Below are 72089 nucleotides of genomic sequence, written 5' to 3'. Positions count from 1 at the left end.
ATGTGCCTTCCTGTGGGGAAATTGTAATGACTCCATACAAAACACATCTACCTCAAATTTGAGTAACAAAGATTTCAGAAAAAGAGACAAAATTTAAAACAGTTTTCTTTTCAGTTATGACAAATTTTGTTGTTTCAGAATTTTAAAAACAGTTCAGTTTGTCTGTTGCTGTCTCAACAACAATGTCCACAAACATAGTGAGCCTCAGTGACAAATATTTAAAATGTGATCATTAAATAAACTATTTTTAAAAATAGTATTAAAATAATCATTCGTTATTTATTTATTTGTAAATCACCTTTTAACCACCAGTCAAGGTGGCCCAACGTGCTGTACACTCAAGCCAAAAAGATAAAAACATATTAAAACAAGAATAAAACAGATGAAACCATAAAATCGTGAAATAACTACACAAAAGGACCTTATGTTACATCCAAACCTAAAAACAGTGACCCAATCATGATGACAGAGTGCGAAAATGCAGAGCCAATTTAGATTTAAAACTCTGCACCGAAGTAGACTGCCTAATGTCAGGTGGAATTTGGTTCTAGGGTTTAGGTGCAAACAGGAAATACCCAGTCCCCGCGGGGTTTTCTTCTCGTTCTTGGAACAGCCAATAAGTCATGTTCAGATGACTGAAGGTTTCTGGCTGGAGTGTGTTTAGACACCAGCGATGAAATGTAACAAGGTACTGTACCTAACAGAGACATAAAAACAAGGACAAAGATCTTGGATTGGACAGGGAACCATCTCAAAGATGCCAGCACCAGGGTTATCGGATTCCATTTTTTGATGCCACAGATGAACCAGGCAGCACCGTTCTGCACTAATTTAGCCGTGACAGCGTGGACTGACCCAGCTCAGCATACAGGGCATTACAATAGTCAACTCACGACAAAACAAAAGCTTTCATGACAGTCATCAGATCCTTCATGGAAAGTAACGGCCTAATCAGAGACAGGCGCCAACGTTGAAAGAAACAAGACCTGGCAACTGCATTTATTTGAACGTTCATCTTTAGTGTAGCATCCAGTTTTACCCCCAGATCTGTGACCACTGTCCTTTCAAACTGAGCTAGGGGTGAACAATCAACCATGGTGCTGACGGTCACTGGGAGTAAACACAATCACCATTGGGTCTCTGCAACACAATCCTTTAGAGTCTGAATTTTACCTCCTGCCCTCTGTTGAATTGGCAGATATAACTGACAATTCTCTGTGTATAGATGAAGTCCCATTTCATACCATGAGCAATCCCATGGGAAGTATATAAATGGAGAACAACAGGGGACCTGGCGCTGATCCCTGCGGCACCCCGCACACCAGTGGTTCAACTGAGGACAACTAAAGTGGCCTAAAGTGTGCTAAGAAAACATCCCCCACACCATTATACCACCAGCCTGCAAAGTGGTAACAAGGAGCCATGTTCTGATTCTGTTTATGCCAAGTTCTGACTCTACCATTTGAATGTCTCAACAGAAATCGAGACTCATCAGACCAGGCAACATTTTTCCAGTCTTCAACTGTCCAATTTTGGTGACCTCATGCAAATTGTAGCCTCTTTTTCCTCTTTGTAGTGGAGACGAGTGGTACCCGGTGGTGTCTTCTGCTGTTGTAGCCCATCTGCCTCAAGGTTGTACGTGATGTGGCTTCACAAATGTTTTGCTGCATTCCATGGTTGTAATTAGTGGTTTTTTTCAGTCAAAGATGCTCTTCCATCAGCTTGAATTAGTCGGCCCATTTTCCTCTGACCTCTAGCATCAACAAGGCATTTTCGCCCACAGGACTTCCGCATACTGAATGTTTTTTCCTTTATCACACCATTCTTTGTAAACCCTAGAAATGGTTGTGCGTGAAAATCCCAGTAACTGAGCATATTGTGAAATACTCAGACTGGCCCATCTGGCACCAACAACCATGCAACGCTCAAAATTGCTTAACGGCATTTAATTAATCTCCGAGAACAAAGTAAGGAACCTTGGTGTTATCTTTGACCATGACATGTCATTCAAATCCCAAGTTAAACAGGTTTGTAGAATTTCCTTTTTCCACCTTCGGAATATTGCCAAGATTGTAGCATACTTTCCAGGAGTGATGCTGAAAAACTAGTGCATTTATCACATCGAGACTGGACTATTGTAATTCATTACTATCGGGAAGTCCACAGAAAATAGTTAAAAGTCTTCAGCTTGTCCAAAATGCTGCAGCTAGAGTTCTGATGAGAATTAAAAAGAGAGATCGTGTCTCTCCTGTCTTAGTTTCCCTACATTGGCTACCTGTTAAATTCAGAATAGATTTTAAGATCCTCCTTCTCACATATAAAGCTCTTAATAATCAATCTCCTTCATACATCAGTGATCTGATTGTTCCATACGTTCCTAACCGAGCACTTCGCTCTCAGACTGCAGGTCTACTGGTGGTTCCCAGAATATCTAAAAATAGGATGGGAGGCAGATCTTTTAGCCATCAGGCTCCTTTTTTTTTGGAGCCAGCTCCCAGCTTTAGTCCGTGAGGCTGACACCTTTTCTACTTTTAAGACTTTTAACATTTTTATTTGATAGGACCTATGGTTAAAATCTGATGTTAGCCCAGATCTGGACAAGTGGGGAAGTAGAGGGAGGTGGAGTGTACAGTCGGTAAAGACGGCTCTCCCTTGCCCTGACTTCAACATGCCTCCATCTAAAAAGGCTAGGTTGTCCAGAGTTATCTCTGTAGTCATGCTGCTATAGGCTTAGACTGCTGGAGGACATACTGAACACTTTCCACACTCTACTACTTTCTTCTACAATCTGCTCTTTAACTGCATTGCTATTTCAGCTGTTAATTTTATTTTTTCTCTAAGAGCTTTTCTTGCCAGAAGAAGCTACGATGGTGTTCTGCTGAGCTGTGGTAGCCTCATGGTAGAGGCCATCGGCTTGAACACTGTTGCTAACCACATAAACATTCTCCCTCTCCTGATAATAACATTTTACTCTTGTTGACATTGAAAGTGCTACTACTAGTTTACCTGTTGAATTAATTATAGATTCACTAGAATAAATACAGTAAAGTTTATCTTTCACTAAATAGAATATTTACTAAGAAATCACAATGTAGCCAAAGAAATATTACTTGGTATAGATATGTTGTGTGTGTGTGCGTGCGTGCGTGCGTGCGTGCGTGTGTGTGTGTGTGTGTGTGTGTGTGAGTGAGTGGGTTGGTGTGCATGTGCATTTGTCTGCTCTGTCTCCTCGATCCCCAGTGAGTAGTGGTGGATGGCTGCTTATACTGAGCCAAGATTCTCTGGAGGTTTCTTCCTGTTAAAAGGGAGTTTTCCTCTCCACTGTTGCTAAATGCTTGCTTAGTATGAAGATTGCTGTAAAGACATTGACACTAGTCAGTGACTTGATGCAATTTGCTGAGTTCCTTATATAAGTAACTTTTAACTGATTGGCTTAATGAACTGACCTGTATTGGAATGTTTACTGTGTGAAGTGCCTTGAGACGACTCTTGTCATGATTTGGCGCTATGTAAATAAACTTAAATTGAATTGAATCAACTTTCTTTCCCATTCCGACATTCAGTTTGGAGTTCAGGATATTGTCTTGACCAGGACCACACCTCTAAATGCATTGAAGCAACTGCCATGTGATTGGTTAATTAGATAATTGCATTAAGGAGAAGTTGAACAGGTGTTCCTAATAATCCTTTAGGAGAGTGTATATTGGTTGTAAACATTTGTGTCCTGATTAAATAAGATAAATTTATGGTTTGAGTGAACATGCATGAGATTTATTCAGGGGAGTGATCTTCCCTGGATGAGCCACTGGGGGTGCCCAACATTTTTGCAGGGGTGGCCACACATCACAGCTGGTGGGGGCACCGCTGTTGTCACTGAAGACATCTATAAAGAGACTTAAATTAATGAATTTCCTTTTGAGATGCTTAAACACAACTGTAGCCTCTTTACTGAGCTCACTGGAAATAAAATAAAAAATGTTGTTCTTTTAATTTCCTGCTCAGTATGACTTAATCTAATGATGCATGAAAATCACTTCCAGTCAGGCAACCAGGTTTAGCTGTCTCTAATCTCTAATCTTCTTTATATTTTTATTAGTATTGCTGGTAACGCTCATCAACCTTTGTATTGATTAAATTCTCTGCCACCAAGACTCCTTGATTTTGTGGGCTAAATGAGGAAAATTAACATTTTATTGAAAAGATTATGTACATATTAAAAGTGCTGCTAGATGTGCATTGAACCAAGAATAAAGCCAGTAAACCCGGCGATCCATAAGCTCTGTGAAAATGTAAAAAAAGAAAAGAAAAGAAACGTGGACTTGTTTAAATTGTTGGTTCCATTTGCTGTCCAACCTTCCAAGTGTGTCATTGTCTTTAATCTCACTATTTAAATGGCTATGAAGTCAAACAAAAAGGCTCCCATGTTGATGAAGACCACATGATATCACTCATCTTGGTGCTTTATGAGTAGCTTAGAATTAAGAGTCAGAAACCACAAATAAAAAGGCTTTCTTCACCAGAGAAGGAGCAAGCATTCTGCCAGCATGGAGTCACCAGAGTGGTAAAACACAACATGGGTTTAGCGTTCAGACATAATTAAGTTGCCGTACGCAAATTTAGAAAATCAAGGAAACAACTCCCAAGAAAAAAAGAAATCTCCCGTGGGGATTCGTCACTGCACGCTGACCTGGAAGATTGTGCAGAAATGGCACATTTGTTCATAATCATTCCAAGGCACGTGAGCAAAGTTGAAAAGAATAAAGAATTTGTGGTTTTGTGACTTCGGCTTTGCAGCAAGCCGTCTTTCTGGGCTTCCACCGCTCTTTCACACTAAATAACTTAATTTATCAGCAGTTTTCTTTGATAACAAGAGTTGAGCAGTCTTTATGTCACAATGGAGGCTGTTGAACTAAAGGTGCAGGTAAAGACAGCCAAAGACAGGCAGGTAAACTCAAAATACTTCAATAAACAATGAGAGAAAGTACTCAGGCTAAATAAATAAAACTAAGAAAACAAGCTGGATATTACAGGGTGCAAACGGAAGGCATGAAAACAGGATGCTTAAACACTGATGAAATTGATAACAAAACAGGGACAGGTGAGCTGAGGGCTAAATGGAAGGCATGTGTGCATAGTTACCCGAGGAGCTGAGGAGGGGTGAAAACTCTAACAGAGATACTTCAGTAAAGCTGAAACAATTTTAATTGGACATTTTGAGTACTAAAACAGGCAGAACATTAAAAACAATGTGTTTATCTCCACTAGATACAACTAGATCTACATTTTGAATACGGTTACATTTTTGCAACTGGCCAAATCAGTTTATTGGTAAATGTTTTAGATTATTTTATTTCAGATGTAAAACTACATTTTTAATGTCAAATGTCAGATTATGTTCCAACAGGGGATTATTTACTTTCACAAACCTTGTCAAATTCAGTTAAATTGAAATTTCTACTAAACCAATCCAGTATTTCCCATCTGTGACATTATTGTTTCTTTATGCTGTTATGATGGCTCAGCTCTAAAGAGCAAGACCCAAAACATATGTTACTGTTTATCATCCAACAACTGAAATAAGAAATCAACAATACATAATTTCTTTTTTTAGGCTTTAATTTTAATGTTAACTATTGGTAAGTTAAACAGTTTCTTTCCTCTCCGTGTTGAGAGGTCTTCTCCAGGGCTTCATGCTTGGACCTTTTCTTTTTATTATTTACATCAGTATCACCAGTGACTGGGTTTCAAATGTTGCTCTTCATCTATATGCAGATGATACCGTGATTTTCTGTTCATCCCCTACCATTACTCTAACTCTCACATTTGTACAGACAGCTTATAAAATTTGTGCCAAATACTGAAAAATCCAAATGCATGTTACTGTCAAGGAAAATCCCGACCAACCTTCCAATAATCTCAAATGGTTGTGGAGTTCCTATTGAAACAGTTGCATATCATAAACTTGAGTATTATAAATAAACAGACTCTTTGATTTCGATACAGAAACCCTTATCAAAAACTGAAACTAAACTTATTTTACTGGAATAAATCATACTTTTCTCTAAAGTCAAGGAAATACCTGATCTCTGCAACATTTCTATATTTGTTGGATTTTTGTTATTATATTATTATAAAATATTATATTATATTTGATAAATGCATTTGATAAATGGCTGAAAAAACTGGACTCAGTGTATCACAGTGCACAATATTTTATTCATGGTTCTGGTCACCACATACAGACACATAAATTTACTCATTGGATGTCGTTTGTTGTCAAGTCTTCCTTTGGTCGGACTTTTTCTGATCAGAGTATTTGTGAAACAGTAAAAACCACCCTGGACTGCATACTAGTGCTGCCCACCAAATGTCTATTCCTTGAACCAGAACAGAATTTTGTAAAAGACCTTTTAATATATTTGCTCCACCTTCTTGCAATAACACTCAAGCCTCTTTCAGATCAAATGTGGAATGGATGCGGTCCAGTTTCCATCCAGCTTCCGCTGAATCACAGAATCCAAGCAGAGCATTCAGATGTGGAGCTCCAGAAGGTTTCTTCATTGAGACCATTTTTCTGGATGCTGAATGTTAGAAATGAAGTTAGAAAAATTACATGAGCCAGACAGACAGCGAGATGTGAAACAATGGAATGCTTCCGATATATTTCAAAATAAAACCCATGTCAGCGTCACATTATATTTTCTGTCTTTAGTTTTTTTTTATTAATAACGGGGATATCAGTTCACAATGTATGTTAGCTCATCTCATTTTTACAAATGAGGTATATGTTTAAATGTTTTATGTCTAATTTCTAATCATCTGGTGGTCTTGTGGGAGCAGATTTCCAGAGACGTTCAGCACACAAATCACAGTCAGTGTGAAGAACCGGACTGCATCTGTTCCACATGTGGTGTGTGTGAGGCTTCAGAAGGAACTAAAGATTCCATGTTTGATTTCATTCAGTCAATTTATGACACTTTTAAAAGATTACAAAAACAAAGCTCTGGACAAATGCAACTGCTTTACAAACTGAATCATCCCAAACCTGTTATGTACTTTATAATGATTTTGTAAATATGCTGTTTAATTTGTTTGTGCTTTGTGGTGACGTGTGTCTACGTGTAATTGTCTTTTTCTCATGCTGCCTTCTTGGACCAGGTCAAATGAAATTTGATATATTAATGAGATTTCTCAAGTAGAAAAGAATGAAAGCACCTTATCTATAAAGCTAGGTACTTAGGCGTTATGCGTACAACTCAAACATATGCAGAAAAGTCTGGACCTGAATTTGTTTTAAGAACCTGTGTCTGTCATCTTGCTTCTTCTTGATATGTCCTTCACTGTGTTTATTTCTCTCTTGCCCCTCTCTAACTCATATTACACTCACTAAAAATGCGATGTGGGAAACATTTCATCTCTATCCTCACTTTAATGTTATTTTTGCTTTACTTCATTTTCCCATTTTGTTCCTGGAGGTTAAAAGTTTTAATGTAATTTTCCTCTGAAAACATAATTTTATTATTTTTAACTGACTCTACTTGCTTTGCAAGAGGAAACACAAAACTGCTGAACATTTAATTTGATTAAAAAAAATACAGAGTTTTCTCAATACTGTCAGGATTTTTGTGTTGCAGCAGTATTGACTAATTGAATTTACATTGTCCTGCAGGGAGAGAATAGACCGAGCTGAGTTTTTTCAGTCTGGCGGAAGGTATCATGTAAATACATTAGGGTCATGTCATAGTGAAACCTATGTGGGTTTTTTTTTCTTATGCAAAAAGATTTTTAAATATTTTATGGTATGAAACAGAATTGAAATTCCACTTAAGACAAGGAAAAACATCGGGCAATTTCGAAGTTCCTTTTTTTCATACACTGCTCAAAAAAATAATAATAAAGGGAACACTTTACACAATGTAACTCCAAGTCAATCACACTTCCGTGAAATCAAATTGTCCATTTGAAGCATCACTGATCCACAATTATTTTCACCTGCTGTTGTGCAAACGGAATAGACAACAGCTGGAAATTATAGGCAATTAGCAAGATATCCCCACTGCATATTGAAAAATTTATATTTTTGCAGGAAGTGCTAAATGTTTATTGCACCAGCTGCTGCCCAAATAGTACTCTCATGTATTTCTATTTCTAACTGTTAATAGTAAAACAAATGATGAAAAAGCCAAATTAACATTATTTTTTTACTTTTAGAAAAAAACTTGCTACAAATAATCCTTGAGTGACCTACTTTACTCCCTGTATCGGCCGAGAAGTGCAGCAGTGTGTTTTTCATGGCTTTAATCCTGGCAGTGGAGAGAAACAATATCATATACGACATCAAACAGCGATATCGAACAGGATTTTCTTTCTTTTTAGTTTAATGGTGAATTGCATAAACAAACCATTGTGGCAGACCACCAGGAGGCTCCGGTCACACCCAGAAGACAGGATGTGACATGTGTGGGAGGAGACGTGATTAGTGTTCCGTATGCATGTTGTGATGTGTTGCGCGACTTCACTTGAAGGGAATAAAGGATGTGATCAGACCTACCTTGTGTCATCCCAGTATTCCTTCACCTTTGAAGTATCGAGGGATCGTGTGATCTCGCGGGTTCAGCAAGGAGCCCAGTTAGGAAGCTGTTCCGCGGCCAAGACTCTATCGGTGTGTACTGGACCACATTGACGCTGGCAAGTGTAATGTTCCACTGCCATTCCGCGCCACTGATGCTTCCAGTGTGACATAGGGGTAAATCTGCAGTGGCAAATCTGCAAAACAAGCTAGCTGTTGAACAAAAACACAATCACATAACTCGCATCCTTCTCATAGGCTATTATCCCTAGCCCATGCCTCCTCGGCCCGATATTGTAACGAGCATTGCCACAGTAAACAAGAGAGCGCTAAACACCAGTTGTTAAAACGTCTTTTGTTGTTCGTGACTTCAGATGGCGTTTTTCTGGTAGTTTGTCCTAATGTTGAAGTAGTAGCAGCTGGCTGTTTCTTGATCTCTGATATTATTATGTTTATGTATTTAGCAGACACTTTTGTCCAAAGCAACTTACAGGTAATAATCAAGCCATCAGGTTGCCCTTGAGGCTAACAACAAACACTATTCAGTCAATCCTAGCTGGCAGTGAGGCAGCATAATCAAGCATAGCAGTGATTCTCTCACACCAGTGGTGTTCTGTTGCAAAATGCACAAGTGTGTAATGAGTGTAGGACCCAGGTAAGTGCAGAAGCATGCTGGCTTGGTGAAACCTACAACTGAGTGGTCCAATAGTTTTTAGACATGTGTGAGAACCACTTCATTAATCATATATTTATTAGAATTTTTTGTTCTTTCTATAAAATATTTAGAGCTATACTGTTAAAAAAGACCATGGTTCTCGACCGGGAAAGGGTGGCTTACCAACTCCGGGTCGGGAGAGAGGTCCTTCCTCAAGTGGAGGAGTGTAAGTATCTCGGGGTCTTGTTCACGAGTGAGGGTAGGAGGGATCGGGAGATCGACAGGCGGATTGGTTCGGCGTCTGCAGTGATGCGGACGCTGAGCCGATCTGTCGTGGTGAAGAGGGAGCTGAGCCAGAAAGTCAGGCTCTCGATTTACCGGTCGATCTACGTCCCAATCCTCACCTATGGTCATGAGCTTTGGGTAATGACCGAAAGAACGAGATCGCGGATACAAGCGGCCGAAATGAGTTTCCTCTGTAGGGTGGCCGGGCTCAGCCTTAGAGATAGGGTGAGGAGCTCGGACATTCGGGAGGGACTCGGAGTAGAACCGCTGCTCCTCTGGATCGAAAGGAGCCAGTTGAGGTGGTTTGGGCATCTGGTCAGGATGCCTCCTGGACGCCTCCCTGGGGAGGTGTTTCGGGCATGTCCTGCCGGCAGGAGGCCCCCGGGTCGACCCAGGACACGTTGAAGAGGTTACATCTCCAATCTGGTCTGGGAACGCCTTGGGGTCCTGCCGGAGGAGCTGGTGGAGAAGGCCGGGGAGAGGATGGTCTGGAGCTCCCTAGTTGGGATGCTGCCCCCGCGACCCGGGCCCGGATAAGCGGAGGAAGACGACGACCACTGTTAAAAAGTTAGCATGGAAAAAAAGTTTTAAACTAGTTTGCTTTGCAGAATTGCCGTAATAGCTTTCAAGTCCAAAGTGCTGCTGCTTTTGTGATTGGCTAGACACTGTAGCAACAGGTTCAGTTGGTGTCCTTCACACTTGTAAAGCCACATGTGATGGTTTTTAAATAAAGGTGCAGTATATAACTTATACTAGGATGATCTTGTTTTATAGTACTTGTGACTTGGTGTATTTGTTATAGTTTAGTGTGAGTTTTATAAGTTCACTGCTGCAGGCATTGCTAAGTGTAGCTCCTGGTAACTGTCACCACCTAATGCACTCCCAGGATCATCCTGAACCCAAAGCCCCATACATGCATCCCACAAACTAAATAGAAGGTAATTTAGTGTGGTTAGATTTATGATAAGGTCAGGAATAATTACAACATTCATGCATTCAAAAATAGCTCGTGGCTATTTCGCAACATCTTAATCTTCTCCCTCTGTGTCCTGTCCTCTGGTTACCTCAGCACATGGACAACTAACATTTTAAGAGAACCTTTTGCCGACAGTGTGTGTAAAAACACTTCTTTTTTATAAGTCAACTTGACCACGCCATGAAGCAAAAGCATTTTAGAAGAAAGTGCCTCGGAGGGTTTTGTTTCTTGCCCTTTTACAGTATTTTCATGTTTGTCACACCCTCACTCACGGTGTGTTTTCTACGATGAGAGTTCAAGCAAAGGTCATGTTTGGAGAGGTTTAGATGGAAAAGTGTAAAGCCAGTCATCACATCAAAGCAGAGGTCAGTCAATTCAAACTCTTGACTCTGGTAAAACAGATACTGTAACGGTTTTGTAAGGTTTTTTTGTGCAGCAGAAAACATAAAAAATGGGGAAATTTGTGGGTTTGCAGGCTTTTGTCACATGATTTCTGGGTGATTGTGTATTAAACGTGGATATCTAATAAAGAAGGACAAACAGTGCAAACACCCAGCCAGCATGAATAAGTGGGCCCCATATGGGTACATACTGTATGGGCAAACCATATGGGTGCCAACAAGGTTTGTCCGCAGTTTCCATGGTGGCTCCACAAAGATTTGCCCACGTAGATTGCAACAAGCATATATACTGTATGAGTCAAACCATCTGGGTTCTTCTGAAAACCCATGTTAGGGCCATCATGGAAAATGTGGACAAACCCTATTGGCACCCATACAGTTCGCCTATATCCCAATTGGCTGGATAGCTGTGCAATTTTAAGCCTGATTTTTAATTCTCCGTCTGTGTGGGCATGGAGGCAATGCCTTCATGCATTGCCACAGGAACTCTGGCACGCAAAGGTTAATGAGACATGCCAGAGTGTGGACTCTGTCCACCAAAAACATCAAAGATTGCAAGCCTGTGAATGGTCAGCATGCAACTTTGTCAACATCACCGCCATTCTCCCCTCCAGAAAAAGGGTACTGAAGATATCTAGCTCAGCCTAAGAAGTTTATACACCTGCAACTAGACTGCAAGGATGCGCGGCAAACTCTCTGCACAGAAGGAAATTGCGGGGGAACGTGGGTTTAGAGGTGGCAGACGACATTTAGAGGTGGAGGAGAATGAGGGCGAAAGTTGCCTGCATAAAAAGTCTCTGAAATACATAAACACAATAGTAAGTACACTATCGTGAACCATAACCCCCCCCCCCCCCCCCCCCCCAGAAAAGTGCAATACCCTCTGTTGTCCAGGTGGGGAATGGCTTTGCAAATTTTGTAAAAGGAAAACGTCAATGCATGTGTGAGTCTGCAACTCAGCTGATGAAGCATAAATCAGGCTTTACCTCATGCTGAGACAAGTGACACTGGTCCTAGGTAAACAACATAAATGGGACCCATGAAACACTTCTTCCGTATAGATTGTCTTTGTCGAATCCAGCATGTCCACCCACATGCTCTGACCCTCCACAGAACCATCAACACACGCATGTTATTTGAAAAGGAACAGAGTTGTTTTGCACTGTTATGCCTTGTATGTGTCCTGCAACTTCATGCAGGGGCCACAGTGTGGTTCCAACCAATTAACCAGTCTTTGCAGGGAATGAAAATATCCTCGGGTAGTGAGAAAGGGCTTTATTTTGGATAATCTTAGCGACTCACACAACATACAGAGTGCACGAGCCCAAGGGGAGATGAAACTTACCAAGAATGCTTTGTAGCAATACAGGCATCAAAGTGGGATGTTGGACTCTGTGATTTTTCTTCTCCCCAAAGAGTGGAAAAGAAAATATTTTGGGTTGTAGTCTTTGGAAAAGAAGAAAAATGAATGGGTTAGGTTTTTGAAGGCAAACATGTTTCAGTTAACCCCTCAGCAAGCACTTTTACATTAAGCTGCTTTAGGAGTTTTATATATCACATTTAAATAGCTGTTTATTTCTGATATAGATTTAATATTTATAATTAATAGATAGTATTTTTCTTATTTGAAAGACAATGTATATTGTGCATGTTTCTAATTAGTTCTTTGGATTAACGGGATGTGTTGCAACTTTTTCATATTTTGAAATCATTTTCTTGAGCCAGTATGTGCTAAAAGGACCCTTTACAGGGTTAATGTGAGGCCACTCAGCCCCTCTCGCCCCTGTGGCCAGAATGATGCATTTGCAACTTCACTGTGGTGGTCTGCCACCTGTTGGACATACGTTGACGTACTTTGCAATACAGTCTGCTTCCAGCTTGTTTCCTGCATGTTTTAGATCATAAACAAAGCTGACTTGTTTAATTTAGTGATGAATCACACTTGTAGACACTAATGAAGGCTGGGGAGACATGTCAGCTGTTAGATTAAGGTGTTAAAAAGATGAACGCACAGCGAGGAGATATGTTTTGCTTTCAGTTCTACAAATGGACACCAGGGGGTGCTAAAAGCAAGTCAAAACTGCCCAGGTCCCCTTTAAATAAAATATTTAGAGAGCTTACCGTATATTCTCCGTAAAAAAATCACATGCTGAAAATAACTAATTGAAATACTTGAATCTGCCATTGAATTGTTTATTTAAAGATAACAAGCAAAAGAAAAATAAGAGGGTTAGGGAGCAAGTGTCATATTTACCTAAAATCAAATGACACTTCATGGTTGCTGGATGTTGCTCTTTATCATATTTTTGTCACAAATCTTATAGAAAAGAGAGATTCTGTTAAAAAGTTCAAATATATTTTTACTCTTAATACTAAACATTTAACAATGTGTATCACTTTGTACTTCTGTGCAGTTAGGCTTAGTGGAACCAGTTTTTACAGTGTATTTTCACAGGTTGAGTCCAATCCAACCTCATCAAAACTATTTCCTTGTTATTGCTTCTTTCAGTTCATCACTTGATGACTAATAAGAAATTTGAAAGTGTTAAAAACAAATTTGTTGGCCTGAAAATAGTTTCTTGGCCCCAGATCAAAGCTGCAGGATCCATAAATCTCTGAATTTCTCGAGTAATAGTGATGGTCCAAAGTCACAAAGCTGTTTCACAAATCAAGGATCAACTTTAAATAATTGAAAGGACATCGCTTTATTCAAAAACGTATAGTGCTTTGTATGCACACACACACACACACACACACACACACACACACAAGCGCAATTAGAATAAGATGTGATGAATTTTGTCCTGCCGCCTTTACCTTGGGGTGTCCCTAATCAGGGATGATTGCTTAATTTTTGCGTGTTATTGTTTTCTGTTTGTGTCTAAGACTTCCTGTGTGTGCATGCTTAGGTACTTTTGTGTACATGCAGTTTTGCCTTAGAGGTATGCAAGGTAGCAGTTGCAGCAGATCCAAGAACGGGTTCTAAAGTCTTATCATAATTACAGTAGAAGGAACAAATGGATGAGTTACACGTGTAAGAAGGGTGGAAAATTAATAACAAAAATGTCATTTTTCATGGCACACATAAACCTGCCTTAAGCAAATTTTTTGACACGTATATGCAAAAAAAAAAGTGCACACTGTATCTTTTGGCTATTATGCTTCTCTTTTTTTATATTAACACTTTGGATCACTTTGATTATAGGTTTTGTGGAAATAATATTATTTTTTACTATAATCGGTTTAATGTCCAATTTGATAAATTGGTCAGTTTGTTTCAGTGCAGCAACTTTCTGCTCCAAGTCTGCCATCTAGTGTTCAATCACGCAAATAGCTTTACTGTTTATGTCCCATGAATAAGAATTTTATTATGTGTAAAATGATCTTGGCTTTACTGTTTTGTCATTTTGAGCATACAGAGATTTGCATAAATAATATCAGTAGTAAAGATGTATTTTAATATTATTTATTTTAAATATTATTAAATACTAGATAATTATGTGTTACTGCTAAGATATAATTTTGCTTTGTCTTTGATTTTATTTATTTCTAATAAAATAGAAAAAGGCAAAAAATAAATAAATAGCACTGAGGCCCAGTCTGATCGTGCACACATGAACATTTCTCTGATTGTTCTCTTCACATCGAGGGTTCTGTTGTACAAACATTCGTGTTTATTATCTCTGTCCAGGAGTGAAGGAAGCCTTTTCTGATTTCACACAGGAACAGACCCTGAGCCAAACTAGCCACAACTAAAACAGCTGCCCTCGGTCTCTCGCCAACTCCTGGCAGCCATGTTTTCACATTGCTAGATAACAACTAAAGGGGAGATGACGCAGGGGGAAAAAGACTGAGTTTGATAAACGACAGAATCACAAGCGAGGCTGTGTGAGACGAAGAGGGGGTGGAGGAGAGGAGAAAGAACTGTTGAACGGATGTCGTATGGTTAGGAGGTGTCAGAGGGAGGGGAAGAGATGAGTGGAAGATACACTACGAGGTCATTTTGGTGTTTATCCGCCCACCTTAGCGGTGTGGGTCAGGGAGGCGTCCTCAGGGCAGAGAGCATTGTTTCAGGATGTTGCTTGCATATGGAAAGTGCTCCAAATTTGTCATCTAGGACATTTTTTAAAGGACTGCAGCCACACTGCCAAAGCACATTTCAAACTGAACCTACTTTAGCAGGTTTTATCTGCTGAGCAATTTATCTGGCTTAGCCTGCCACTCACCTCTGGTTCAGAAACAGCCCTGTGCAAGACAAGTCAGGTCCAATACGCCAGACGTGTTTTGTTGTACAGTAAATGCCATTTAGGCCTCCTGAGGCAAGCGTCGCTTAAAAGGCAGCGTTGTGATGTTGTGCACAAAACGAACAGTTAAATCTCTAAGCCTTGTTGGGTGGGCTGTGGAACGTAAGCAGCAGCTGAGCCACCACCTCCAGGGCCTGCATTAACTCATAAAGATCACTGTCTCTTCCAGGCTCACTGAGCCAATGCTGAGGTTGCATGTGTGTGCGTGCGTGCATGCGTTTGTGTGTGTGTGTGTGTACGATTCCGAGAACGTCTGATTGGAGAGGATGATTAATTCTAATTTTAGCGCATATTTTATCTGTGAAAGCAGTGAGATTGCTTCATTTCACAGTTTGTTTTAAGCGTGTTTTGCTCCGCGTGTCATTCTCTCCCACTCCTGTAATTACAGTCATTGGTATCAGATGAAACCCCACACAGAGCTGATCTCTCCTTGTGCCCTTTGTATAAGCAACATCTCACTCTTAGATTAATAGAGGATTGGGGGGGAGAGTTCACACAAATGGAAGAGTGTTATAGGGTCAAGTTACCTCTATGTGTCTCTTTGTTACTTTCACTTTTTTGCCCTAAAAGTGTGTTTACCCCTTGTAGCTGCTCCTGTGTTTTCCTTTTATACTAAATTGTTGTCTTTAGCCACTTTTTTGCTGCAAGAAAACATGTTTTATGAAATAAATGCATGAACAACAAATGCTTAAGGAGTGGCAGGATACTATTCATCTGATCTATTGGCTGCATGTGACACTATACATCCATTTAGGGTGGCAAGTCTTTATCAGTGCTTTGCATGAGGCTGTTTGTTGCCTGAAAGTAGATGTAGGTGGAGACAAAATCTCATCATTATTAAGGATGATCTTGCATTCCTCAGGCCCTATTTCTCTCTCACAGGGACACGTGGAAAAACACTCCCATTATAGCCTGGACACATTCTCCAATGAGCACAAATTCACACACTAAAAAGACAGCCACATGCACACAGATGTCGACAGGCTACTATATTTATTCCAACGCACCAATAAATCTATCTGCTCCCTTGTCTATTTTCTCTGGCTTTGCCCGTGCAACACTGAAGGTCTGCATGGGAGAGAGGAAGAGCCAGGAGGAGCTAAGTGGCCCCACTACCTTTCCATGCCCTAAGTGCCACCTCAGGTCCAAGTGCAACACACCATCGTGCAATGAATTCCTGGAAAATATGAAGTTGTGTCAACTTGTGCAGCTAAAACGAATGCAGGCCTGTTGCCCCTACCTCATTCACTCACCCATCTACTCCATTCACTCATCTTTAATTTCTGCAGCATGAAACAAAAAATAAAGAATAAATAAAAATGCTTCCGACCATGATGCAGGTACGACACAGGTGTAGTTTGGTCACAGTCATCAGAATGGAAAATAGAAATAAAAACATGCAGTGGCAGGTAATTTTTTTATTCTCTATGGGGGTTTTTCTGTAGAGATAAAACATAAAATATGCTTAGATTTTAAAATATTTAAAGATAACAATAACTGCATTAGACAGGAGGAAACAATTACTGAAACTGGTAATTTATTAGCTTTTGTGTTAAAGATCCAGTGTGTCTTCTTTGTGTGCCATTTGAGAAGAACGCTTTCGTTTTATTCCCAATTTTACTCCAGTTTTATCCAAAAACGTCTCTCCTTGCCTAATTTTTCTACATTAATTTTTTATAGCATTAAAATGAGAGAATCCTCCAAAAACCTGCATTTTCTTTAATCCTGATTCAATCAAACAGTATTTGGTGTCTTTGTGTTTCTTCATGACCCACTTACTGTTGATTCAATTCTCACACAAACTACAAAAAAGCTTATTTCTCGTCATTTATTTTCTTTTGATGCAAATTTTTGGAATTTGTTGTGAAGAGTAGAAATCAGTTCCATGCATGATGCTTACCCACCACCACCACGTATTCAAACGAGATATAGATTGTTTGAAGGCAAGCAAGATGTTTTTTATACGTGCATGTAACATTCCAAGACAATATCCAGATGCAATCTCTTGTTTGCAAATTGCAATTATATGGAAAAGTAAGAGATAAACGGGAAAAATATGGGACAAACTGCATTTGAATACTTAAAAAAAAGATTTAAACTGAATCAATGTTGTACTTGGAAAAATAACTCAAAGGGCCTAAATTTACAAAACAATACTGTTTTTTTTTTCATATCAAGAGGAGCCAGTTGAGGTGGCTCAGGCATCTGGTTAGGATGCCTTCCTGGTGAGGTTTTCCGGGCATGTCCAACCAGGAGTTTGGTTAATAAAGTTTCGACTAGTGTTAAGAGATGACTTAATAGCTTTGTCATGGAAGGGGCCATCGGCTTGAACACTTTTGCTAACCATTTAAACATTCTCCCTCTCCTGATAATAACATTTTACTTTATTTGACGTTGGATGTGCTACTACTAGTTTACCCATTGAATTATAAATTTACTAGGAGAAATACAATAAAGTTTATCTCTCACCAATAGAATAGTTATTAAGAAATCACAATATAACCAAAGAAACATTACTTGGTATATATGTTGGGTGTGTGTGTGTGTGTGTGTGTGTGTGTGTGTGTGTGTGTGTGTGTGTGTGTGTGTGTGTGTGCTCTGTCTTCTCGATCCCCAGTGACTCGTGGAGGATGGCTGCTTATACTGAGCCAGGATCCTCTGGAGGTTTCTTCCTGTTAAAAGGGAGTTTTCCTCTCCACTGTCGCTAAATGCTTGCTTAGTATGAGGATTGCTGTAAAGTCACTGACACTAGTCAGTGACTTGATGCAATTTGCTGGATTCCTTATATAGGAAACTTTTTTCTGATTGGTTTAATGAACTGACCTGGATTGGAATGTTTACTATGTGAAGTGCCTTGAGAAGACTCTTGTCGTGATTTGGCGCTATATAAATAAAGTTGAATTGAATTGAAAATTGAACTTTGTGGCAAACCAACAATAAAATGACCAAATTAGAAAATCTTCTCTGTTCACTCAGAGACAAAATACAGTCGTGTCCTTTTACTACCAAACATCAGAAACTAAATTACTGTCAATTAAAGATTATAGAGATAATTAGCATGCATGCACAAAGTTGTGCATATGTTTTGCACATGAAAACTCACACACGTGTTTGTCTTGTGATACTTGTGAGGACCATTCACTGACCTACTTTCATGTTTGTTACTACATTATGCCTAACCCTAACCAATCTATTCCTACCCCTACCTGACTAACTACCTCTAAAAATAACAAGTAGAGTTTGACCATATGAGGACACAGAAAAATGTCTTCATTTCTTGGGTGAAAACGGAAACTTTGTCCTCACAATTCATATACCCACACACACACACACACACACACACACACACACTGATATCCACACATACATGCAGTATCAAATTAAAACATCCAAAGTGCATCACTTTATTAGCCCTGTATATCATATATCCTCAACAAAATATATCTTGTACATTTTCTAGAAACCAAAACAAGTTACAGAAATAAAGATTCCTCTTTGGGGTAAAGGGAATCGTAAGTCCAGGATGGTTTTCTTCTAAACGCTGCTGAGTCTATAGCGTCCGCTGCATCCCAAAGTGCTTCTGAGTGAGATGGACGAGAGTAGTCATTTTGAGTCACATAAATAAAGGTCTTAGCAAATCAAATATATACCTGTAAAGAAATGTGTTGACAGCATTACTAAAAATGTACACTTTGAAACATTTGCTCTTTTTCAGGAAATTTTGACAAAGATGCAAAATATTGTTTGTACTTAAACAGATATTATCTATGTTTTTGTTGCATTAAATTTACTACAGAAACAAACAACTGAAATTAAATGTGTCCATGGTGGTAATCTATTAATATGTTCCTGTTAAAGTATTATTAATCTAAAAAATACTTGGACTACACTCTTAGATAATGGTAACTACATGAAAACACATAATAGTAAAAGAAAGTACTGATATTTGAACCATAGTGGGATTACTTATCTTTTTATTGTCCTACAGCAAGTTGTAGTAGATAGGACACAATGCCTCTGAAAATTTTAAATAACAGAAAAAAATTGCTGATATATCTGTAAGAGGTTTAATACCCATTCTGGTTTTTGATGCCAGTTTTTAAAATTGAGCACATCGGGAAAATTATTTCTAAAACCTCTTTAGTTTTAGAGCAACACAAAGCTCTGCTGCTGATGGGTGGCAGAGAGTCGACTGTGCCAGCTAGACTAGAATAGATCCTCTATACATAAGGCTCGTAGTCCATAACACAGAACATTCTTTGGTCCTTTGTCATAAAGCAGAAAAGGAAAATAAAAGGTTCAGGGAAGGAACTTGTTTGGCTAAATGTTCACACCTCATAGGAACCAAAGTTTCAATTTCACATGAAACCTTTGTGAAAAAGACATTTCAAAGGCATCACCAAACAGGTCCAATTCCTTTCCTTCCTTCAAACCAGCAAGACTAAAACAAGAACCCTAAAATTTTCACTCTGATTACTCTTCAGCGCTAGTTCATCAGTGACAAAGACTAAGCTCCTTTCGTACCATGCACTTCTTACACTGGACGACGCAACACCAATGGAAGCGGCACAAGCAGTTCTCCTGAAACACCACAGTTTCTTCCCTGTAGCCTCTCTCGCAGCACAACAAATCACAGCCGCTGATGTCCATGGCTGTGCTGTTGCACATGCGGCCTCGTGTTCCAAGTGAACCTGTTTTTCGATTCGCAAGGCAAAAATCTGGAGACTCGTCGGAGTATATCAAATCCTGCTTGTCTGGCGGTTTTATGTTGTGCCCGACTGGTATCAGGGTCTTCCCGTCATTGCCACCCATCACCTTGGAAGCGCCGTTGAAGCGCTCAAGCAGACGGTCACCAACCTCACGGAAATGAGGCATCTTTTTCCAGCACGTACGCAAAGTGCACGAGCCCGACAGTCCATGGCACTTGCACTCAGTTCGCATGTAGAGCTTCACTGCCTAGTAGTGGAAAAAAGAAAAAGTGGAAGAAGGGGATGTTTGGTGTTGGTGGACGGGGAAAAGAGAGGTGAGAGGTCAATGAGGTGAGAGCATACTGAAAAGACAAAAAAATAATTAAAAATAAAAGCAACAAGAATCAAAGAGATGCAGGACTGTTTTTCACAAGTGACAAGGAAAAATTTAATATTCTTTTTCCATAGGACTCAGAGTCACACACAAACACACACACAAACTGATAGATAGGTAAGATAAAAGCAGACGCTATTCCGAAGGAATTTTTCCCCAGCCCCCTTTCCATCCATGTTGCCTCTGGCCTTCCTACATCTAACAAGCCTTGACAACAGATCATTCACTTATACTGCACATAATTAACCCATCACACACACACACACACACACACACACACACACACACACACACACACACACACACGCACGCATGCACGCATGCACACACACACATGCACACACACACACACACACACACACACATGCATGCACGCACACACACACACACACACGCATGCACACACACACACACACACACGCACACACACACATGCACACACACACACACACACACACACACGCACACACACACATGCACATACACACGCGCGCATGCAAACCTGTCTATTTAAACTGACACACAAACTGGCAGAATGGGTGCACACGCATGCATGCACACAAACAGAAATGTGAACACATCGCAGCAAGTTTATTTCTGAGCCTCTGGGAATTTGAGTGCCTTTTTTCCCTGGTTTGTCACTAATGCTACAATTGGACAACATCCCACAATCTGCCTCCTCCCTTCTGCGCCCCTCCACCTTTTTTTGACCCGAACCTAAATTAACTTAATAACTAAATGTGGTTGTTGTGCAACAAGTCTGAGAGTACACAGTAATACATTTAGATCAAGAACTTTTATAAAAATAAAAGTAAAAAAGCATTTTAAGCTTCGCCTTTCTTTTTCAGAATTTTGTCTGAAGCATCACTCATTAATTGTTGCCAACCTTGACTAAATCATGGCAACACATTTGAGGTTAACCCTCTCAGGCTCAAAATAAGTTCTGATAAAAGGACGAACAACTAAGTCCTTCAGGGGTACTTCTGAGTTAAAAAATGGTCATGAAATAAGTATGTGGAGTAGCCAGGAAGGTAGGTTTTAACGTTGAAAATCTGCCTCCAGAGGGTTAAAGCTTCTTTAAAGATATTGTAAATGTTCAAAACGACATGCCTGGGAGGCTTGAAAGCAAAACATGTGGCACGCTCTTGTTTTTTGTTTCAGAAACCCGAGTCTTGTAAGAATATCAGTTTGCGGTGCTGCACAAATACAGCTAGAGGCGACATTTTCTGCTTTGCATGTTCATGGAATGAAAAACGAGCTCCAAAGAGCAAGACGCACCTTTGCATTTAAGCTGCCTTCAACAGCACAAGTAAAAATCTTAAAGCATTAATTTAAACTCGTGAAGGTTTGTCTTACCAGTCTACCAGCCTCGTTATTGTGCAAGTTGATGAGCGTCCTTATGTCACTTCTGCCTCTTCTCCTCTTGGCATCCATAAACTGTTTGGACTTTTCATAACCAAACTCCACGTCGTCTCCACAGCCCCCCCACTCCCACTTAACACCATCCCCAGAAGAGGACGATGAAGGTGGCCTTGGGGGAGCTTTGTTTCTCATTGCTTCACAGCCACACTGCAGCAGGTCTCCCATGCTGCAGGCTTGGGTCACAGCGTGTGTCACACCAGCTGCTGTGATGGCATAGACGAACGCCGTTTCCCGAATATCTGCAGTGGGAAAAACAATGCAAACAGCGTTAGCCAATGCGTGCACTTCTAGTCATCCTCTAATGTCTAACATGGTTTGTTCATGCAATTAGACAATTGAGACAGCTGTTGCATCCAGTAGAACTTGGTTTGCATTATTTTAATGTAAGCACGCTACAAAATGTTTAAAATCTGAAAATACCCCAAAATATTTAACCCTTTGATGCAGAATGGTCACTACAGTGGACAGGTACTCAAAATTGTTATTTGTTTGTTTTTGCTATTAAGCACAGCTGTTGAAGACTTTATTGTATTTGAGCCCCTCCATTTGGACTTCAGTAAGTCAAGCCAACATATTTCATGTTCAGAATGCACGCTGTCCACTGAGGTGGACGTGTAATAAATTATTTGTAAATTATAAAATTTTACAAAAAATATTTGTTGAAATTTGTTTCATTCACACCTAAAGATGAATGACAAAAATTGTTAAAAAAATCATGGTTGAAGATTTCATAATTCATGCATCAAAGGGTTAATAGAAAATCATTAAAGATTAATATTTATCCCACCATAGCTCTGCTGACCATCCATATTAATTATATTTTTCTGAATACAGCTTTTGCTAAATATAAAACAAGGACTACCGCATGGGAGCAGGACCAATAAAGTACGGAATAAATTAAGGAAGGAGGTTTTGGTCAGTGTTTTAGGTGGGTTGCTAAACACCAGGACGCAGTAGTAGCCCTTTTAAATTTTACCTCTCAGAATACCAGGACTTTTTAGTGGGTGCATACCGGTTCTGTTCACTCTGAAAACTTGATTCTGCTCTCAGCCCCCAAGTCGGAGCTTTTTCAGTGGCGGGCCCAACACTTTGGAATGAGCTACTGTTACAAATCAGACCGCCCTCCTCTGTGATGGTCTTTAAGTCTAGGCTAATACCTTATTTTTATTCCCTGGTGTTTATTTCTGCAGGATGCAGATTGCAGGTTTGCTGTCTTTATGGTTTTACGTTGTCACAGTTTTTTGTATGTCTTTATTTGTTTGTTTACAGGATCTTACATACTATAGTTTTATGCATGACTGTCCAGCATTTTGGTGACATAACCTTCTCTGGAAAGTGCTGTATAAATAAAAGTTCAGTTGAGTTTTTCAAGCCATTTATTAGGCAAAATTTTTGAAAGAAGTTTGTTTGTCTTCACGTTGTGCCAATGGGCAAGAGTCTTTACCCACATTGCCTGCTGGTGGTCGGAGGGACCGGTGGCGCCTGTGCTTGGCAGCCTTGCCTTTGTCACTGCGCCCCAGGGCAGCTCTGGCTACAATAATGAGGAAGACTTTTGTTGGTTTAGCGTCAACTTCTTGGCTAGTAGAAGCTAGCCATCAGCATTAGCAACACCACCTCATAGCAGAACTCCTTCAGGCTTCTGTTATTTGCTGAGTTAAACATTAACGTTGCAAGTCGGTGGTAGAGTGGCGTTGCTGTTATCCAATTCAGGGCAAGATTTCCAAATATCAGGAAATAAGACTCTAAAAACTATTGTCTGAAGCTCAGTTGTGATAGGGCTCACTTCTAGAGATAAGAGTGAACCAGTGTTTTTGCCCCCCAAGGCATTTATTCCTGCTAGAGACTACTGCAGATGTATTGATTAAACAAGTGTTCCACACCTTTAAACAACAGCCGTCTGCAGTCCCATCCATTCAGTTAACACAGGTCGAAGGGGATCATCCTCTGCTCAGACAATCTCTAACCCCCAGGCACCCCCCATGCAAGCACTGATTTGGGTGCAAGATTTGCAGCCATTTTTATGCATTTCTCATCATATGTTTGATCTACTATGTACGCAAACCACCCTGTTACTAAAATATTTTCATTATTATGTGTTGAAACTGGGGTCGGGTAAGGTGCACACGGTGTGACGGATAGTAGCCGGTCTGACCCTTGGCTACAGAAGCTGGCATTTGGACTGCGGAATGCCACCTCTCTGGTGGGTATGGAGTCTGAGTTGGTGTGCGAGGTTGAGAGGTTCCCACTATATATAGTTGGACTTACCTCTACGCATGGCTCTGGCTCCAGAACCAGTTTCCTTGAGAGGTGCTGGACACCACCACTCTGGAGTTGCACCCACTGAGAGACACCGAGCAGGGGTGGGCATACTAGTTGCCCCCATCTTGGTGCCTGTACATTTGGGTTTACCCCAGGGAACAAGAGGGTAGCCTCCCTCCACCTACATGTGGAGGTACGTGTCCTGACTGTGGTTTGTGCTTATGCACCAAACTGCAGTTCAGACTACACACCTTTTTTGGAGAGCTTGAAGGGTGTGCTGGAAAGCACTCCTTCCAGTGACTTCCTCGTTCTGCTGGGGGACTTTAACGCTCCCGTGGGCAATGAAAGTGAGACCTGGAGCGGTGTGGTTGGGAGGAACGGCCCCTTAGGGATGTTGTCAAGGTGAGGAAAGTGTCCTATCATGTCTTTTTGGCCTGTGGGACTCCAGAGGCAGTTGAGAGTTACCATCAGTCCGAGAGGAATGCGGCTCGAGTGGTCGTGGAGGCAAGAATCTGGGCATGGGAGAAGTTTGGTAATACCATGGAGCAAGACTTCCGAACAGCTTCGAGGAGATTCTGGGCCACCATCCGACAAATCAGGAGGGGAAAGTAGTGTGCTACCAGCTCCTCCAAATCTGAGACCTTGGTCTTGAGTCAGAAAAGGGTAGAATGTCTTCTCTGGATCAGGGTTGAGGTCCTGCCTCAAGTGGAGGAGTTTAGGTATCTCGGCGTCTTGTTCATGAGTGAGGGAAAGCTGGAGCACGAGATCAATAGGCGGACTGGTGCTGCTTCTGCAGTGATGCCGGCGTTATGGCGGTCTGCCGTGGTGAAAAGAGAGGTGAGCTGGAAGGCCAAGCTCTTAATTTACCGGTTGATCTACATTCCCACCCTCACCTATGGTCACCATCTCTAGGTAGTGACCGACAGAACGAAATTGCGGATACAAACGCCACAATGAGTTTTCTCTGCAGGGTGGCTGGGCTCTCCCTTACAGATAGAGTGAGAAGCTTGGTCTTCCGGGAGGGGCTCAGAGTAGATCTGCTGCTTCTCCACATCGAGAGAAGCCAGCTGAGGTGGCTCGGGCATCTGATTAAGATGCTGGACGCCTCCCTGGTGAGGGCTTCCAGGCACGTCCGACTGGGAGGAGACCTAAAAGAAGACTCAGGACACGTTGGAGAGACTATGTCTCTCGGCTAGCCAGGAAATGCTTTGGAATCCCCCGGAATAGCTGGCCCAAGTGGCTGGGGAGAGGGATGTCTGGGTCTCTAGACTCAGGCTGTTGCCCTCGTGACCCGACTCCAGATAAACGGAAGAAAATTGTTAGATGGATGGATGTGTTGAAAGAATTTTTGGGCAAAAAATAGAAAGCAAAGACAAAAAGTGAATCAATCCTAACTTGCTGGATTACAACATCAAGAATAATTAGTGACATTTCCATCCTCTTTTCCCAACAAAATTGCCCAAATATTTTAAAATTTATATTGCCTATCATCACATGTTTTACATGTTGATTGACTCAAAGAAGTGACAAAAATGGGTTTAATAGGTATCCATTCAGACGTCTCTCTGTCTTAATCTGCTCTGGTCCATATTTGAGGAGCATGGAACAAGATGAAAGTCTCTCTTAAGTCCTGCTACATCATTGATCCAAAGCATCACTGGATTTGTGGTGCTGAGCGGATGGCTGTTTCAGTTTAATTCACACAGATTCAAACATACACCACAGCTGGTGGTTTATTTTGGGTGGGGAGCTTAACACTCCCTGCTGAAGGAATGTGCAACTACAACTGCAAATTGATTGTGTGTCTGCCCCTGCAGGGTTGGTATCATTCTCATCCTCAGCACAACACGTCATTATCCTCAGTCGTTGTGGCTATTGTTACTCACTTGACAACAAAATACCATGATAGGATTGCAGCGTTCCACAAAGCTAAAGATAATTCTCTATTTTTTTAGCTTTTCTTTGCTTGAAATTTGTTTTCTTTGCTTTTCTTTTATTTCACCAGTAGCCTATTGTGCAATTTAATGTTTCGGGTTATTTTGAATGTAAAGAAAGAAGAAGAAAAAACAGGTAAAAGTTTGATTGCACATAGATTTCAGTGTGCACTTATTTTTGCTTTCCACGTATAATATAACATGAACTTATATCAAAAGTAAGGGGAAATAATATTTAAGGACAAGAAAACTACAGCAACTAAAATCCAACACATTTTCGACCAGTTCAGTAAAACGGTGACAGCTGCTCTTCTTCAGTGCAGATCATAAACACAAACAACAGGGAAGCTTTTTAAGCTTATTGTGATTTTAATTTTTTAGGGAAATTAAAAAAATAAATAAATAGGGAAGTATTTTTCAAGTGGCGCAGTGGTTAGAGCTGTTGCCTTGTAGCAAGAAGGCCCTGGGCTCGCCTCCCGGCCAGGGATCTTTCTGCATGGAGTTTACATGTTCTCCCTGTGCATGCGTGGGTTCTCTCCGGGTACTCCAGCTGCCTCCCTCAGTCCAAAAACATGACTGTTAGGTTAATGGGTCTGTCTAAATTGTCCTTAGGTGTGTGTGTGTGTGTGTGTGTGTGTGTGTGTGTGTGTGTGTGTGTGTGTGTGTGTGTGCATGATTGTTTGTCCTGTGTGTCTCTGTGTTGCCCTGCGATGGACTGGCTCTCTGTCCAGGGTGTACCCCGCCTGATTGCCCGTTGACCGCTGGAGATAGACACAGCCCCCCCCCAAGCTGATTTGGATCAATCCAGTAGACTGTAATGGATTGTATTTGAAGCAGCGACATTCCGCTGCCATTCTGCGCTGCTGAAGCCTCCAGTGTGGATTTGGGGTAAAGGTTAAAGGTACTAAAAAGAGAAAGTGGACAATAGGGCTGCAACAAAGGATTATTTGGATAATCGATGAATCGGATGGGGTCTCGACACGATTAATCAATTAATCGGATTACATGGGGAAATTTTTAAAAACTGCTAGGGAAATGTTTTTTTCTCTCCTTCCTTCACTTTATTAAACAGTTCAATAGAAGAAAAACAACATGCTATCACCTAAAATGCCTTACAGCTTCAGATAAGTTGCATTGCAATGCAAAAATGTAAGCATATCAACATGCATGGCATGTAAGGAAGTGTTGACTCCACCCAGCCCCTTCCATGTGTACCATGCGGTTCGCCAGACAACACCTCTTTCTGCCTCATTTTTCAAAAAATGAAAAACCAGAAATGAAGTCTTCAGAATACTTTGGAAGGGGGTGAGCAAGGCAGGATAAGGTGTATAGACAGAGACCCTAAGCTACACCTATCTGTGACCTAAAATGCTTGGTCCAAGTTAAACAGCTTCAGGGCAAGTCTCATCTGTCTTGTTTGATCTCATCTGTAGACATTTATTATAATTGGGGGTGTCAAACAACTAATTTTTAAAAGCAATTAAACATAGGCTGTGAATTAATCAAAACTAATCACTATTTCCAAAAATGACTAAAAAATTCCAAATAAACAAAAGTAAATGGATGCTGCCCTCCTTGTGATGATGCCCTGGGCAACCGCCATAAAGTCACATCAAGAAATGCTGCTGATCGTTCCAATGATCCCAAATTCCATTTCCAAAACAACATCAACAACTGAAAATTTTAGATAGACCCACATTAGGCCACATGAAAGCAACTGAACCCCAAAAATACATTAACCAGTATACATATATATATATATATATATATATATATATATATATATATATATATATATATATATATATATATATATATATGTATAACTGCACTCTCACACAACATGCCTGCAGCAAAAGTTAGGATCCCCCCCTCCCTTTTAAAAGCGTTTTCACTTCTGAGGACATTGTGGTTGTAAAGCCACATGTTAGCAGTCTGGCCCCGGTGTGATCAGCCAGTTTCTCATTTTTGATTTTTATTTTTTTCCCCGTGTCCTGTCTGGCTGTGAAGCAAACAGAAGTGGTGCCTGAATGCTGGTGACAAACCTTAAAGATTTACTCTCAGGTGGAGCATCAAGGCGTCTGCTTTTAATGTCACGCCTGATACTTAAAACTTTATTGTTATTGTTTTTGAATGCATTGTAATTCCGACCAGACACGGAGACAGATTGGGTGGGGGTCCCACAAAAATAAACAATAATGAACAAGAGTCTGCTTCTAGACCTGCAGATAGAGAAAGAAAAATGGGACACAACAACAATACAACAAGATCAAGCTATCACTGCGTCAACTTGATGAAGAAATATATAATCAACAGTGTTTAACTGAACAATCAAACGATAATAAATCACAGTGCATTTAGTGCCAACCATAGCCGTAAGACGTGTTGAACGTGCACAAGTCCATACTTATGAGGGCACCATGTGAGCACCTGTGTGTGTGCACGTGCTTTTTTATGTAAGGTTTCTCTATAGGAGCGTCCATTAGAGTGTGAGGGGCCACAGATCTACCCCCTAAAGATGTGCAGGAGACGGAGGGAGCTCCAAGTCCCAGAGATCCAGGAGCTGCCCCAGAGCACAGGAACCCCAGGAAGACTGTGACTAGAAAAGCCCCTGCCCCCCTCGAGAGGCGCAGAGAACCGCCCGGGGGGGCCACAACCAGCAGCCGGCAGAGTCCCGGGAGATAGCGGCAGCAAGCCCACAGGCCCGCCCGCAGCCTCCCATCCCCTGGCCGGCCGAGCCCGGGACCCAGGGGTGGCCACCCCCGCCGGGGACCCAGCAGAGCACAGGGACCCAGACCCCACCAGGCAGCCACCGGGATTGGTCAGGCAGATGCCAAAAATCTTAAACTCCCTGACCCGGGAGCCACGACCCAGGCAGACCAAGGCGCTGCACTCCACACCAGGTGTGGCAGGGAGAGGGGAGACGAAGATCTATATCATCAAAAGAAGTCCCAGGAGAAGGGAGGAGTCAAAGGCCCCACCTGACATATACAGTCATACACAAACACAGTCACACACTCCCTCCCTCATGCTCACACATGCACATATAACCACAGACTTGCAAAAATGCATGCCGGACACCCACTCATGCTCCCCATACACACCCTATTCACTCTGGTCCTGGTACTGCTGCACATTGGGTACAACCATTACCTGCTCCCAGAGTTCGACCCTTTCTGCTGGGGTGCTGATGAGCAGGCTCACCCATCCAACGCTGAGTACAGCAACCCACCACCCCAGACCCCAACCAGACGGCCGGATCTCCCTCCTAGCCTCCAGGAAGCCAAGCGACAACAAGACCCCTAGTCTCCCTCCGCCTGCTACAATATGGTGTTAGTGAGTGTTGATTAGGTGTATTCCATGGCTGTGGTGAGCGGGCAGTGCGGGCATTGTTTAGCCTATGCCAGCTGATGCCACCACACCACCCCACTCGCACCCACAGCCCTCAGTGTCTTAAGTGCAGTTTAAAAATGGAAGTGGGCACTGGCACTTGGGATGAGGCTGAGAAATCCCCCTGCCAACTGCCGTTGAATGTGCTCACTCCCAAGGTCCTAAGTGTGTGTTTGCGTGGAATGTCGTTGGTGGAAGTGTTTAAGGTGCAAATAAAATTGAGGGGCAGGTTGCCACAGGAATGCGGAAATGGGGTCCATACCCGCACTCCCTGACTGATCCACCCCCCAAGGTCCTATGTGCATGCTTGTGTGATGATGTGGAGCAGGAGGAGAGAAATGTGTGGGGATGGGGAGGAATGGTTGGTTGGGCTTAGCCCTCCAGGGAGCCAGCTCTCCCACTGGCCCCAATAGGCACCTCTGTTGTCAAAATGCCACCCAGGGCATGGAGACCCCAGCCCATCCTCCCAGGGCCCAAAGCAGCAGCATCTCAGAGCCTCACGGAGTCTGAGGGCACCAACCCAGCCCCACCCCAGCAGAATATCTACACCCATCCCTGCATTTGCACAACTTCCAGATTATATAAGACATAGGACATCCAGGTAAGGTTGGGTCCTCCCCCTCCTGGACTTCCCCCTCCCCTGTGATGGGACAGCAGAGGAGCCAAGGTCTACCTGAGGCCCCTGAACCCGAGCCAGGCACTGCTGCATGTTCTTGCCTTCTTCCCGGCAGCATACATGTCAGGACCCGACCCCCAAGGCCCGCCCAGATCCCCACACGGGGCCGGCCACCCCCACACCCCGAGCCCCCAGGCCCCCACCCAGACCCGCCCGGGGCAATGCAGCTGCCAAGCAGTGACCCATGGCCACCGCCAAGACTTTCAAGGGGCCCCACTCACAACCGCCAGTAGTCCAACCCCCGAGGCAACCCAATCACCTCCAGAGGGGGGGCAACAACCCCCCAGTCCCAGACACCACCAGTGAACCCACCTCCAGGGAACGCCCGGATACTCCAAACTCAGACCCTCCACCCCCTCACCCACATCATCCCGCAGGACAACATCAATGGTCCCCCGTCATCGCTATGTGATGGAACCGATCAAAGGAGCCCAGAGAGATTGATTTGAAGTGGAAGCAGACGCTATATCAAGTGTAATATGATCTAACAAAAGATTTCTATACTGGTTAATGCAGAGAGTATCTCTATTTTTCCAATTCAAGAGGATAGTTTTCTTAGCGATGCATATGGCAGTCAGAACCACGGGAACCAAAGATGTTTCAATCGGGACATCGCCCAGGTTTCCCAGTAAACAAAGAGAGGGGGAAGTTGGGATATGACATTTCAGACACTTTGACAGGTCTCCACATATTCTACCCCAAAATTCCTGGACAGGCGGAGAGGACCACAGTGCATGGATGTAATTGTCAGGAACGTTGTTTGTGCAGTGTGTACAGGTGTCAGATGACACAAACCCCATCTTGAACATCCGATGACCTGTATAGTGCACTCTGTGTAGAATTTTGTACTGAATTAATTGTAAATTGGGGTGTCTGATCATTTTAAAAGTTTTTAAACAAGTTTGGGACCAGAAGTTCTGGTCAAAGCTTACTGATAGATCCACCTCCCATTTTTCAATAGGGATTGCTATTCTATCGTCTATTTTGGACAGTGTCTTATATACTTTAGACAGTAGTTTGGGGGGTTTGAGATTACAGAAGTCTAATACCCTTGGTGGTGTTTGTAATTCTATTTTATTGAGCTTAAAATTTTGTTTGACTACAGATTTAATTTGGTGGTATTCTAAAAAGCTATTCTTATCTATTCCAAATTGGGAGACTATTCTATTAAATGGGATGAAGTCCAATCCTTCATATATGTGTTCCAGGTATAGGATTCCTTTATTTTTCCAGTCCAGAAGGTTTATAATTTTGTTATTTGGCAAAATATCAGGATTGTTCCAGATAGGTGTGTGTCTGCATGGTACTAGTGAAGACTCGGTCATTTTAAGACACTCCCACCATGCTGTCAGAGAGGTGCTGATACTAATACTTTTGAAGCTTTCATGTTTTCTTATGCTTGAGCTAATAAATGGTAAGTCTGAAAGCTCTATCGTATTGCAAAGTGTCTGTTCTATATCTAACCAGGACTCATCTAGTGGGCTATCTTGCAACCATCTTGGTATATATTGCAGCCTGTTGGCTAAGAAATAATAATAAAAGTTGGGTAAATCCAGTCCTCCTCTGTCTTTGGTCTTCTGAAGCGTTTTTAAGCTAATTCGTGGAGGTTTATCCTGCCAAAGGAATTAGGTAATTGAGGAGTCCAGAGATCTAAACCAGTCAGCTGGTGGCTTGTTTGGGATAATTGAAAATAAGCAATTTATTCTGGGTAAGACCATCATTTTATCAACCAGTTTCTGTGGAAATGTGACGGCGGAACCGGTTTGCAGCAGCGCAAGTCTTCCCCATCTATTTTCCATCAGCAGCTAAGGCAGGAAAAAGGGAAAGATGACTATTTTCATGTTTAGCCTGCATGTGAAGCTCAGAGTGACCAAACATATTTTAAAAATAACAAGTAAAAAATGGTTTCTCAGAGAACATGGCCTTTAAATATGTTAAATAAACACTTTGGAGCATGCATTCAAATAATGCAACAAGGGAGATAAAACTTGTACCTCTTATCTTTTTTTGCTATTTGACAGATACGTAAAGCACAGCAGCATATTTTTGCCAATTATTGTCTTGGAGGGTGCTAGTTAGCCAGCCCAGGAGAATCAAAAATTAAAGCTGACTGGCAAATAAGGACAAGTTCTGCATAGGTGAATGCAGAGAAATGGGGTAGACTCTTTGGTAGCCTCTGCATTGTCCTGGCTGGAGAGAAAAATGATGTTCAGGTTGCTTTCCAGAAACAAGCACAAGGAAATGAATGAATGAATGAAGATTTGGTGGTGTTTAGTGTTAGGCAACACCTTTATGCACCAGAACTGAAAATAAAGTTTAAAACATGTATTTCATCACTAGTCTTAAGCATGGAGATGATGTGAAGGATGTTTTTTTTAAGTGCAGTCGCTATCAGCCCTGCCAACTCCATACCACGTGATCCAGTGAATGGAATTCATTAGCAATAAGGATACAGAACCACACAGAAAGAATGAGTGGCGTGCACAGAAACCAGCACAAGCCAGCATGCCTCAATATCAATCCCAGCTGTACATCCTCAGACGTTTCCACTTGTGTGCAAGTTTGTGTGTTTTAAGTGTGTTTTTCTATGTAAGCGTTTAACAGTTCACAGCAAGTCAGCTGGAATTTTTATCTCGTATGTTGGGATCGGCTGTCTCCAAATCTAGGAAATCACATAATTTTATCTGAATATACAACATGTGCGTGATGGTGCATACACATCATTTCTACACACGTGTGTTGTATATATGTTCTGGTTACCACAAAGAAAGGACCACAACGTGATATAATATCCCTGCCTTACAGCAAAACTGCAGAAATTCTCAAGAGCTGCAATATTCTCAAATCTAGATATGTCATCTTCCAAACACTCCTGCTTCTATTTAGAGACGTGTGCATGAAACATCAGAACAGCACTCATTATTAGTACAATATGGTGATAGTAACCTAAGCTTCATCCACAAAAGCCAAGTGCCTGGCCAGTTGTCCTCACGTGCACTACTTAAATGCTGTTTTCTTTGCAAGATTATCGCAATTATTGGTTCAGAAATTAATGAGCAAACAGCAGTTTTTTCTTTTCACCACGAAAAAAATTCGAGTCACCTGAAACTGGAGGGAGAATTTGGGAGAAACATCTCAAACTAAGTGGAAATAAAAACAAGTTGAAGGAATGAAAGAATAAAGAGGGAAGCGTAAAAGAAACTATCAAAAAACTGATGATTTGAGGCAGTTTCACGTCTTCCTGGCAGACATGGATTCCAAACAAATTCTCTGCCGAGGTCCGTGTCTGGGCCTGTCAATGCCTGCTTCTAATTCCTGAGAGCCCTTTCTGCAGTATTTAAGCATATATTCATAAAGTCGAGCTTCAACTTTTTGGCCACAATGAATCATTATATCACTGCTGGTGTCTTTATTGCTAAATGAAACATCATTTTATTTTCATAGCTAAAAGAATCGGGCGACAAATGATTAAAAAAAGCTGATTGTAATATTGTGGAATGCCTTCATTTAATCAGACATCCATGAGATGGTTGGATGACATATTTGGAAATATTACATCTGAAATGGTTTTCTTTTTACACCCCAGACCTACAGATAAGATCTGAGTAATGGAGAGCAGATAATGCACTGTCTTTTAGCATGCTGTGGGAATAATCTCAGGATAAAATCAGTCATTGGAGACTTTAGGAGGTAGAAATAATCTGAAATGTGTTTCTGTCTTCAGAACAGCAGTGGGGGGTGTCTTGCATATATTTAGGCATTCATTAGGATGAAATATCTGACTTGAAAGACAACCTTAAGTTTCACAAAAGGTGGCCAAATAGATTTTATGGAAGCTTAAGTGATGTGATTTTTGCAGCAAGATGTTGCATTTTCTATCTATCTTTAGTGTTAATGGCCTGTATTTACATAGGGCTTTCTCAGGGTTTCTTAGGGCACACTGGCGCCACCGGTCCCTCCGACCATCACCTTCAGTTCAGGCTTATGTCAAAACTTACAAAAAAATAAAAAAAACTACAAGAAACTGAAAAACAAATTAAATAATAAGAAGAAACAACAATTTTTTTATATAGCACCTCTCAAGATAAAAGTCAAAGGGCACTTCACAAGGAAAAAAACATTATATATATATATATATATATATATATATATATATATATATATATATATATATATATATATGAAAAAGGAAGAAAATTGAAAGGGCAAAAAACCCATTTAAACTATAGAAATTTAACTATTTACTGGTGGATTTTTTTGTAAAAATTTTTAAGAATTTGTGTTGCGGGCAAAGTAGTTCCCTTTAGAAAAGAGAAAATCCTCGTGTTTTTCCCTGACATTGTAAATTAACCACACCAGAGAATCCCCTGCGGTGTGATTCATTTTAGAAGCCATCAGCAATGCTAAGGTGGAGGTAAGAGAAACTTGAAATAATGGAGCTCACAATTTTAGTTTGTTTGCAAAATAGAAGAGAAATCAAGTAGAGAAAGGTAAAGAAAAGGATTTGCAAAAAGTTTTGATGATTAAAAGATGGCTTGCATAAAAGAACTGAATACATTTATAAATTTAAAGGAGGAAAGGATTAAATAAATAATTAAACAAAATGCAAAAATATAGTTATTTCATATATTTTATATAGTTATTTACTCCCTCTTAGAGTCAGGTTTCAAAGCGCTGCAGTTTTAGTTTTGTAAATTTTACATCAATGATCCATTTTAATTTTTAATTAAGGTAAACACTGACTTAATCGTGTCTGTGCAACCGCTACGACCTCGCCTAAGTTTTAGTTTATTCTACATCAAAGATTCACCATCGATCATGACTTTCAAATAATAACATCCCTGGTGTGATTACCGGTATCATTTTATGCTGGCTGGCTTGCTCTGCAAGTCAGAACTCATTCAGGACCTAAGTGTTACTTAAACACATCAAAGATTAATGAAAAAAGATTATGACTGTAATTAACGACATGCAGCGTGATATTGTTCTAGATCTGGTTCATGGCACGACAAAAAAAGTCTTAACTCAGATGCTATTGTTTTCCCTCATTTATGTCTCTTGCAGTAAAAGTGTGAAATAACACTAAGTGATGTTGTGTAATCATCTACACACAAACATCACACATTTCAACATTTTACACCTTTTATTTTCTTTGACTGCAAGTCAAAAGTAAACACTGGCACCTTGGCACACTGGATGTACTCACATCATTTAACTTCAGCTGGAAAGATGATCTCTCTCCATTATCATGGCGATAATCTAAAACTCTGCAACGAATGAAATATATACGGACAGGCATGCTGGTTGCACAAACATCAGTTGAATCTCATCATTCCACTGGAAAAAACTGTTATTTCACAAACACGTCGACACGGTCACATAGCAAATCAATTATCTAATCAAAACACTAAATGCTGCAAGGTTTATGCTGGAGTAGTTGGTAAAGAATGCTTGAACAAGTTTTTGTAGCCATTGTTGCTCTTAGAAAGTTAGGAGTAAGCAGGGGCGGATTTAGGACTGAAGAAGATCCGGGGCTTAATGCGCACACACGTGACATGCACTAGTCAACATCATATATTTTGTCTTGTACCACACAATTTTTAATCTGAAGCTACATATTAAGCATATTCAGGGCAGAGTATTGTTCCTGTTAGTGTTTAGTGTGAGATGATAGTAAATATTCGCTTTCTTTCTCCAACAACTTTACCTGATAGTAAGCTAACTTTAGGCAAACCAGCAGCACAACAAATATTTTCAAATAAGACTCACAAACCTGAGTCAACACCAGTCTCATCAAAGCTGGGGTTCTGTCGTTGTACTTTTGGTCTAAAAAACGTCCTTATGTCCATCTTCACTCATGCGTTCCAGGCAGAGAGTGTAGAAGAAGCCGGCTGCTGAAGGGCTTCTTCTTCAGTGGTGGAGGCTCAGGCAGGCTGTATACAAACTACTGCTAGCTGCTCCCTCTCTGTTGGACTTTGGTACTGCATGTTACGTCCGCGATTTAGATCCGGGGCTTATCATGAAACATCTGGGGCTTCAGCCCAAGTAGCCGGGCCTAACGCCGCCCCTGGGAGGAAGTATCCTATAATGAAAGGTTGCTTTAAAAAAACTTAGATAAAAACACACCTTATAAAATGTTACTGAGAACATTTGAAATAAGATGCCATATTCCAAAAGTTCCTGCTAAATCGATCCAAATGTTTAACAATGGAGTTTCTATGCCATAAAATGGTGGTGGTGGTGGTGGTGGTGGGGGGGGGGGGGGGGGGGGGGGGGGAGAGATGTGTGACACAAGAGTAGTTCAGAAGCAACCTGCTAGTGCCTTTTCAAATAGAAAGGATCTTATGTTGAGTTAGATCTGGGCAATTTCACTTCAAATCAATATCACCATATATTGAGCAGTTCACCTCAATGACGATAAATAGACGATAAATAGATGATAAATAGACAAATGTACAAAAACAAAAGTTTTTCTTCTAGATGGCTATTGTTTCTGATAGTACATGTATTGTGTATGATTCATTTTTTTTAATATCGACTATACCAAGGTGGGTAAAATGAGTATATATTTTTGGTATATCTCCCTCCTCTATGTTGAGTCAAATCTTGAAAATAACATCATGTGCAAAAAGTCTAATTAATGTCACCTTATAGAGTTCAAGAAATGTCACCAACATGACTTTTGGCTGATGAAACTCTAGCTCAATATCTATAAAATTTCCAGAGTTCTAATTTTGTGATGAAAACCTTTGATTAGTTTTCTTGAGCATCTTGAAATTTGGCTCCAAAATTCAGCCAGCCATAGATGTACATCCTATGAAATTATTAGAATCTACCCAGTGGTTCATGAGATATTTTGTTACCAACATGTGTACAGAGACAGGCAAAAACATGATTTAACCCCCTTTGGGATAATACCTACAAACACATAAATAACTGGTCAAAGGAGCAAGTTCAATGCAGACAAACAGAAACCAGATCAGATCTTCTCACGCCACTATTTTACAATAAAATGTTGAACTGCGGATCAGTGAGGTTAAGTAAACCACTTAGAGAGTTTAAATACAGAGGCACTTTTATTTTGACATTTACTAGTATTAGTCTATGACAAACAGCCATTAAGAGCACATCCATGTAATTGAGGACAAAAACTTCAAAACAGAAGAGCACTTGAGCTCTCTTTTCCTTTTAGACAGGAAGGAATTTATGATTCATTGCCTTTAACTGGTAGATTCTTGCCCCCTTTCCCAGTTCCTCCCTGGCCTTTGCTCAGTCTATCCTTCCAATCTCTGTTAGAAACTCTCTCAACACCAGAGTCAACCAGAGTGGGCATTAAGTCAGCATTAAACTCTCCGCCATCAATTAACTTTGTGAGACGGTTGAGAAATGAAAGAAGTATTAATATAGGAAGCTTTGGTGTTGATTGAAATTTCAACTATTTAGAGCAGGCCAACAGAAAACTCTGAAAAGGAAAAAGTTCTATTAGAGGTTGAAATAAACCACAAACATTTAAAGGGACATTATGGAAGTTTGACAGCCAAAACATGTATAGAAATAATAAATTTCTTCTTCATACATTCTCCTGCAATGCCCTGGTCCTGTAGAATGAACCCTGGCATTTTTACTGTGATTGCCTGTTTTTCTGTAAAATCACAGAAAAAGAGAGATGCTCGGGTCGAGCAGGCTGCTTCATGCGCGTTCACGGTCAGGCATCGCCCTCCGAACCGTTCTTTGAACGTTGTTTCAGCTGTCATAAAACATATAAATGTTACAGATACAAATGACATCACTGGTGCTATAGCACGCCTGGTAAGATGTCAGACTTTCATGCTGAAGACCCAGGTTAGATTCTGGATGTGAACATAGATTATTTGGAGTTTTTATTTTTACATTAATGGTATATTTTTTACAGTAACATGCCCAAAATTTTATTTGAGACTCGCCGAACGGCATTGAATTCACAGATAAAAAAGATGTGGGTTCAACTTTCATTTTGGAACAATTTTTCAAGCAAGGGAAGGGAATGATCTGAGCATCATAAACCTTTGTCAGCTGTGCTGAAGAGAAAGGTACAGAACCAAATTATTTAATGAATTACGCGTTCTCCTGTCCTCTGTCCTCCGGGCCACACACACACACACACACACACACACACACACACACACACACACACACGGGACTGTCTCAGCTGTTATTTTCATTATGGAGTGTGCACGTACAGCATGCGCGCCTCGTGCACGAGCCTACTATTGAAGCTGCCATTACGCTTTTGGCCTGAGGGGGCAATCACGAGCATAAAAATTCAAAACTCCGTAAAGTCCCTTTAAATTGTTTATTAATGCGCTCAAGGTCAGTTGACTAATCAGGATTATGTTAACTACCAATATCACTGACGACAAATGTAATATTCAACATCATCTTTCATTTTTGAAGTTCTGTTTTTCTTCTTTCTTTCTTTTTAAACTGCCCCTGTACCTCCCGATGCTTCATCTGCCTTTCTGCCCATGACACACATGTGCAGAGGTGGCATTTGGAGTCAGTCAGCTGGCCACGGCAATCAAATGTTTGGCAGCCTTTTTTTAAACAAGTTAGAACCTGCCTTCCATGCCAGTACGACGGTTCGATGATACAGAGAGACACTTGACTTTAGGTTTACTTGCTAGTTAGCTGCTAACACAACCGGTGGGGGCGACGGTGGCACAGGTGTTAAGTGCTCGCCCTGTATTTGGAAGGTTGCAGCGGGGGTGAAAATCCCTAATCACTGTAGGGGGGGACATTAGAGGTTTCTGGATGCTCTACCAATAACACTAAGAGTAGTAATACTAAGAAAGGAAGGTGTCAGTTAGGTGTCTGAGTGCTGCTGCTGGTAGAAGGCTGCTCATCATGACCTGCTGTGTCCCTGTCCCCTGTGCTGTCATACGATGCTCTGCTTGGTCCTTCCACCAGTGACCCTGATTCAGTCTACCTCCTAAAATAGACAAGTTGTTTTCCAAACTCAAACCCACAACTACACAAAACACACATAATTAGCTTAGGTAGTCTCCTTGTTTCATGACACTAGCCAAAATCTCAAACTCACTTGAGGCTCTGTGTCTCTGCTTGACTGGCTCCATCTCTTTGTGTCCAGCTCTGTACTTTGTGCCTAATGATACCATTATTAAACATATCCAAAACAATAATTTATTTATATGGACAATAATAACAATTTTCCTTAATATTATTCAAATATTACAACTCACTTGGCGTTTTGGTGAACTGAAAAACGACCTGATGTCTTTCATTTGTCGTTTCTCTGCCATTTTGACCTGACTAGAAGCTGCCAGACAATTGGACAATAACAAGAGCAGGTTTTAGATTTAGAGGAGGATCATCACTCAGCTGATAATAGGTTTATTTGGCCTACATTTAGCTTTTCCTGCTGTAAAATAAAACTATTTTTGCACGAACGTGTACGTAACAAGTACAGAACACTGTGAACTTACTAAACTGTGTAAAAAGATGTTTGACTTTAAAATTGATATAATCAGAGGGAAATATGGAGTGAAAATTACCAGTCAGAATGTTACAAAATGAATATCTGTTGAACGGAATATCTAAATCAAAGGCAGAACTAAATTTTAAAACAAACAAACAAAACGACAAAATCTGAACTAGAAAATTAGATTCTAAGTAATAATATCCAACATAAATGTAGAAATCTGGACAATATCTGACTATGGAAATGTAAAACGACAGTGAAACAAGTTAGTCTAATATTGGTGACATTAAATCTTTCACTTATTATAACTCTCAGTGTGTTCAAGTAGCACAACTTGTATTGTGCATTCAACAAAAGTGAATATATTGTTAAAACAGAAAAAAACATTTTGTGTTTTATGGAGGGGTTTTTTGTGGGGGGGGGGGGGGGGGGGATTTATGTCAGAGGGGGACATGTCCCCGCTGTCTGCATTTGAAAGATATTTTTTTCAAATAAGCCATCATTTATTTTATTTATTTGCCCATAAAGCATCATTTTGTAAGGCAGCAAATGGACAAGAAACGTATTAATAGTACAAATTTAATGATAAGCTGCCTCGTCACTCATATGCACCTTCCCACAGCAGGGGCATGCACATCTTGGCAGGCATGCTCTTTTCAGCAGAACGCCTGTTAAAATGTGCCCCACAAAAATAAAATTAAATGATTCCTCCAGCCGCCACTGACAGTAGTGATGGAGATTTCCTTACACTCAGCACTTGTGTGTTTGCTTTAAGGTGACAAACACCTTTTATTTTTTTAACATATAAATATGTATGTTTTGGTAGACAATAACAAGCGACAGTTGCCTCCTGAAGCTAATTAGCTAGCTAGCTGCTAACATTAACAGTGAGCTACTTGTATTTGTTAAATTATTAGTTAAAATTTCACTACCCTTAACACTCAAGTCACGTGTTTACTGTAATGTGACAAATACTAAGAATGTTTTTTTATGCGCTACGGCGTTGCTCTTCAGTGGATAACCTTGCTACCAAGCCAACAAACAGCATTCACTTGCTGTTTTACTAAGCCCAGAGCTTTGTTTTTCTTATTTTCTACGAGTTGAAAAGTTCCTTTAAAGTAGTTATTTTATTATTTGTCTTTATTTGTAAACAACACATAACTGAGAGGTAACACTTCAAGGTAAAATTTACACAAGATTCAATTAGTCGACTAATCGCTATTGTCGACTTATAAAATAATTCTTTAACCCTTTGATGCATAATGGTCACTACAGTGGACAGGTACTTAAAATTGCTATTTATTTATTTTTGCTATTAAGCACAGCTGTTGAAGACTTTTTTGCATTTGAACCCCTCTATTTGTACTCCGGTAAGTCAAGCCAACATATTTTATGTTCAGATTGCACACTGTCCACTGAGATGGACATGTAATAAATTATTTGTAAATTAAATTTTACAAAAAATATGTAAATATGAACTTTTTTCATTCACACCTAAAGATGAATGAAAAAAATTGCTAAAAAATCATGGTTGAAGATTTCATAATTCATGCTTCAAAGGGTTAAGGCAACCCTAAAGATTATTAATGACAGTCCATTTGAACACAGTTTTACTTCCTTAAGGAAAAATATAAGCCCACATTACTCGTTTTAATGTAACCACAGTGTCAGGAATCATGTTTCGCTCTTTTGAGCTGAATTAATTAATATTAAATTCCTTGTTTGTCATCTAAACACTGAGATCAGAGGGTTGTCTGGGATGCCTGTTAAAGCAGAGACAAACGGTTCCTGAAGAATCCAATCACAGCAGGAAAATCAACACTGTAATTGCTGAAGACCCAGCAGTGACCCAATGTCAGTTATATTAGAGACTTCAAAGAGCTGGAATAAGATGTTGGAAGATCCTAATAGAGATGCCAGGAAAAAAAGGCTATCTCAGCTAATCATTTCAAGCGTGCCCAATCTGATGAAGAGGAGAGTCAGTCAAGCGTGAACACGTCTAGTCAGTAATACAACAGCTGCCCTTGTCTGTTGGAGTGCCATCAGACTGGGATCTGACCTCAAGTACATGTAAGGACCCCCGGCTGCAATCCCGAGGGACTGGCTGAGGAGTTGGACGTGACATTTTTGTGATATGCTTGTAAAAACAATGAATTCAATATAGGACCCTTATAGGGATTGAGACTAAAAGGGTCAAGGTTACCGAGGAATCCACCTGAAACGATTATTTGAACTGGATGCAAAACAAAAAGGCTCGCGTGTGCCACTGGCTCTGCCTGATTTGCGATGAATGAGCATTTGGGAGCTGTTAGCAAGGTTTTTCTGCTGCTATGGTAAGCTCTTCCACCAATTTCAGATGACCAACACCACGAATGGCATGTCCAAGTGTTCAACTACTCCTTAAAATATAAATGCACGTAAATAATAATAATAATAAAAATATCTTTACTCACCTTGTTGAAGAACTTTGCCGAAATATTTGTTGTGGCTGGTGCAGTTCCAGCGGCGGTACCTGAACTGGTACTGGCACTCTCTAACACCCAGCCGGGCTCCTTTGGCCACTTCACTGACAATCTCTGGCTGAGTCTGGCAAAGCTCAGCTTGCTTCCCTGCCAGACGCTTTGCCTTCTTGCAAATGCTGTTGGGGTCCACAACCAGAGGACTTCCCACTGCCCTGCAAACATTTAAGCCATGTCAGAAGGCAGATCCACATCCGTGCAACAGAACAGAATTCTCTTAGCTCGTTTCTACTACCGAAAAGCTGTCAGAGCAAACTGATATCAGTAGCTGCCTCAAATCAGTGCTAAACAGGATTTCTTTAGGGTTTCTAAGCCTGCCAGCCTTTCCGGCCACTTCCCAGCTGTGGCAGGATGGAAGACAATAGTGCACAGTTTCCCAGAAGGATCTCAACTTCAACATCAGATTACGCTTTGCAGTGGGATTGCAACTGTAAGAACTGTGTGGTCCTTACGGAGCTAAAAGTCCCATAAGTGGACCCATCTCAACAAAGAAGGAGCATTTACAGTTCATCTTAATGCTGCTTAAGTTGATTTTGGTAAACCAGAAAGGAAGACTTTCTAGATTTCCACACGATACCGCAATTCTGTTGATGTTTCAGCAGTTAAGATCTTCACCACAAAAACCACCTATCACTCAAACAAGCCTCCCTAAAACTTCCCAGATTGATCTGTTCAAAGTGAAACACACACACACACACACATGCACACGAACACACACATACTGCAGAAAGATGGGAAAACGTTCAAGTGTGAGGCACAATAAATCAACTTTGCTTTATATTGTTCAAATATTTAAAAAGTTAAAACACATATACATTTATCAATTTCTGAATCCAGCTCAGGAACATCTAAACAGCAAAGACAGATGATTGTATATAATACAGATAAATTGTTTATTCTAACTCTTAATAGGGGTGTGTGTGTGTGTGTGGGGGGGGGGGGGGGGGGGGGGTGTATAGCTCCATTCTACCAGCATCTGTGGCTGATTCTGTAGCATAAGAGAGGGATGGCTTTTCCATTCTTCTTGCTCCTCGTCGTCAGGATGTGAACTTTAACAAACTAACTTTTCCAACAGCCTCTTGTCATTTCCTTCATGTCACACTATTTTAATTCCCATTCCATGTAAGCAAATTTGAGCTTTATTGGTTGGAACAAGGAGGGGAAAGAGAAAGTGAGGGTGAGAATAGGGCTAACTTCGTTTTTCATTCAGCCTTGTCCCTGTTAATCGCACCTCCTGATATCATTCATCTGCCTTGAGAGTTTGTTTTAAGAAGCAGAGCAAACACTCTCGCCTGTCCTCTCCCCTGGCGGTCTGGTACTTAGCGAGATGTGTGCCAGTGTGTGCGCACACAGACACACACGACTGAACGCCGGGGATCACATTTCCACAAAAACTTAAATATATTTTCATACTAATTTGACAAGTTAGCATGTCTGAACCGGATCCGATGAAAAGGCTTTTCACAGAATGCTTTGTTCCAGCTTCGTTGCCATGCAATTATGTCATGGAAAAGCAGGTTTGGAGACACGACGATCAAATAGTCAGCAGCACATCAAACAGACTGAGTACAGTGTTGTTCAGCTGGTTCAGGGAATAAATCAGGACAGAGTTCTGTGCCATAAAATGGGACAGCCTAACCCACCTATATTTGTTATTCAAATCTGACGCAATAATCCCCCATTTCTGAGTGCTGCCATACTGGATTGTTGGATGAGGAGCTAAAAAACATAAAAATTGAGTTTTTAAGAGCATTGAATATTTAATTACACCTAAAAATATTAGAAACAATTATTTTGTTGCAAGCAAAACCTACGTGAGGTTTTTGTTTTGTTTTCAGCCAGGACAATATCTCTTCGGAGACAGTGGGACTTATTTATTTATTTATTTATTTATTTATTTATTTATTTATTTATTTATTTATTTATTCAACTTGTGTTTTTGGAGGAAACCCCTTGAGATGAGACATCTCGTTTTCGAGGGGGTCCTCCTTTAGTACGACAGAGAAAATTACGACAGCAAGTGACTCACAATAAAAACCCGTTTGCACATATACAAATACATAAAGAAGTAGAAAATAATGATAATACAATATAAATTAATTTAAAAAGATAACTAAAAATAAACCACAAACTAAAACAATAACACATAGCATTCTTCAGGGGCGGATTTAGGACTGAAGAAGATCCGGGGCTTAACACACGCACACGCACGCGCACACACACACACACACGTAACACTCACTAGTCTTTTCATAAAACATTCGGGGCTTGAGCCCAAGTAGCCGGGCCTAACGCCGCCCCTGGTATTCTCCACATACATTCTCACTCCCACAATGCTCTCTGATACCATTTTAAAGTATTTCAGGTTGCGGTTCTTTCTTGCCAGTGGTAAATTAGGCGCAGCACATTATCAATTAAAAACAATTACAATTAGGTAAAATGTGTTAATAAACAGAGTTCTTGAATAAATGAAAAGATGTAATAGATCTTATCTCAACAGAGAGCTTATTCCAGTCCAATGGAGCCTTAACTCTAAAAGCAAGTCTCCTAACTTCCTTCCTACTATATGGACACTCAAAGGGCACTAAATACATTTTTAAATACTCAGGAACATTATAAATATACATTTGGAGATAAACAATAACCAATAAAATCTTTGTCTTTCCTTTAAAGGAAGCCAGTTCAAACTTTCAAACCTAGTACAGTTATGAGTGTTAAAAGGACAACGCAGCACAAAATGACAAATACTGCTGTAAACAACAAACAGTGGATGGAGACAAGATAGAGTGGTATTTTGGTGAATTATATCTGCATAATCAAGGATTGGAAAGAACAGTTAAGTCTCAATATGATTTCTCACTCTAAAATCAAAGCAGTTAATTGATTGATTGATATAAAGTTTTAAGTTGATAATTAACTTTACTAGTGACTGACTGAATGTGAGCTTTAAAAGAAAGATCAGATTCAAACCAAACTCCTAAATATTTTACTTTGTCAACACATTTTAGACGCGAAGAGTCCAAAAAGTGTAAGTTGAGAGTTCCATTAATGACTGGAGCTGACTTATGTCTCCAAAAAAGAAGTACACAAGATTTAGATTTGTTAAGGATACGTCTGTTATTGTTAAGCCAGTGCTGAAAGCTATCAAAATTGGACTGCAGGCACTCCTGATAATATATAATATGGTATGTACTTAAAATATGTACTGCAGCCAACCACTAGGGGGCACTGTTTTCTTCTGTCTTGTTATAGGTCAACTTTACTCATATTTTAATACATTTGCTGTGGTCTCTAGTAGGAATGAATGCCTGTTGTTTGCCTGGTGTGCTTGTTTGAGGTCGTAGATGTCACTTGGAGGAGACAGTAGCTTGAAACGTCTTACGCCGGGGACACACCAGCCGCTGAAGCACCGCGAAACGGGGACCGCCTTCATTCGGTGCCCTTGTTATCCTATTCTATAGACCACATGGGCCGCCGAAGCGCCGGCGCTCCAGCCTGCGCCGTGCAGCAATCGTTTCGGCGTCTGCTCTGTTTTTTTCGCAAGCCGCGGATGAACCGCGTCAATTCTGGCAGGAAGTCAAACCTAGACATAAGAAGCAGGCCGGTAAATTTAACAAAATAAAGCATTTCAAAATACAATTCCGCAATAGTCAAATGTGTTCGTAAACAGACACTGCATAAAAACCACACACACACACACACACACACACACACACACACACACAGCGAACTTGTCTGTGTGTGTGACCACGTGAAGGGGTGTGGTTTTGGGTGTCTTTCAACCGGAGCAAACAGGACAGAGAGGCAGAAAGTTGTAGGTCAGCTATTAACAACTGGTTCACACCATAGGTTCACACACACACGTGGAAAAACACACACACAAACAGGAAGTGGGAGGGGGTGTCGAGGAAAAGAGCAGAGAAAAGGTGGAGAGGAAATGGAGGCCACCAAGTGGTTAAAAGAAAAACTATGAGGCGCGCCTCGACCGGAGCGGAGAAACAAGCGTCTGGTCTGATCTGAGGAGCAGCGGCCGAATTTCGTGAGCGCTTCGCCTCCCGGCGCTTCGGCGGCCGGAGTGTCCCCGGCCTTACTTTGGATAACAGCTACGCACCTCTACTAGTGATGTGACTCATATCTCTTTCAAGGGAGCCGTTCATTCGAGGGCCGTTTACCTCAAATCGCCGTTCAAAAGACTGGGTCTTTTAAACTAGGCAGAGTGATCTCTGTGGGAGCAGGTGGGGAGATTTGAGCAACATGTCCCATCGATGTTCATGAGGGGAAGCGGCGGGGTGAGGGTGGGGTGTCATGCATTCCGCCAATGTCTGAGGGGAGGGTGCATAACTGGCAGATGAGATGAACGGTTCTTTACAAGAACTCGGCTCTCATAGTTCACTTTGAAGAGCTGTCAAAAGATTTGATTTTTTCATGAACGTCACTGATAGCCTCTACCACTGACTCCATTCGCTTTGCAATGATGATGTTTCACCTCCACAAATAACACAAGCCTGAACGAGTTCTGCTGTGTTGTGGAGTTGCTAACGCTAATGGTTAGCTTCTACTGGTAGAGATGTTATCTTTTGTTTCCTGGATACTAAACCAACATCATAACATGCCCTATAGGTTATAAATTGTAAGTCGCTTTGGATAAAAGCGTCTCCTAAATGAATAAACATAAACATAAACATAACATAACCAACAACGAACGTCTGTTTCCCTGAAAACACAAATCAACCCAACACCTGCAGCACTCAGACTTCAGTGTTAGTGCAAATCTGTGCATAATCTTTCCCAGGGCCTTTATTTGATGCTGTGCATGCTGACACACAGATGTTTACCCGCACATCCATGGCTTCATTTTCTCTACATTATTTAGTTTACTGACACTACTGCTATGGAAACAAAGTAATTGTGTAGTTGTTGTACAGGTACAGTAACTGAGTCAGACAGTGGGTGTTAAATAACAGGCTGAAGTACAATATTTAGCAACAGACAGCCATTAAAAACCACTTATCATCTTAACTACTGCTATCAGATAGCATACACGTGTGTGAGCCAGAGAGAGAGAGAGAGAGAGAGAGAGAGAGAGAGAGAGAAAGAGAGAGAGAGACAATGCAGACACAAACAGAGGAAGGCTAAGATGAAAGTCCCTGAAGCTGAGCTTTTATTTTTGGCTTGTTTTTGCTGAAGTTTGTGTTGTGTGTGTTTAAAAGCAGCTGCTGGGAAATCTGTCCACACGTTTCAAACATTTTAGCGCTGGTTTTTCGTGTATTTTTTTTTTCACAATGACAGGTGTAGACATTTTAAAAGTTGTAAAACACTTGATAGCATTCTTTGTTTCTGTCAAGAAAATGGTCCTTAAAGACAAAAAAACAGACATTTGGCAAGCTTTGACAAAGTCATGAACTGTTTCTTATGCTCTAGAAAACAAAACAATATATACACATATCTGGGGTACTTTTAACAGCCTAAATCCCATAAATACTAAAAATGTGCATGTTTCTACTCCGGTGGTGCTGCTCCTACTCAGTAAGCTTTCAAATGACGAAGTTTCAGAACTCAGACAATAATTTTGGGCACAGTGGGAACAAACTGTTAAAACGTGTTAGGGTTAGGAGCATAACACAAACTGGAGTTCTTTAGAAGTTTAAGAACATCAAACGCACGATGAGAAGATTTGGATTGTTGCGATGAACTCAGGTGGAAAAGTACATTGCAGTGGATATAACCAAAAATGGGGTGCAGTGATTGGATGATGGGATCAACTAAGTGCTAAGCTTTTGTGCCCTTGTTTGGAGATTTAAGCATTAAAGGGCTTCTTGTTTAAAGGTAATAGAGAAGTGTGGGCGCCAACATGTGGATTTTCCAGATGCAAAAAGACAAACACCCGGAAAGGAAGCAGAAAATGTCTCTCAAACTCTCAAACAGGGTGTGTGGACAGCAGACAATGGCGTTATGTAGCTGTAAGGTCGAAAAAAAAAAAAACTGGGAAATTTAGTTTTACGCATAAATACATTCTCTGCTGACAGAAGGTGGATTTCCACAATTTGAAATTTTTAAATTGAATATTCATTTGAATTACTGCCTTATTGTTTTGCTTGCCTTTTTATAAGGAAATAAATCCCATAAAATTTAAAAAGACATTGAATATCTTTGGCTGACATTTAGCTGACATTTCTTCAAAAGGAATATTTCATTGTGAGATAAGTATTTATATCTGACAATGCATCCACGCTGGTTTTCAACGAAGATGAAATGCAGCACATTTCACGCAAAATGGGAAATGACAAACTGTGTTTCTAAATAGAAGTGATCATATTTATTGAATATATATTTTAAAGGTTTTCTTCACTGAGAAACCATGTAATGGCCTACTTGTTTTTTCTGAAACATGATTGGTCACTCTGAGTTGTATATGTTTGCTGAACACGGAAATGTTCTACAGCCCCTATCACCTGCATCAGTTGCAGAAAGGAAATAAATGGTAAAACTATCAGGTCAGAAAAAAAACTGTTTTTCTACATCAAAAATTAGTATTCATGGCGCCGCACACCTGGGTTTGTGATTGCGGGAGGCTGTATTGATTTAAAGCCAGAAGAGAGCAGAGCACATATTGGCTAGTAAAAGCTAACCATTAGCAACTCCACAACATGTCTTGTGTTATTTATGGGGATAAAATATTAATCATCACATTTTACTCAAGAAAGAATAATGAATGAAGGCAACGGAAGAGTCGTGTTATGATTAGCCAATCAGAGGCGAGATGTTTGCAAATCACAAACACTAATGAGTAAGACTTGAAATCCTGTTGTTTTCTACACCTTTCTCCTACAAGCTATAGCCGCCTGAAACAGGAACAACACACAATCATTCATACTGGAGACCATAACAAGCACATTGAAAGAGCTAGTGAATGAGACCTTCTAAAATCAAATAGTAAAGAGCAGGTTCAATGAGAAACCTTTTTTTTTTTTACCTATTATGATCAGTCACTCTGAGTTTAACATGCAGGCTGAATGGGGAAAATAGTCTTCTACCTCTGCTTCCTGCATTAGCTTCTGATAGAAAACAGATGAATGCTTGGTTAGGAAAAGTCTAATAGATCTACGTCACACTGTCAATATGTATGGACTCGCCCTTGGCTTGTGGCGGGGCAGGCTGTTGCTGGTTTAGCAACCAGGAAAAAGCAGAGCATGTCTATGCTACTAGAAGCCATCCACTAGCATTAGCAACTCCACCACATGGCAGAACTCGTTCAGGCTTGTGTTACTGGTGGAGATAAAACATCCGCGTTGCAAAGCAAATTGAGTCAGAGGTAGAGTCATGTTGCTATTAGCCAATCAGATGCTAGATGCCCAGATACCTGGAAATAAGACTCCAAAACCTGACTGCTGCCACTTTCTCCACCAGCTGACCTCTATATCCTCAAACAGGCACACCTGAGCTTTTCCCCCCAAGAGAATGCCTTACAAGGCATTCGTTTCTAAAATAAACCACTGAAAATGTATTAAAAATATGAGTAAAGTTGACCTTTGACAGTTTATCTTGTATGTCCATGCACATAAAAACATGAACAGAACTACATTTTTGGACCAATGCTTTGCTTTAAATAAATGTGCACAATCGTGCAAACTGTTGGATCTAACACGGAGATACGCACGGAGGAAAAAAATCTTCCATCAAAGTTTGCCAACAATCAGATCTTCTCATGCAAAGTCCCATTCTACCTCAGTCTCTCACTGATGAAACTTCTTCTAAACAGGTACGTTGAAAATGGGATGTAGGGAAGTTGATCATATCAGAAACTTTGAGGAAACACCGTCTTGCATGAACAGTTCGTTATGATGATAAAACCCCAGAAGAAGAGCAGCAAGGAAGTCAGAGATAAAGCACAATGAAAAATCAAAAGCACTGATAGAGGGCAGAGTAACAACAATCTACACCATATTCACACACTCTCCGATCAAGATCGGAACTCTCTGATGTGCCCATGCCTCTTTAGTTGTTTGTTGTGCTTGAAATTGTGGGAGACTTTTGGACTTTTTAAGAAGTCACTGAAATTAAAAAGATTTCAATTTTAAAAATAGGTTTCGTATGAAGAATATTACAGGTTCACAATGAAATCAGACTTTGGAGATTTATGAATGTCTTAATCATTAAGATCTTGCAGCACTGTAGCTATTAAACTGTACTCAATGGAGTCCATTTTTTTACTCCACCATTTAATGAGAGAACTTCATCCCTCCTTAATTCCTCAAGTACACTGGAGAAGAAGACAGTCACAGCAAGCGCTAATTTTAAAAGCCAAATGAAAAAGGAAAAAGAGTCAAAGGGAGACAAGGAAACTGTCTGAAAATGGGAGGAGGACATTTTGAGGCTTCAGGGTAAAACAACATCATTTTTTTCCCAATGTGTCATTACTTGAGTCAATAATTGTGGGAAAATATTCACAGATGATCCAGAAAATGTCACTGGGAAAGGCAAGATCAAAGTAAAGATGGTTGGTCTCAGGGCACAAAGGGATATCCGTCCATTTTCATCTGCTCATCTGGGATTGGGTCGCGGGGGTGGCAGCCTAAGCAGAGAGGCCCAGACTTCCTTCTCCCCAGCTACTTGGGCCAGCTCTTCCAAAGAAATCCCAAGGCGTTCCCTGGCCAGCCGAGAAAGATAGTCCCTCCAGCGTGTCCTGGGTCTCCCTTTAGGTCTCCTGGTTGGACGTGCTTGGAAAACCTCACCAGGAGGCATCCTGACCAGATGCCCGAGCCACCTCAACTGGCTCATCTTGATGTGGAGGAACGGCGGATCTACTCCGAGCCCCGCCTGGATGACCGAGCTTTCACCCTATCTCTAAGGGAGAGCCCAGACACCCTGCAGAGAATATTCATTTCAGCTGCTTGTATCTGCGATCTCATTCTTTCAGCCACTACCCAAATCTCATGACCAAAGGTGAGGGTGGGAATGTAGATCGACCGGTAAATCGACAGCTTCACCTTCCGGCTCAGCTCTCCCTTCACCACAACAGATCGGTCCAACACCTGCATCACTGCAGACGCAGCACCAATCCACCTATCTATCTTGAATTCCATCTCTCCCTCACTCATAAACAAGACCCCGAGGTACTTAAACTCGTCCACTTGAGGCAGGACCCCATCCCTGTCCTGGAGAAGACCTTCTACTCTTTTCCGACTCGAGACCATGGTCTCGGATTTAAAGGAGCTCATTCTCATCAAATCACACAGAAAGTTCAGAAAAGGTAAGGAATCGCAATGTTTGCTGTCTTTTAAAATGCACCAAACTTTAGCTTGATTGTGTTGTTACTCACTTTTTACCATAATAGTTTGGTGACAAACAATGCATTAGTTCATGTTTTTCTGTCCTCACAATCTAGAAAGCATCATAAGACCTACTTAGTCATTAAGTAGTTAAAATAAATAAATAAATAAATAAATTTATTGCAAAAAAGTTAAGTTTCAGCATATAATTGCAACGCAATACTCAACCGTAACAATTCAGTACGACCAGCGGGGAAGGTGCAAGAGGAGAGCTATTTCACATGAGATAAACATTTGTTCTGTTTTAACAACAGTGGCACACCCAACAGCATCAGCTGCCAAAAGATACACATCAGACTGAGGCCATGGATATTTTCAGACAAAGACAAGTGGTTAAAAAGGTGTGTGGATGAACTCAAAACTACTGACAGAAACCAAAGCCAGTCAGCTGACATGAAATCTGAAGCTTTTAGTAACACAAGCAGAGCTGACGGAGAAGAGTAGCTTACATCATGCTACTCATAAAAATAAGCTACATCAAAATAAATGTAGCTTAGAGCAACCAGATAGGGGCCACTACACTATCATTTTCCATTTAACAAGCACACCTAGCATCAGCAAGTGCCTCTGGCAACTTGTGATGTGTTCAGTACTGAAAAAGAGATGCTAGCTGCTAATTCCATTGTCTGACAATGATCAAAGACGTATAAATCTTAGAGTAATGGTGTTTTTGAAAGACAAACCTATTGTTAATGTCCTGAAAGCAGATTTTGATTTATGTTTTAACTATGCCTGCACTAAGAGTCTTTGTTGAAAACATAATCCCGCTGGTCACCGTGAGGTGTTCCTCTATGTAATCAATTTATTCTTTAACATATTTAATAAGATACTCGAGGTATCAAAGCACACACTAAATGGAAATGACTTTCAAACCTTATGTGTTATGGTACCACAGTGTCACACACCAGCTCAGTGACCTAGTGGGAGAGTGTCCGGCCTGGGACCTGGCGATCGGAGCTCAAATTCTGGTCGGGTCACACCAAATACTGTAAAAATGGGACACTCAGCTTTAGGGGTTGGATTGGCGAGTTCAACGACCAAATAGTTCCAGAGCACGGCCGTGTCTGCAGCTCACCGCTCTCCACAAAGATGGGCCAAATGTGGTGGGCAATTTTCACCACACTAGTGTGTGTGACAACTATGGGACTGTACTCTTTAACTTAACTTTACACCTTGGTATTTAGAATGGACACTTCTGGATACAGGATTGTTTACATCACCATCCTGAAGTGCACACTCACCTGTATGGATTGTTTTCTTTTATTTACAGCTTCATCCAGTACCTGATTGTAAGGGACACAAAACCAGAAATCCCATGAAATTCTGAGTCCCAGCTGGGGGTTTCCAGGTGCAACTGGAGGACAAAAAACACTAAGAAAATGCATTTTTTTCTCAAAATGTTGCCAATCACCAACAAAACCTCCAAAGAGAAAAAAGAAAGGGAGACTGAGTGGAAACTAGGTGAATGTCAATTAAATCAGAGGAACAACACCAAGGATGATAGTGTGAGCTGACGTAGGTTTATCTGGCAAACAATTGAGCTGTCTCCTTGAAACTGTTGGCCAATGAGGCCTCGGTCATTTAGGACAGCAAATGTCTAGTCTTGGGCTTTTCATCGAGTCAAGAGCAGATAGATGCACTTAAGTCCTTTATTTAGAAAAATAATGTATTTGCATCTACTTCATCAGTGTGTAGCGAATTGCCCCGTTGACTGACATTCGTAGCAGTGAGTACAGTGGTGTGTTCAGATCTTTTAAAATGGGGTGGCCCAGGTGAGGCACAATTTTGTGCATGGGTGGCACCAATGGTTATGCTTTTTTGTTTTACCCCCAAGCCTTTTGTGGACAATGAAAAGCCTATTTAAAGGTAAATTAGTGTGGCGGCACCTGGGGGTGGCCAATCAGATTCCAAGGGTGGCATGTGCTACCCCAGGCCACTCCCTGGACACGCCCCTGAGTGAGTACAGTATGTCACGTTGTTTGTCGTCCAATAGCACACGGAGACAGTTTGAAAGACAACCGTAGATTCTGCCCCACAACCAAGCGTTGTCTTTGGGTCGTGGCCAGACTATATACTCACATATATAAAAATGGCTTGCTGGGCTAGTTTAGCCTTAGAAGCTTTGCAGAGTTACCTCCAGAGTAACTGAGCATCTAAGGTACGAAAAAAATAAGAGCAGTGGATCATTTAGAGCTAGGAGCACTGCTAATTCTAGCAAAATACTTTTGAAAAAAGTGAAGGTTTGGGCTATAGACAGAAAAGAAATTCAGAAATAAAGTGCACAGGAAATGTCATTTCCTAAAAATAGCCATGGCGCTCAGTGCAGACTTGGATGTAAAGTGCTGTTATTTGCCTTGAAAATGAAGCTTGAGTATGACTGTATACACTGAGCTCTCCAGTTAAAAGTCCACAAAATATTTTCTAAACATGCCCCAAAGTGCAGACACATGCTACCAAACACAGTTTCAGTCATTTATTCACTATACACGTTGCCAAACCCACATTGTCATTTAATCCTTATCCCTACCCATCTCCCTGCTCCTGATTAGACTTTGGAGAGCAGCACTGGAGCAAAGATAAGATCAGTTACAATGACGCTCTCCTTTAGAGAGCATGGGGGATCGGACTGTAAACTCGGGGACTGCATATGAATGCATGGGTAGGCTACGTACTCCAAATAAAATCAAGTGAGGGCATCTTTGAATAACAGAAAGACACACAGCAAATAAATCCTAAACACATAAATGGTGTTTATGAGCACCTGCAGCACGGCGGCATGCAGACAACCAGTGATGGGCTGTGAGAAACGTCCACAACTATCACAGTTGGCCCTCCTAAGCAGCACAGTCAAAACCAGTATAGAAGAGAGCAAAGACATTCCTCTCCTCTCTGACCTCAGCTCTCTGCTCTCAAGCCAAATGATTAGAGCGCTTTAATCAGCTGAGGCTCTGAAAGGACAGCTATCTCCCAGCATTTCATATCTCTCGCGCTGCGTCTCTCATTGCAGCTCTCTCTCTGCCCTCAGCGACAACCTATTCATGTGATAGGCATTTTCCCTCAAAGGACATGTAGAGATAGAGGACATTCAAAAGGAATCAGCATGAGACTGAGAAAGAGTGATGCATGATGGTTTGTCCAGCATCATTCAACAGGGAGAATCATTGTCCTGGCAGACTCCAGAGCAGGCCACAGGTGTGGTTGAACCACAGCCGCATCACAGTCGGTCACTGTGTGCACACATCTGTATGCATAAATGAGCCAACGCACTGGAGGGTGAGTGAAAGAAGATGACAATTTATGTCAGTGAGGATAAAAAGAAAGTGGGGGATTTCAAAGTGTCGATTCCCTTAATCCAATCACCCCCCCACCCCTTTGTTTTTTTTACAACAAATGTATTTGGCCCAGCAGAATGCACAGCCCATCACACACAGACACAACGAAATACAAATATTAGATTTTGATAGAAAACAAACTGCTTAATGTCTGAAAAGTTTCTGTTTTTGACTTGGATTAAGCTGCACTACAGGACGCAATCACATTTAGTCTTAAAGCTGGGGTACAAACTTTAACATTTTTAAAGTAACTCAAATAATGCTTAAATTTGACCATCTGACCAAGTTCTCTTATATAAAGTGGGCAATCTTTCATAATTAATATTTCCCCTGAGTCCATTCCCCTGGCCTCTACAGCAAAATGATTATTGTACATGAGCTTAAAGCTTTGACCAATAGAACTGCGTACAAGGGTGCTGTCAACAAAAGAGAAGTTGCCCCATTCCCTAGCATGCCCTACAGGGCGATGCATATGTAGACAGTATAGAGCTCTGGACGTCACGTGACTCTCAGAACGTAGGCGCCATGCTGGCAGGCATCTATGTAAACTGAATGGGACCAGACCGGCTTGAATTTTTCTCTGTCGGAGTTTACTTCACATTTTAAAACTGAAGATATAGTTTTATATACTCAGAAATTAAACTGACTAAACATCAACGACCCTTACCATGGCCTGGGATACTTTTTAAAACGCCAGAAGCTGTCGGAGTGGACCTTTCCTTATTAATTTTCCCTCGTCCTATTCCGGAGCATTCTTAAGAGCATACAAAAGCCTGGAGGGATACAAATGGACTCAATCAGGGTTTTATGTAAGGATCCAGATCTGGATCCTTCCTGCAAAGGATAGCACTGTTGTCACCGCCAGGGTAAGTGGATATTATTTTTCCAAAGTGTTTTTATGTGGGATCTGACCATTGTCTACAGTTTAGACGATTACTCGCTGTGATCATAAGACACGTAAACAGCAGCATGCAGAAATCACGAATGATTAGGCAAAGTTTTGTGATGTTTGCTTGTTGCTATGAGCAACAAGACAGAAAAGCCACGCCGAGCCAAGTTTAGGAAGCCCACTATGAAGTGTAACAAAAGCATTTAAATTTTCATTTTAGCTTGGTCAATCGCGCGTTTCATTCCGATGATCAATTTGCGGCGTTCCGGATCTTGGGGAATCCTATAGAAGGCTCCCCCCTTATCTCGTCCACGTCTGTTATGGCATCCTGGGGCACAACACATATCTACCATATTTACCTTTCGAGTTTGGGTTTCCTGCAAAGAACAATAGCCTAACTGCGGGCAACTGCCTTCCAAGATGGCGCCATTCGATTTGTACTGTTGCAAGCCGAGAGAAGACACTTAAATTCCTGGAACTCTATAGCACACCAGCCTTGCTTGAATGCTAACTCAACCTGCATTGAGTCAGTCTGTAACGAATCAGCTACCTGTGGAGGAAGAGGAACAAAAAGGCATTCATCTCGACTGCCTTCCACTTCTCAAACTAAATTTCAACCGTTTAAAAATCTTCTGCAAAACTTGCTGAGAGATGTTTCAGTCGAGTAGAATTTCCATTGGAGATGTTTTACAAAGATGGAGGGGGCTTGGTGATCTACAGGGGATCAAAATGACTGAAGAGATGGCAAAGCTTCTTTTAGACTGTCATTTATTGTGTTTTAGAGACTTGTAACCAAAATGTACTTAAATAAAATAAATAACAGTTTAGATCATTGTTATATGCTGCATTTACCACAGGCTATTATGGTGTTAGCTTGGATGCTAACTTGACCTGCTGTCAAGTCATATTGTCAGTCTGTAAACTTTAAGTAGACAATGGAAGAGAGGGGAGAACAAAAATTGACAATGGAAGAGAGGGGAGAACAAAAATTGATTTATCTTTTATATTTTGGAGCTAAATGATTAGTATAGCATTCAACCTTGTGCTGCATCAGACTTTAGGGAGCCTAAGTCACGCCCATCTCCTTCCGCACCATGAGTCCCCGGAAGAATGAAAAAATGGATGCAAGTCAATGGGGCCAAACACGCTATTTTCTAATTCCGCTTGTTTTGTAGCATGGATTTCGCATATGATGTCTGTGAATTTTAAAGACACATTTTGATATCAAGAATGTGCTTATTTTCAAACAGGGGGAAACTTTATTTTAGGTTTTGTGTGAAAATAAGTCCAGGACTACAAATGCACATGACGAAAGTAACGTCATTGAACCAGAAACGGAGAAAACAGAGGAAAAAGGCAGCAAACTTCCCACAGGAAAAAAGAACCACCATAAATCTGACCATTTGGTAAGTAGCAGCCACGTTGGGGGAGAGGAGATTATGTGGTGACGTCACATATGCGACGTGCCAATTTCTGGTGTGTAGTCATGCTAATTACAAACTTTTACAAGCTGATAAATCTCAAAGTAAGTGATTGGCATGGTCGAAACACCCATCATTAGTTTTCATTTAAATTGCAGTACAACATATGTGCAATCCCGGGCGTATGTGCATTCATTTTCTTCGTTCTTCCCGAGACCCGTGAGCTGACCGGAATGGGAGGAGACTTAGGCTCTCTATTTAAACTCTCTTTATCGACTTCACTTTCCTTGCGCATACTCAGTATCAGGAGCGGCTTTCAATTCCTTGCAGAGGGGGAGGGGTTGCAGGGACTGCTATAGCATTCAAATTTCTAAATCTCCTCCTCCTTTCCTTTATCATATCACACTATGGACCACAGTTTTAATGTTAGAAATGAAGGATTGAAAACTCAAAAATCATTCAGCAGCCAAAAGAGAACAATCCCTTTGGTCTTACGTTCATAAAAAATATATATATTTAAAGCTGCAATAGCAAATCTTCAAAACAAGCTAGCTTTTAAATACAAACACAGTCACAGGACTCGCAACTCTCTTGTCAGCTATCATGTCTAGGCCATGTTTGCCTGATATGGGAATATACATTGTCACAGTAAACAAAATAGTGCTAAACACCAGTAACAGTTTTCTAGGTCCAAACATCTTTTGTTTTCCACAACTTTAAATGGTGAGGGGTATTTTGTCATAGAATTGAAGTGGTAGCAGCCAGCTGTTTCTCCTTCTCTGATAATATCGAACGGCAAACCTCTCACACCACTGGTGTTCTGTTGCAAAAAGTGCGAATGCGTAATGAGTGGAGGACCCAAGTAAATGTAGAAGTACAGTGGTTTTACTCCCACAAAATATTTATATCTATGCTATGTTAGAACGTTGTTGAGAGGCATGAGAAAATGTTTTAAGTAAGAATGTTCGATAAATTCGGTCTACCATTAATAATGGATGAAATTGGCATTAAATTTTAATATCGGAAAATACCAGTAGGGGTTTCTGTCTTTTAACGACCCAGCTTTTACATACCATACACATAATATACATCAAACTACAGCTACTTCTCTTTTCTCAAAATGTCAAAATATGACAGATCTGAGGTAAAGGTTTTGAAAGGTTTTAGTTTATTTGGAACAACTTGTGAAGTAGAAACTTGCTGTGTGTAGCAAACGTACGTTGTCCTCACAACACGTAACCATGTGTAGCTACAGCAAGGGACTAAAACAAAAACAAAAGACATCACACAAGGCTTGCTTTACTTATCTGAAGATCTTTATAAATTTTTTATCACCAAAACTGTAATATACAGAAAATTATGACATATTACTAACTAATACACACATTTTAGCTTTGGAAGAATTAAGTAAATATGGCACTTTTACTATAAGTAACTTAAATTGAGGTAGTTGTTAGGGATGAGCCGGATACTCGTTTCAGACGAGTATCCAGTACGGATAGTGCATTGTTGACGAGTACGAGCATGAAACGAGTAAAACTCGTAAACAGAGGTGGAAAGTAACGAATTACATTTACTCACGTTACTGTAATTGAGTAGCTTTTTTGTAAATTTATACTTTTTAAGTCGTTTTTAAAATCTGTACTTTTACTTTTACTTGAGTAAGTTTTTAAAAAAGAATTGTAATTCGCTCCATTTTAATTCATATCCGTTACTGAGTAAAAATAAATTGTAGGCTTAATAAATTAAAAATCTTACGTGCAGCAGCGTCGGAACAGAAAGACACCTGCATGAGCACCACGTCTAAACCGGGGAGGGGGGGGCTACACGCTTTATGATGAGGAAAAACAGCCATTTTTACCGCAGTTTTGCTCAAAAACAAAAGTTCTGTGATCCACTCGCTGTTTACCTCCTCTCTCCCTCCTCTCCTGTGGGTTGGAACCGGCACCTTCGCGCACCGGTGTGACGTCATCAGAATTCTGCTCGGTTCGGCAACCAGACTCGGTTCCGTGTTTGAAATGTGTTTCCCTACCGCGCACGGAAGCGGCAAAATTACGTTTAGCGCTCCTAAGAAGTGGATTCTCAGCGCTCTGCTCATAAAACAGAAGACCTGCAGGCCTCTGTGAGTTAATCCTGATACTGTTCAGGTGTAAACATTGTGCTCCATCCCTTGTTTGAACTCGGAAGATACTCCTTGATGCCACAGATATGTGATGATTTAGCTTGTTTCTTTATTTTACTCCAGAATAAGAGATTAAATTATTACAAAAGCAGTTCAGTGTAGTTAAATTAGTCATTCAAATGATTCTAACATGCTGCAGTGTGTGTGTGTGTGTGTGTGTGTGTGTGTGTGTGTGTGTGTGTGTGTGTGTGTGTGTGTGTGTGTGTGTGTGTGTGTGTGTGTGTGTGTGTGTGTGTGTGTGTGTGTGTGTGTGTGTGTGTGTGTGTGTGTGTGTGTGTAGGACTGCATAAGACAGCATGGCTTCATCAAAACCATGCATCCAATATCTTGGCTGAAGTAATGGCTCAGGAAAATAACTTGTATTTAATAAATAATGACATCTCTGCATTGTTTATGATAATGTTTTATCTTATATTGGACCTATTTTTGGTCTGGGAGGTGTAACATATCATGATACAAGCCTTTTAAAACATGTTAAAGTTTTACAAGAGGAGATAAATGCATGAATTTGAAGTTCATGTTTGGAGACAAACCTTCACAGTTTGGAGGCTCACGCTGGTGAGGAGACACCATTAGTTCTAGTTACACCTGGGCTCCCACGGCCTGTTCTGACATGAACGTTATGGGACCCTTAAGGATTCCAGTTGGATGATTGGAGGATTATTTAGGAGGACTGGAATGAACAAACTGATTTCAGTGGTGAAGGGTTAAAGGTATTGGCTCAGCATTAAAATTGTAGAAATGCAAAATAACTACACTTTATTATCTATATAAACATGTACTGGGTCCAGTTTTTTATTTTATTAAGGACTTTTGTCATAAATGATTACAGAAAATCCAAATCCTCTCCTCCAGACAGTGAAGAACTGTGTTTCGCATACGTCACTCCAGCACGTAAAACAAGCTAGCTGCTGATGCTAATATTGTGAATCACTGTTATTTGTTTACTTTCATGCTCCTAATTATTATGTAAAATTGCGTTTACAGCTGCAGCAAAAGGTCTGAGCCATGTGTCTATGTCCTACACACATTTTTAAATAACAGGTCTGATCTAAAATAATAACCTACATCTATAAATCCATCTAGAACCACACCGCTACTTCTGGACTCCAGACGAGTCCCGTTAGCATGACTGCAGCAAAACTAACCGTGTTCACTCCAGTAAGGAAAGAACAAGTCCTTTGGGAAAGCTACGACACACACACACACACACACACACGCACGCACTCACACACACACACACACAGAGAGAGAGAGAGATATATAATCTAAAAGATGATCTCTATATTTCAACATTAGAACCTCCATGACATCCTGGATTAGTGCAAACAACGAGTTGAGCTAAGGAATTACTCCAGCATCAGGAAGATTTATTCTGGTAAATTGTAGGTTCATTATTTTCCAGAGTTATGTCAATAAATACACACAGCAGTAAAACTGTAGATTACTGAACTATATTGGGACACATGATGGAGCTAAGACCAGCTGAAAACTTGCCAGCTTAGAGCTTCCAGTGGAGCACAGAAATTAAATATTTAAGAAAAGTAAACAAACTGTACCGATTTTGGTTCTGAAGATGAACAGAATCCTCCTCTATGTCCAAATCAGGTTGCAGGTCTTCTGAGTCAAACAGTCTAAAACATGTCTGCACCTCTGGTAGTGATATCCAGCTGGCGGGGTCGGAGTTCGGTTGAACTTCTCCAGTAGTCTATCATCCGTTCTCGTCGCCGTAACCCAGAGAAAAAACAAATCTGATGGACTAGTAGAGGCTTCAGAAGCTACATCTGATTGATGACACATTGTTCTCTGCTATAACGCTAACGCAGAAACAGAGGAGCCAGGCGTTGTTTACTACAGCTGTTTCAGCAGAGCTCCATGTGAAACGTCAACTGCTGCCCAGGGCTTAGACCGGACGTTAGTTTCTGTTTTTCCTGCGCCGGTCACAAACATCAGATTTTCTTACAATTCCAGCCGTCAAAATCCAAAAACCTTTTTCATCTGAGGTTTTAATACACATTTACACATGCTGTTCAAACAAATTTTGCCTCTGGCCGATATCTTTAAATGAGTGAGTGAACCCACTACCAAAGATGAACTCTGCTAACTTTAAAAATCAGCTGCTCTAAATAGCATTCAGGGAAAAGTGACTATAACCTAATTTATGTTACTAGTTTGCAGTGTAACTGCCTTTGTACTTCAATATGCATATTTGTTCATTTAATTAAAAAAACGGCCACTTTGACACTTATACCCCATTGTCTTTTTTTAACTATTCAGAAGAGCCCGTCCTTGCACAGTCATAAAAGTAACTAAGTAACTAAACTAAAGTTACTTTTTTTGTAACGTACGTGGTGCATTTGACAAGAGCTGAAAACGGCTCATGCTGCGTCGGTCACTTGGGTTCTCTCTCTCTCTCTCTCTCTCTCTCTCTCTCTCTCTCTCTCTCTCTCTCTCTCTCTCATACAATGAGTGATACAGAGTGTACTTCAGCTGAGACTGAATCAAATTATTTATAATTTACTGGTTCTAGTATTTCATATTTCCTAGTTCCTACAGCATGCGTTCAGATGTATTAAATCATGCATTTAAATATTAATGTTCTGTTTTATTGAAAAACTTGTTCTGTAATAGTTCCTTTACCATTGTGACCAAAAATAATTAATCTCAATTCTGAGGCTGCTCTGTAAATAGTTTTCAAATCAACAATACACATATCAACTTCTGATCAATCCATATCAATTTCAGACTTAAAAAAGTGTAATGATGTAAATCACACCCACTTCCGATTAAACTACACCCACTTCCGGATTAGGCCACGCCCACTTCGAGTACATCTACAAATACAGATAATTTAGATGGTCGAACAGATACAGATACAGATAGTGGTGTACTCGCTCATCCCTAGTAGTTGTCATTAGGCACAAATAACGGTGAAATTTAGGCATGCATGACAGAAGATATGTGTTAGTTTTTCTTCTTTTTTTTCATGAGGAAGACATCATATATTGGTATTGGTTTATATCGGTAAAAGAAAAAGCCATAATCGAGCATTTCTAGTTTTAAGCTAGCTTATTTAACAAATTTGCCATTGTAGCTTTAAATGTGGTTCAAAAATGTTTTAAACAGTGTACAAACTTAGAAAAATCAATATCAAACCGTTTAAGACACTAGATTGTTTTTATTATAACTTTTCAATATTTTACTGACTGACTCATTTTCAGTTAGTTAAGCTAATTACAGACTGCATCTGCTTTTATTGGCCTATTTCATGGTTTAATGGCTGAAATAATCTTGTAAAAGAAAGAAACAATGAGATTATTTTTGAAAAATGTCTCATGAACAGCACATTAGTTCATCAACTTTGTCTTAAACATGTAGAAATAAATAATAGACTTCTGATAATTTCCTGCTGGCAGCTATGTAATAGTAACAGATTCCTTAAACAGTCATATGAATTTTTAGTTTAAGAAACCATCTCACACGTAATGACAGTGACATAATTAATCAGGATCATGCTTTAGAGAGCATGAAAAATCAGTTTCACACATGGTTTGGCCACATCAGAGTCAAGACCTCAAACTAAAGTCTACCTTTAACTAAAGATTATTTTAGTGAGGCATGCAGCTCAGACTCTGTCATGTCTACTCCATGTTGGCAAATCAAACCCCATGGCAAAATGTGAGGATGGACAGATAGACATGTTTAATTTATTTGTGTGTTTCAATGGAAGATGTCATATTTCCACTTTTTTTCTTTTTTGTTATTTACTGATGTAACAGTTGTTGGAATTTATGGCAAAGAATACAAACATGGTATAAGATTGTGATTTTACAAAAGCCATAATGTTTTCATTAGCTATGTTTGATATTGGATTTTTTAACCAATATCCCATATGAAGATATAGTCTGACTCTTAAAACAGTACTAAATAGTTTTTTAAACTATAAACTACAGCTTTAACATTGATTTTGATTGTCGAGTTAGAAACTTGAACAGTTTTAAATTTGACATCACTCTGCACCCCCTACTGGCCCGATACTGCACTTAATTCAATTCAATTCAGTTTTATTTATATAGCGCCAAATCACGACAAGAGTCGTCTCAAGGCACTTCACATAATTAACATTCCAATTCAGGTCAGTTCACTAAGCCAATCAGAAAGCAATCCTCATACTAAGCAAGCATATAGCAACAGTGGAGAGGAAAACTCCCTTTGAACAGGAAGAAACCTCCAGAGGATCCTGGCTCAGAATAAGCAGCCATCCTCCACGACTCACTGGGGATCGAGAAGACACACACACACACACACATACATACACACACACACACACACACACACACACACACACACACACACACACACACACCAAGCAATGTGTCTATGGTTACATTGTGATTTCTTAGTAAATATTCTATTTGGCGAGAGATAAACTTTATTGTATTTATCCTAGTGAATCTATAATTAAACAGATAAACTAGTAGTAGCATATCCAACGTCAAGGAAAGCAAAAAGTTATTATCAGGAGAGGGAGAATGTTTAAGTGGTTAGCAGCAGTGTGCTAGACGATGGCCCAACCCATGAGGCCACCACAGCTCAACAGAACATCATTGTAGCTTCTTCTGGGGAGAAACACACTTAGAGAGAAAATAAAGTTAACAGCTCAAATTGCAGAAAATAATACAGTTAAAGAGCAGACTGTAGAAGAAAGTAGTAGAGTGTGGAAAGTGGTCAGTGTATCCTCCAGCAGTCTATGCCTATAGCAGCATAACTACAGAGATAACTGTGGACATCCTAGCCTTTTTAGATGGAAGCATGTTGGAGGCAGGGCAAGGGAGAGCCGTCTTTACCGACTGTACACTCCACCTCCCTCTACTCCCCCACTTGTCCAGATCTAGGCTAACATCAGATTTTAACCATAGGCCCTATCAAATAAAAATGTTTTAAGCCTAGTCTTAAAAGTAGAGAAGGTGTCTGTCTCACGGACTAAGGCTGGGAGCTGGTTCCACAGGAGAGGAGCCTGATAACTAAAAGATCTGCCTCCCATCATAATTTTAGATATTCTGGGAACCACCAGTAGACCTGCAGTCTGAGAGTGAAGTGCTCGTTAGGAACGTATGGAACAATCAGATCACTGATGTATGATGGACCTTGATTATTAAGAGCTTTATATGTGAGAAGAAGGATCTTAAAATCTATTCTGAATTTAACAGGTAGCCAATGTAGGGAAGCTAAGACAGGAGAGATATGATCTCTCTTTTTAATTCTCATCAGAACTCTAGCTACAGCATTTTGGACAAGCTGAAGACATTTAACTACATTCTGTGGACTTCCTGAGAGTAATGAATTACAGTAATCCAGTCTTGATGTAATAAATGCATGAACTAGTTTTTCAGCATCACTCCTGGAAAGTATGCTTCTAATCTTAGCAATATTCCGAAGGTGGAAAAAGGAAATCCTACAAACCTGTTTAACTTGGGATTTGAATGACATGTCCTGGTCAAAGATATAACCAAGGTTCCTTACTTTGTTCTTGGAAATTAATGTAATGCCATTCAGGTCAGGCGACTGGCTAAGCAATTTCCTTTTCTGGATTTCTGGTCCAAAGATGAGAACTTCCGTCTTGTCTTGATTTAAAAGCAAAAAGTTTAGTCATTCAATTTTTTATGTCCTCAAGATAAGCCTGTAATCTACCTAACCGATTAGGTTCATCAGGGTAAATGGATAAATATGATTATCGTCAGCATAACAGTGGAAGTTTATCCCATGCTGTTTAATGATTTTACCAATTGGGAGCATATATATAGTAAAAAGAATTGGTCCAAGCACTGAACCCTGTGATACTCCACAAGTAACCCTGGAGTATGAAGAAGATTTGTCATGTACATTTACAAAATGAAATCTGTCAGACAGGTAGGATTTAAACCAGCCTAACGCTGTTCCTTTGATCCCTACAACATGTTCAAGCCCTTCTAAAAGAACATTTGTGATCAACTGTGTCAAAGGCAGCACTGAGATCTAACAAGACTAGAACAGACACAAGATTCTTATCTGAGGCCATGAGAATATCATTTGTAACTCTCACTAATGCAGTTTCAGTGCTGTGATACTCTCTAAAACCAGACTGAAATTCCTCAGAGCATTGGTGTTTAAATGCTCACATACTTGGATGGCCACTATTTTCTCCAGGACTTTGGATAAAAATGGAAGGTTAGATATTGGTCTATAATTCATTGGGTCATCTGGATCCAGAGAAGGCTTCTTAAGTGAAGGTTTGATTACAGCAACCTTAAAATCCTGTGGTACATACCCATTTACTAAGGATAGATTGATTATATCTAGAATGGGGGCAGTAACCAAAGGAAATGCTTCTTTAAATAATTTGGTTGGGATTGGATCTAAAATGCAAGTTGAAGGTTTAGATGAAGCTAATATTTTTGATAACTCTGAAAGCTCAACTGGATCAAAACGGTTCAAGCACAGCTCACAGTTTTGTGGAGTGGTAGGTGCTCTATAGAGGGGCTCTTTACCTGCTTTACAACCGCTAGCAGTTAGCTTTTTCAGTTTGCCGATCATCAATAAAAAATCACAAGAAGAAGAAGAAAAAGAAGTTTGCTTTTTCTGTTGGCATCATAGTAGCGCCTGGTAGTAAAAGTAAGAGTGTAATGTCTTTGGAGGATAAACAAAACACAAAAACCAGAGTGAACATCAACATGGCCTACACTAGTCTGAGGGAGCTAAAGGAGGCTACAAAATCATGAACTGATGCTGACCTGGCTTTGTTACTGGACTTGTAAGTACTATTTATCTGTGTTTTTTTTTATTTTATTAGTTGGCTCTTGTTAGTGTTAACTCGTTGTTAGCGCTAGCTACAGCAGACTGCTGCAGGGTCGTTTATGACAGTTGTACCCAACCATGTGGAAGAGCAGTGTTTCTTTAATTTATGACGCCGATATAAACCAGGACCGATTTATGCAGCATACCCCTGATAAAAAAACTAAACAATCATCATAATTTTATGTAACTGACCTCACATGTCCCCCACCTTGCACATTTTAAACTCCATTTGTGCAAAAGATAAAAACTACTTCAATTTAAGTTAGAACAGTTGTGCCAAACAAACGCAAATGTACCTCAAAATATACGTACCTAGGAGCGGTCACATTTTGACATTTTGAGTGAGAGGAGAAGTCGCTGACAGGGGCGGATTTAGGACTGAAGAAGATCCGGGGCTTAACACACACGCGCGCGCACACACACGCGCGCGCACGCGCACACACACGCATGCGCGCACACACGTGACACGCACTAGTCAACATCATATATATATATATATATCTTGTACCACATAATGTTTAATCTGAAGCTACATATTCAGCATATTCAGGGCAGAGTATTGTTCCTGTTAGTGTTTAGTGTGAGATGATAGTGAATATTCCCTTTCTTTCTCCAACAACTTTACCTGATAGTAAGCTAACTTTAGGCAAACCAGCAGCACAACAAATATTTTCAAATAAGACTCACAAACCTGAGTCAACACCAGTCTCATCAGAGCTGGGGTTCTGTCGTTGTACTTTTGGTCTAAAAAAACGTCCTTATATCCATCTTCACTCATGCGTTTCAGACAGAGACTGCAGAAGCCAGCTGCTGAAGCGCTTCTCTTCAGTCTCAGGTAAACTGTATACTGACTGAGTAGCCTAGTGGTAGAGTGTCTGCCCTGAGATCGGGAGATCAGGGGTTCGACTCCTGGTCGGGTCATACCAAAGATTTTGAGAAAAATGGGACAGTGTGCTTGACACTCAGGGTTGAATTGGGGGGTTAAACCACCAAATAGTTCCCGAGCGCGGCGTGTCTGCAACTCAGGGGATGGGTCAAAATCGGAGAATAAATTTCACCACACACCTGTGTGTGTGACGACTAAATGGGACTTTACAAACTACTGCCAGCTGCGCCCTCTCTGTGTGACTTTGGTACTGCATGTTACTTCCGCGATTTAGATCCGGGGCTTATCATGAAAGATCCGGGGCTTCAGCCCAAGTAGCCGGGCCTAACGCCGTCCCTGGTCGCTGAAGAGTTTGATGGATCGTGTGTGCATGGTATGTAAAGGTTGTGCCGATAAAAGGGTAAAACCTGAAATCTGGTCATTTCTGATATTTCATTTTAATATACCGATAATATCGGCTGTTCTTAGTTTTCATCATAAGTTGACTTTGAATGTCTGATAACTATTGTCATTTCAATATCTATATTAAAGAACACTTAATGTGTAAACTTAACTAATCTTTAAGAAACAAACTTAAAAAAAATGTTGAACTTCAAGAAAAAAAACTGTGTGGGGAAAAACAAGAAAGTTCTAGAAAACTGGTCAATGGGTTAAATGTTTTTGACAGTTTCACAAACACACGTGAGAGTTTGACACGATGCTGACTTTACCCGAAGCGTTGATTCATGTGAAATTTCAGGTCAAACGGTCTTTATTTTATGGAAATGGCATTTCTTATTTGCAATCTCAATGTTGATCTCATTCTGTGGGCCAAGCGTCTGTCTACAGCGGAGTGTATGGCTGGACTTCTTATTTTTCTCATCAATTGCCATTTTCTGTCAATTATCTTAAAGGACAAAAACACACAAAACACAAACACACACACACACACACACACACACACACACACAATGGCTCGTTGAGGTGAATCATTGCAGTCAACAAGGACATGGACCCCTAGAGCCTCTATGGTACAACATCCCACACTGACCTGGACTGTGCCTGAAGAGTGGGAGGACTCAACAGAACAAAACCACAAAGCTTCACTTTCAGATTCTACCCAAGTGTGTGTGCATGTGTGTGTGTGTGTGAGAGAGATGTGGACTGGAACATTTGATGTTTTCTAATGAGATACTACACATAACACAACAAAAGCACTACACATCCCAGCAGACAGAAACTCATGAATGGAAAATATGTTATCAGCACATCTGTGTGTCTGTCTGTTCGACTGTCGACCACCTAGCAGAGCTGAGCCTGTATGGATTGTTTTATGATGACATATCCACTGTGCCTAGAGGGCCACCTGACATTCCTCACCCTGAACCCCCTGCACACACACACACACACACACACACACACACACACACACACACACACACACACACACACACACACGCACACACACTGCAGGCAGCTTGAAACACACACCTTTTCAACCTCTTACTTTCCTTAATCTTCCTCTATTCGGGTTCATTGTCATACTTACTTATAATTCATTCATTAAGATGAACTCATACTTCGTTTCAGTCATTCTTGAGATTTGTTTTTCGTTATCAAACGTCAGAATTTAATACTCAGAACTGCATGCTTTAGAAAAAGTCACGTGGGAACATACAAATAACGTGTATGCGAGTGCATTTATCCATCATTTAACCAGGTTTAACGAAACAAAATTATCCTTATCCTTCATTTTTATTGTAAATCTCATGAAATCTAAATGTTTGGATTCAATAAAAGGGCTTGAGTGAAAGCATGTTAAATAAAGTGCTCAAAAGTGAAAAGCTGCTTAATGAATCCAAATTAAGACCCCAAATAAGCGCACACAGATCTTAATTCCCACATAACTAAGTTGTGGAATATAAATAAACACCTGACTAACGCGGTAAGAAGGCGTAAAACACGTGGTAACTTACCACCAGAGTCCGATGATGTTGACCGGACAGAGCAAGATGAAGAATATGGCCAGCTGGATCCGCGAAAGACGAACCGTCATGATGGTGACAGCAAGGAGATCCCCCGGCAGAGTTTAACGTGATTAGCTGGGCCAACACCGAGAGCGATTATTTCTTAGATTCATAAGAAGTCCTTGTTTTGTGAAGGCACGACTCAGTCAAACCTCACCGGAAAGTGTCCGTCAAAGAGAGCGCAGAAGTCCAGCTCCGCTTGCGCCGGGCGCATCTTAACGCGCAACGAAGTTCGTCAAGTGGCTCGTGAAGAGATGTCCGCTCTCAAAGGTGTGGTTAACCTCTTCATTATCGGTGTGCTCTGTCTGTCTCGGCGCGGTTACATGCTTTTGGGACGAGTTGAGGAGAGTCAGAGTGCGCGCAAAAAAGCTCCGAGGGAGAAAAGCGATGAGTGTCAGAAAATCCTCACTTTTCTTCAGTTTTCCCACAAAAAAACATTAAACCCATGACAGAAAATGAAGAAGGCCATGCGCCGATGCTTTTCTCAGATAAGAAAAAATAAACAAATGCCTCAGATGTTGGCCGCGCTGCACGCGCTCGAAACTGAGGCGCTGGTGAAGTTGGTGCGACAAGTTGCGGTGCCGACCGGCTGCAGGTAGAGGCGTCTCTCTTACGCAGAATCTGTCATGTTTTCTTTGGAATAGACGCGGGGGTGCTCGGCTTCACCCACTTTGGTGTGACGTCGCTTCGGGGAGAGACGAAATCCTCGCTGTCAATCAGAGGAAGAAGCTGCAATTAGTTTGCGGGTCGGGGTGCAAACGCGGTCACGCAGGCGCAAACAGAGACAGGAGGGAATGGGGTGTTATTAAAGGTAACCTAATCGTGGCTCTGTATCATAAAAACATTTTATCCAAGAAAATATGTAAAACATTTCTCAACATGATTAAATTGACTGCGTGCATGTGTGCGTTGGTGCTGGGGTCTCATTACTAATCGGGCCAAGGGCAAAGTCTCTGAAACTTAATATCACCTTGGTCCTCCATAAAAGCTCTGTCACCAGACTTCGTTCCACAGCAGTGATGCAACTGATCACAAGCAGGCAGCAAAGTCAGCCAGACTGAAACCAGTCTTTCATCTGGACTCCTCTTCTCATTCAACAAGTCAGAACCCATGAAGAGGTTTTTAAGTGTTGGTGTTATAAACGCAGCTTCATGAGCCACCTCATCATCTTCATCTGAAGACGATGGACGCAGCAGCGGAAGACCGAAGGAACAGGATGGTGCTACAGGTGACAACTGGTTGAAAACTGGAATTCAGTCAACGCAGCAGTCTTCCACACAAGAAGAAGAAGCATAAAAAGCAAATGCATCCTTTTAAAAAATGACATTTCTCAAAGAAAAGCCCAATAGTCCAAAGATTAAGATTAAAGTCCCATTAATTGTCACACACTGTTGTGTGGTGAAATTTGTCTTGTGCAATTGGCCAATCCCTGTGGGGAGCTGTGAGCTGCAGACACGGCCATGCTCAGGAACTGTTTGGTGGTTTGAATCCCCAATCCAACCCCTTAAAGCTGAGCATAAGCAGGTAGGCGTTGGGTCCCATTTTTAAAGTTATTGATATGACCCGACCAGGGTTTGAACCCTGATTACCCAGTCCCAGGGCAGACACTCACACCACTAGCCACTGAGCTGAGACAGCACCATCTTTGTAGTTTTCTTCTGTAACAACTCTGGTGCTAAGCCCCACCTAATGTCTCTAACATAGAAGGCTGTGATTGGCCGAACCTACAATTGTTTGGACCGATGGTAGGCCTGCTCAGGCTACAATGGTGCGTGGCTAAACCAAGCTAGGGTTTGTCCAGGGGCGCCTCCAGAAAATGTTGATGGGGTGGCTGGATGGGGCCAAAGAAATCTTTGGGGTGGCACACCAAATTGGTCCTTGTGGTAACGCTGGGAGAGTTTAGTCCGTGGTGATGTGCTGCATTGCTCCTTTATTCATTTTTATTAAAATAACACTACATATCCAAAACATTTAACTTACATTTTACAAACTCAAACATTTCAGAATTATACATTTCAGTTACTTAAAGGGTCATCCATAATTTAATATAAAAATATATTTTTTAGGTTAATTCACCTGTTGCTGTGGTAAAAGAAACTATGGAGATGAAAACTTTTTTAAATGTCGAGCAGCAGAAACATGAATGTTGTTATTCTGATTATTTCTTTACTCATTAATTATATTTTTATTTTGTTTTATAATTATGTCTTGAATAAACAAGATCAATATGTGGTTTGACTGAACATTAATATGATTTGTTAACACTGGCTTTTCTCAAGGGGGGCCAGCAATTTTCTAGGGGTGTCCATGGCCTCCCCTGGCCACCCCTTGGGGGCGCCCTTGGGTTTGCCTAGATTTCTAAGCCAATTGGAAATGTGTTTGCTGGTCTGATAAGTCTCAGCTGCAACACCCAAATGGTCCGGTCACAATTTGGAGCCACCAACATGAAGAGATGGATCCATCCTGCCTTGCAACAACAGTTCAGACTGCTACTGGTGGTGTAAGAGTGGGGGAAAGTTCTTGTCCCATGTTGGACCCCATAGAACCACTTGAGCCTGGTTTCAATACCACAACCTACCTGAGCATTGTTAAAGAGAAATGACCCACACTTGTATAGCGCCTTTGAGAGACAAAGCACTTTACACTACAGTACATCATTCATCCCTTCACACACGCATTCACACACTGATGATGATGAGCTATGATGTAGCCACAGCTGCCCTGGGGTGCACTGGCAGAGGCGAGGCTGCCGGGCACTGGCGCCTCCAGTCCCTCCGACCACCACCAGCAGGGTTAAAGCCTAATCTATACTTCCCCGTCAGTTCGAGTGTGGCGTTGCGCACTCGAACTGACGGAGACATTTCCTTTTCAGACTTCTCTGTCACCTGGGGATCGTTGCAAAGCAATTCTCTGCCAGGACAACAGAGGGCGTAGTGCTTTTGTTTGACATCCTGCCAGTACTGCAGTCACGTATTCGGTACATGATAGTGCATTTACTAATGTGTTTACTATTGTGTTTACATTGTTTTAATGTATTTCAGAGACTTTTTTTCTCACATGAATGAAATTGACCCTGATTCTCCTCTACCTCTTAATGTGATTGGCTCCTCTAAACCCACGTTACTTGTCACATTCATCCACAAATAAAATGCTCAGTATCTTTGTACTCTTTCAGTCACGGGTGAATAAATGTTCATACTTCCAGATTTTTTCCGAGAGGCATTCGTCGATCTGTTCTGTGTCTGTCGTTAATTTTATTT

At 40.8% G+C, this 72089-nt stretch overlaps 1 protein-coding gene across 1 annotated transcript; it reads right to left on the bottom strand.

Moving 5' to 3' along the window:
• Positions 1 to 18565: 18565 nt before the first annotated feature.
• On the bottom strand, positions 18566 to 69554 carry wnt6b (wingless-type MMTV integration site family, member 6b). The gene is made up of 4 exons (XM_015966763.3): positions 68779 to 69554; positions 41885 to 42105; positions 21629 to 21933; positions 18566 to 20146 (listed from the first exon to the last, which is right to left on the bottom strand). The coding sequence occupies exons 1-4, from the start codon at positions 68856 to 68858 to the stop codon at positions 19685 to 19687; spliced, it is 1068 nt and encodes a 355-aa protein (XP_015822249.1). The 5' UTR covers positions 68859 to 69554; the 3' UTR covers positions 18566 to 19684.
• Positions 69555 to 72089: the final 2535 nt, after the last annotated feature.

This window comes from Nothobranchius furzeri, chromosome 14 (genome assembly GCF_043380555.1).
Source record: "Nothobranchius furzeri strain GRZ-AD chromosome 14, NfurGRZ-RIMD1, whole genome shotgun sequence".
NCBI classification, from domain to species: domain Eukaryota; kingdom Metazoa; phylum Chordata; class Actinopteri; order Cyprinodontiformes; family Nothobranchiidae; genus Nothobranchius; species Nothobranchius furzeri.
This window is presented reverse-complemented; position numbering and strand designations above follow the sequence as displayed.

Bases quoted from the DNA above. Each gene is read 5' to 3' on its own strand.
- wnt6b (XM_015966763.3), bottom strand. From the start codon at position 68,858: ATGACGGTTCGTCTTTCGCGGATCCAGCTGGCCATATTCTTCATCTTG. The intron at 21,934-41,884 runs GTGAGTAAAGAT...TTCCCACTGCAG, and splicing joins CGGCAAAGTTCTTCAACAAG to ATATTCGGGAAACGGCGTTC. The intron at 20,147-21,628 runs GTAAGACAAACC...TTCCACTACTAG, and splicing joins ATAACGAGGCTGGTAGACTG to GCAGTGAAGCTCTACATGCG.